Consider the following 72,089-nt stretch of genomic DNA (forward strand, 5'->3'; position numbering starts at 1 on the left):
GTTCTACGGGCCTGGGTTATTCGTTTTCTAATTTCCCTATTGTCTGTGCCTGTGGTGTTGAAATCAGTTCCTAGGTAGGTATGTTCAGTGCAGAATGCAATTTCGGTTGTGTCCATCTGAATGTTGGATAGTTCTGCGCCTATTGGGAGATATTTTGTTTTTTGTGTATTGAGTTCTAAACCCCACTTTTTGTATTCTTCCTGTAGTTTTCTGGCCATATATGTCAGGTCTTCTTTATCGTTGGCTATAAGGACTTGATCGTCTGCAAACTGTAGGGTATATAGGCAAGTTTCTCCCAGGTCAATGCCCATTCCTCTGCACTTTCTCTTCCACTGATACAGTGCTTTCGCCATGTAGATTTTAAACAATGTGGGGGATATGCAACACCCCTGCCGAAGTCCCTTGTTTACAGGAAATTTTTTTGAAAGTCTATTTCCAATTTTTATTCCCGACGTTGATCCTTCATAAAGCTGTTTAAGGGCGTTAATTACTGTGTGGTTAATGTTTGTTTCCTGCAAAACTTTCCATAGCTTTTTAGCGGGTACAGTATCATAGGGTCTTCTGAAGGTCTATAAACATAAGGTGGGTTTCTTGGTTGGTACTTGATCTTTTTTCTATTATTTGTTTCAAAACAAACACATTATGGGTGCACCTCCTTCCCGCTCTAAAGCCAGATTGTTCCTCTTCTTCTTGTTCCTCATATTCTTGTTCGATAATGTCTCGAAGTATCCTTCCATATAGGCGACTTAAGGTACTGGTTACTGATATACCTCTATAGTTTGAGCAGTCCAGTTTACTTCCCTTCTTATGTATAGATGATATGAAGGATACTTTCCACTCATGCGGGACTGGTGCACCGTTTAGATATCAGCGTTTAGATATTAGCATCATTAATATAACCGACGAAATATCTATTCAACGAGGATTTGTACGTACAGACCAACGACGCGCTTGAAGGCCAACCGACGACACGGTGATCCTTGCCAGTAGCATAGGTGAATTACAGCAGGCTATGGAAAAAGTTATTGCAGTCAATGAGGAATTCACCTTGCGTCGCAACTTCAAGAAGACAAAGTAGATGCTGATAAGCAAAAAGCAACAACCTGCTCGAAGTTGTGGATAAACAACAGGTACTAATTGACCATGTAGAACTTTATGTATACCTTGGAACTAACGTAAATGCAAAATGGAACCAGGCCATAGAAATCAAAGCAAGAATAAAACGAGCTAGAGCAGCATTCAAAAATATGAAGAAAAAAACTAGTTACATGCTGCATCTTCTTGATCTTAGTATAAGGTCTGGACGAAGCATTCGGAATGTCATCAAAATAGAGATAATCCACAGAATTGGAAAAGAAAAATCAATCCTGAGTACAATTAAAAAGATACTTTAATATCTAGGGCCCGTATAAGGTACAATAATTACCCCCAACTATACAGCAAGATCGTAAAGCCTTTGCCAAGGGGATCGCTAACGTCGGATGATTCTCATAAGGCACAAAATAAGGAAGATTAACAATACCATTCAAACGAAATATGTCTTGTACAAAAATTTAATAAAATTTTAATTTAATGAGTGCATATTCCGGTTATTGTGATACAAATTAAGCACATGCGAACATGGAACACTAAGAAAAGTCAATAATTATACAATAGGAAAGACTCAATGAAAAATTGGGAACTCGGTACTGAAAGCTGCCTAATTAACAAAATTAAACGATTAATCAATCAATTAATCAATCAATGAATCAATTAATCAATTAATGAATCAATCCATCAATCAATAAATCAATCAATCAATCAATTTTTTTATTTCCTAATAAAAAAATACAATACAATATTCTATTTAGCGATATTTATTCTCTTTGGCACATGTTATCAGGAGCGTTGGTAAACAAATCTTATTTTCTAATATATAAAAAATTTAACTAAGGCTAATTCTATCTAATAAGGTCAATAAAATTAATAAATAATAAATTAAATAGAGATTTATATAAATATTATACTATGTATCTTCTTCTTCTTCTTCGTCTAGCCATTCACGTCCACATCTGAACATAAGCCTCTTCAAGTCTTCCTTTCCATTGTTTTTTATTGTACGCTACTTGTAGCCAATTTTTCCCAGCAGTCCTTTTCAGATCATCTGTCCATCTCATAGGAGGTCTGCCTCTGGGTCTTTTGTGTTGGTATGGTCTCCAGGTTAAAATTGATCTGTGCCATTTGTTTAGATCGCTCCTAGCTACATGTCCAGCGTATTCCCATTTCAACTTTAATGATTTTTGCACCACATCGGTGACTTTGGTTTTCTGTCTTATCCATGTGTTTGTTTTCTTGTCCTTAAGTGATATACCTAGCATTGCTCTTTCCATCGCGTGTTGAGTGACTCTAAGTATATTCATATTTTTTTTTGTGATTGTCCATGTTTGTGCCGCATAAGTTAATATTGGAATAATGCATGCATCAAAAACTTTAGATCTAAGATGTAATTGAATTTGTTGATTTCTGAGTATATAGTTCAGTTTACCGAATGCTGCCCAAGCTAACCTTCTTCTTCTTTTTATTTCTTCAGTTTGAATTTCCCTACTTAGTATTATTTTTTGTCCTAAGTATCTTCTTCAACTTTTTCTATAACTTTATCGTTTATTATTGTCACGGTGTCTTCGGAGCGCATGACTTTTGTTTTGTTTAAATTCATTTTCAGTCCTATTTTAGAAGATTCGGTATGTAGTTCTAAAAGCATGGTTTGCATTTCTTGTAGGTCAGTAGCTATCAGGATTATGTCATCTGCAAATCGTAGATTACTGAGGTAGCGGCCATTGATGTTTATTCCCTTATATTTCCAATTTAGGTTTTTAAAAACGTCCTCCAAAACTAAGGTGAACAGTTTGGGTGATAAAGTATCTCCCTGTTTGACTCCCCTGTTTAATGGTACAGGGTTCGTGTGTTCATTTTCATTTAGGTAGTATGTAGCTGTAGCTTGGTTCATAGTTTCTTTTATTAAGTTAAGTATGTATGTATAGTATGTATATAATGTATAGAATACATTTAAAATGAGTAAATTTATCCCTTAGAGGGATTGAAAGCTGTTTGGCTTAAACTCATCCCTATACGGCCATGTCTTCCGACAATAACCTGCTAACTCAGCTCGTCCCTGTTTCATCCAACTACTTTTACTCTAATAAGTTCATTTCTACCCAACCACTTTTATTTCTGCCAGGTCGATCATTCAAATATAAATCTCCACGTCTTAATTTGTACAGCAGTCGAATATTCCCTAAAATTTTCCATTTCCAATAGATAATGTATGTTTACTCCTTCTTTCTTTTGATTCGACGCCCTATTCTCAGCTTGACACTGTATATCCCCCTCCTTTTTTCTATCATACTCTCAATTATACTAAGCGATCTATCTTTCCATTCCCATTTACACTTAACCCTAATACCAAATTTTTCTCCCATGCTCATCCAATCTTTCCACCAGCCGCACCTTGCTCTCATAATTTCTTTTAAAAAAAATTTTGACAACCAATCACTCGAATATCCTAGAATTTTTTCAATAAATACGTAAATTCATTGTATACAGGTTGACTATAGCAATACCTGTCTCCAAATCTAGCATCACTAAACTAATCCAAGCCGTATGAATCGTCACCTTTGCCAAGCTCTCACGCTTCTTTAGATGAGCTTTAATTGACAACTTAATCGACAATATCGAAAAATTCCGAGATTACCTGATCAAACCAACTCCTTTTCTGAATACATGTTTATTTGATTGCCATTAAAACCAAATCACCTGCATATAATAAAAGTCTTATAATCAAATCAGTTATCTCCAAACCGCCTCCCAATGCTTAATGTAGGTCATTCAAGAAAAGAGAAAACAGTAATGGACTTGAAAGACATCCCTGTGTCACTCATACATTACAGTCAAACCATTCAGATAGACGTTCCTTACACCAAACTACCGATTTTGTATTCGCGAACATACTTTTTAACAAATTGGGCACTTTAGATAATCCCAAATGACTTAACTTGTGAAAAAGAGCCTGCCGATCAACTGCATCAAAGTCCACAAAAAATGTATCCTTCCCGTGCACGTTCCATTTTTACTATACTCGTAAGATTAAAAATGTTGTTTATAGTTGAATAACTGGTTCTATATCCTGCCCGGAACTAAAATGTTATTATTTTCGATACGTAATACGTCGATAACTTTCAGCACTTTCCATGTTTTCCTTTTTATAAAGAGGAAAAATTATTGCATCATAAAAACCCTGAAAAAAGTCTGGTTTGAAGAAAAAATTATTAGCAAGCCCAAGTACAAGCTCTTTTCCGTTTTCTGAAAGAAACTCTCTGGTTTTAAAAGCAATTTTATCTCTGGTGCTTCAAACTCCTTGTGCTTTATTTGATTTTAAATATTCCAATGCTATTTGAAATTCTTTCATACGGTCATTCGGTTTCATTCGCCGGTCTAAATGTTCCTTGAGAATAAACAGTTATGCATACAACACAGGATCCGCCGTTATCTCCGTATTCAAATGTATTGCAAAATGTTGCAGTAAATTGTTTAACACCTTCCCAAATGACCGAACTTCCACGTATACAACCCAACAGCCTCCCATAATTCTTTCGAATTTTCTGTATTTTTTAAACTCAATGCAGCATTCTTGTAAAATTCTTTCTTTTTCAAGTCACAAAAATGCTTGTATTTCTCTTTAATGTCCCTATATTATGTCTGCTGGATAGATAGTCTTTCTAGATACTTTGAGATATGACATTACTTAATTTATCTTTCTTGTGTACTCACCATACAACCATTGTTTACACTAACCTAACCTAACCAAACCATACAACCTTTGTTGGCTTTGTTTACACTCTTCCTTTGCCCTAAAAATTAAAAAATTAGTTCAAAGGTAAAATGATATCATGCCAGAAAACAAACCGAAAAAACCAAACGGAGCTTGAGGAAAACATTGCAAAATATTGTACGAAATTACTATATAAATAAAGAGCGGAAATGCAATATTCAAATGATTAGAAAGATTAAAAAGATATTAATTTGTTAAATTTTTAAATACACCGATGACGTCAATTATAAAAAAAATTGTGTGAAATAGTTATTTATAAACAAAATTCAAAGTAACTTAAAAAAATTAACAAAGCAAAATCGAAATACCTATCCGAGAATATTGTCACAATATCTTTAGATTAGAATAAGCCAGACATCTTCTGTTCATAGTGAAAAGTGTTTAATTTATAAACCTTTATCATCATGTAACAGTATCTATACTTTCTCACTTATTTTATTTTCTAAATAATTATATGTAAAGTAACTCTGTCAAAGGTCATAAAATATTTGTAACAAGAATATCACTGAAGGATGTCTATTAATAAATCGTGTCAATTATTAATTTAAAACTGCATTATGAATGGCGGAAAACATACGTCGTTTGGCGCCATATAACGTATAAACATTCCTTGTGAAATAATCAAATAACGATACAGGGAAGCTGTAAAATTATACATATCGAATTCGTAGAAATTTGTTTGATGTGCGTCATTAGTTATGATCACTCAGGAGTCTATGAATATTTTTGATTCTCCATTGTTTCATTAGTTGAACCTTAAGACCTTTGCACTTGGCAATTTTCTCGTTGTACAGGTGGACAGGTTTTTTTAATGGAATGTTAGAATGTACCTGTTTACAAAAACGAAGGAGATATTATATAATGTACAAACTATGAGATCATAAACACTCTCCATAAAAATATGATAGACAGAACCCGATACACAGATACGTGTACAAATGCAAAGCAGCTGATGAAAAAATATGCGAATAAAGGAACAAACGTTCATATGATATTCATTGATCTTAATGAAAGAGTTAGATGAGACCTGTTATCATGGTAGCCAATAAGGAAGAAGTTGCCATTGAATATGAATAGTGTCAAAGATATGTATAATGAAGTAACAACTAGTGTTCATACCGGTGTGTGAGATATATCCCAAGTTGTAGAGAAAAGAATTTGCATTGATTATTGAATTTTTGAAACCAGCACAGCATTATGAAGGGCAATACATAGAAAAAGCTCCAAGTACGTGCAACTCCAAACTATTGGTTATGAATAGTCTACTCAAAATTAACGATTGAATGACCAAAGATTTCAAGTTTTCCCCATTTTTTATTTTTAGAATAACTTTTGTAAAAATTATTTTTGTAGGAGATGAGACTTTGTAGGATCTGATCGGTCAATTCCTTTTCGAGACATGTTTAACTGCTTGTAAAAATTTTTAAATAATTATAAATTTTGCAGGGCCAGAACTTAAAAAAAGATAGAGATCTAGTTCTAAACAAATTCTTGTATGGTCGATTATTTGTTTACGTAGGAATACAAATAATTGTTCAGAAAATTTTTCTACTCCTTATATATTTTTTTGAAATAGGGACGACTTTGCGTTATAAATTAAATAAGCCACAGCGCTCGCTATGCATTACACATATTTTTAACCAATTGATTCTTATAGCTGCAGTTAAGACAAAGATTAAAAAAAGTTCTCTACGACCAATAGAAGTTAAGTTAGCTTAATTTGTTTAAATTGTAGTAGAGGTTGAGGCGATTGGACTACCTATCCTTTATTTCCCCTCTCAATTCGTTCAGCTCGAGAACGGCAGGTTGGACCTAGACGTATTAGGGGTCGTTGGAAAGAGGGTAGCTGAAGAAGTAAATAATAATGGGTTGTGGTCAATAAATAATAAAGAATTCGTGAGTTGTCTAAAAAGTGAATTGGTGAAGTGAATTTGGGACAACTAGTTAAATTAAAAAAATAGAAAACACCCCCAATATTTAAAAACAAGAGTCTTAAATCAATGTATACTTCCTGTTCTCACCTACGGTTCTCAAACTTGGACGTTTACAAAGGAAGATATGGAAAAAATAGCAAAGACCCAAAGAGCCATGGAAAGTCAAATGCTGAACATCAGGCTATCAGACAAGAAAAGAAATACTTGGATCCGTAACAAAACAAAAGTGATCGATAGCAGATAGCAAAACTTAAGTGGAAGTTCGCTGGACATACCATAAGACAGAAAGACGACAGATGGAATAAGATGCTTATACACTGGAGACCATATAGTTACAAACGAAAAAGAGGAAGGCCACAAATGAGATGGTCAGATGACTTGAAGAAACACGCAGGCCCGAAGTGGATACAAACTGCCTACAATAGAGAGACGTGGAAGAAGGTAGAGGAGGCCTATGTCGAAAATTGGACAGCAAGGGCTGTATAGATAGATATAGATTGGTGAATTGTCAGAATGACCTTAAGCTTATATTGCCTAAACAACTTAACATGCAGAACCGTGGGATATGTCATATGACAGGATTTAGCGAATAGAATATAATATAATAGTCTCCCGTTTTATACCGCTGTCGCGGCTTTGGGAGTATAGAAGGGCAGTCTGCTATATCTAGAGCCTACGGTATACAAGGAAGGTAACATGGCCAGTGCTACGCTTCAACCGTCTATTATTACCCCTGGTTTTACCCAAGGTACTCATTTTTATTCAGGCTGAGTCGACCTGGGGCCTATAGACATTTTAAAATGTCTAGATGTTCTTGCCGGCGGTACGATTCGAACTCCGGACCACCGGCTTGCGAGGCAAGGATCCTACCGCTTGCGCTACGCAGGCGCATTTGCTCTACGCGAATAGAATACGACGATAAAAAAAGTCAGGTTATATATGGTTTTCATGCAATGAACCTAACCCTGGCATCTGAATTATATTTGGGTGTCACAGTGTTGCCATATTTTTTTGTATAATGTATAAATGAGTTTTTAAAATATAATAGTACTTTGACGAAATTATATGTTTTGTTATGAGAAGCCACAATTTTTGAAATTTTATTAAAAAGCATTCATAAAATATTTTTTTACTTTAAATATAGCTAAATATTGTAAATTATTTTGTAAATTGATTTACAATATTTAGTGTAGTTCAATTTAAGTTTAAATTAATTTAGTGTATTCTTTTGTTTTACCTCATTTTTTAATCTTCATTTATCTTTTTTATGTATCAGTTTATTCTATAGTTTCTAAACTAATAATTTTTATAAATGTAATTTTAATGCTTTTTATTATTTAAGTATTTTTACGTGCAAATGGAAGGTACATTTAGAATATTTAAAAAAGACATGTCAGCCTGGAATACATTTGTTACGATCCCTTGCAAACAAAAAATAAGGCACCATCTCTTCCACATTACTACATATCTACAAGGCCCTAGTACGTTTCAAACTTGACTATGGGTTAATAGTTTACAACTCCTTCAACAAAATGTACTTAAAAAGAATAAATGTCATTCAAAATACGGATCTTCGAATTTCCGTATGAGCACACCGCACAAGTCATATACAAACCCTATACTGGGGACTGAAAAAAATCACATAAAAATCGATAAAAATAAATAAAAAAAATAAGCAAAAATAGCACAAAAAACTAAAAATTATAATATTTAGACCTCTGAGAAAAATGTTATTAACATAATTAGTTTTTATAATGTAATGTGTGTGTAATCTCTACACACCGACCTAACGTACAAAGTTGGTATTAATCTTCATGCAATTTCACAATTATAAAATAGAAGAGAACAAGTAACCTAAACTAGTCTGCAGATCAGCCATACTCAATTAACACATAACTACTTGTGAAAGTATCTTAAAGGTAAAACATTTTTTGTTTTGATGGTAAAACACCAACACTAAAAAGTGGTCTTTGTAAAGACAGTGATTCAAAAAGTCTTTTTACCTTCCTGAGATACAGTAAGTTTATATCAAAAATCTAGTATTTTAGTATGTATATAACTGGGTCTTCTTCTAATGATATTCTTATATAAGTGCTTATTCACAATCCATACATGCTAATATTATTGCGTGGTAAGAGACCTGTAAAAAACGTAAAAAAGAAGACTTCTCAAAAATAGTGCACATATTAAAGAAACTAAATGTAAACAGTATTAAATAAGATGTTACGCTTTACTTTTAGTTTCTTTATTCTAAAAATTCAAATTATAAAATAATAAACAAGGGTGTAGAAATCTAAAATGAGTGTATAATAAACTGCCCCCCACATACAAAACTTTAGCATAAATAAGCGTTTGATACACACCTTCTTAACAACAGACCTTATACAGGAATTTAAGTACTATTTATATTATTTTATTTGAATTTTTAATTTACTATTTGATAAAAAATTTCTCCCCTTTTAATAAACATAAGTAATGTAGCACTTTTTGTACCGTGTACCTGATGAAAGATTTTTTAAATTGTTCGAATTACAAAATTTCGACCAGAAAGCTGTAGTGGTGGAAACCCTCACTAACTAAATAAAAAGATAAATGATTATGATTTATTTTTACACCCCAGTTTAAAATGTAACCACATGGGCAAACAATTCATTATTTTATAAAAGAATACTTTTCTTGAAAGTTTCTTAAACTGCAATTAAATTGAAGATGCTCAGCACATTAAAAATTAAAAATTTTTACGAATATTAGTACATTCAGGACTTTTTTACTGGCCCTTGAAAACTTCTAATTGGTTTTAAGTTCCCTAAATAAATCTTTACCGGTTTGTGTAAACTTAAGCTAGCGTTTGTTAAGGATTATTTGGTTAGGCTTTCCTAACCCAATTATACCCTTTCGGTTAAGAGGGTTCGACTATCTTACGAAATTCATGATTGCGATTCAATTAAAAAGTTTAAAACAGCAATCTCGCTGGATTGTAAACAGTAATTTAAATTTAAGTACATATTAGTATTTATCCCGTAGTAACTATTATTTCCTGTAATATGTCCTGTGTTACTAACTCGTGTAAATGTTATTTACAAATATAAAGATTAAATCGAATATTAGTTGTTAAGTGAAATCTTATTTAACATATCTCTATAGTTTATTTACTGCTTAACTAGCAGGCGCAGGCAGCTTATTTCCTAAGATGACACGAAAAAGCAACTATAAAACTTATTAAATTTTATTTTCAATAAACAGGAAGAACGTACCTGTGTTTTATGAAATACGTAAATTCCTTTGACTATCAAAATAGTATCATTATCAATATTCAGCAAATCGCCTCCTCTGCTGTACATAGGCATCCCTGAGTCTCTTCCAATGTTCTCTATACTGGACCGCTTGTAGCCAGTTTCCTACTCTTTTCACTTCCTCGGTTCATGTATTCGGAGGTTGTCATCGGATTCTTTTATAGTTTCTGGACATCTATTTCATGATTCGTCTTGTCCACCCTCCATCTTGTATTCTTGCTAAGTACTCTGTGCCGTTCCACTTTTGCGTCGGGATTCTTTCGATGACGCCTGACCTTGGACGCCTGATTTTGCCTGATTTGTTGGTTTGTTATGTGGTCTCGAAGGTTTAGGCCCAGCATTGCACATTCCATGGCCTGTTGCAGAACTCTGGGTTATTTGCGGATCTTTACTCCAGAGTTTAAGTCTCTGTTCCGTATGTTTGTAAGGACAAATCACATTGGTAATAAACCTTTTGCTTCAGAAATATGGAAATTGGACTTCTAAAAATATGGTTTAGTTTGCCAAATGCTGCTCATGTCAGGCCTAATTGTTTTTGTATTTCGTGTGTTTAAATCTATCTGTTTATTTTGATCTCAAGTCCCAGATATTTGCAAGTCTGTTTGTAGTACTGTGCTGTATTGTTAATACACTAAAACTTCTCTTAACGGACACTTCTTCACAACGGAAATCTCTGCTGAACGGACAGTTTTTAGATCATCGAACATTTCATATCCTCACCTCCGGCCAACTGACCCTCTTTAAAACGACTCCGGACAAAATTTGCCTTTAGTTTTTCTAAGAAACTATTGTAATTCTACCCGTCAATTACGGACAGTCATGTAAAGGTGATTACAAGATTCAAATTGGGGCTCTGGAAATCCAAATATGTACATAACTTATTGCAGCTATAAGACTAATTATATAAGTAGGTACTTATGGTCATAAAAATAGGTACTTTAGTTACATCGAGTTTGATTTGAAAAAACCCATTTTAGAATTTATTCATCCTTTGTACACATTTCTAATTTAGTTGCGATATTCTGATCTAAGAGTAACAATGTCTTCGGCTAAAAAGATAATAAGTTTGGAAGAAAAAGTACCGGTGATAGAAGCATCAAAAAAAAATAATTGTTGTCGAGTTTTGGCCGAAAGGTTTCAAATAGAAAAAAACTCAAGTTCTTGACATTTTAAAGGAAAAGGTTTAAAAAAATAGTATATTAAAAGTGAAAAAGTTCAATAAAGAAAAATGAGGATTAAAACTGAAGGTATTAAATTTAGAGCAATTTCTGGAGAAGCTGCAAATGACTGGTCTATATTATCGAGCCTTACCAAGTAAAATTTTTAGATTTCGTAACGAATAGTGCACAGGGGGTAAATCTTCTAAGGAAAGGCTGACCGCATTATGGTGTGCAAATTTAAATGGGGAAAAAGAAAACCTTTGGTGATTAGTAAACGTAAAAACGATGTTTTAAACATTTTCATGTTGTTAAACTCCAATTCTACCGGTACTACAACATGAAGTCCTGAATGACCAGAGATATCATGACAGATTGGCTGCACAAATTTGACAGAAAAATGTAACGTCAAAAAAGAAAAATTCTCTTATTCCTAGACAACGCAACATTCCACGCGGATATTCAGTTATCTATCATATCGATAATATTTTTGCCACCTAATACTACAGCAGGTTGTCAACCGTTAGACCAAGAAATAAAAATTTTAAATCCTTGTACAGAAACTTTTTGATGAAAAAAATGTTAAATGATTGCTAACGCTTTAATTTGGATTATGGCAGCATGGAAAGACGTTTCAACCAAAACAATTGAAAAGTGTTCCATTAGGTGCGGTTTTTTAAAAAACGATAGTAATGGAGAAGACATTGTGGATAATCTGGAGCTACAAGACCTGGAAGATGATTTGCCATTGCCAATCTATTGCGAAAGTCATGGAGTTGAATATTTTTTAAACTACCTAGAGATTGATGCAGCCCTATTGACGGAAAATCCTGAAGTAACCTTAGCTAGTTGTGTTAGTGATTTTAAAGAAAAAGAACAGGTGTCCAGTGTTTTCGACAATGAGAGTGACGATGAACTAGAACTTACTACAAACATGTAAGTAATTTAAATATTGCTTACCTAAAATTAAGAGACTTGGAATTAATTTTTTATGTATAAAGGTAATGCCAAAGTAAGTAAAAAAATATCTGATGTAATTCTAAATGTTGAGTCAGAAATTGTGAAAACTAATGTTCAAAACAAAAAACAAACCAAAATTTATGATTTTTTTAAGAAGTGATACCTAACTTTTTTACATACGTATTTTATTTGTTTTTTTTTTGTGTATAACCTTATGCAAATATGTACGGAAATGTATAATTAGAGATCAAACAAACCGAAACCTCTTTTTTATTTCAATTGATTTAGCGATAACTCAACACAACGGACAACTCTATACAACGGACAATTATTTTCTCCGTTGGTGTTCGTTATGGAGAAGTTTCACTGTAGTTAGTTCATTAAGGTATTTGTCATAAGTGTAGTTTTCTGAAAGTTTATCTTTACTCGTGCTCTTTAGTACAGACTTTTAAACCCTAAACAATTTGAGGAAATATTGTCTGTTTGATTTACTTCTCGACTTAAGCTGAATTTTCCTGTGTTTTCGTGTAGTCGGATATTTTATGTAGCTTTATTATAAATGTCTCAGATTATTGATATATACCTGTAATTCCTCTTTGTTTGAGAGCTTCCAGTACTGTTTCAAACTCTATAAAATCAAGTGCCGTCTCGTAATCTATAAATTCAGGGACCAATGGTATGTTGTAATCGATGCATTTTTCAATTAATATGTTTATGGTATGCAAATGGTCGTATGGCTCTTGTCCCGTCCAGTGTCCCGTAATTTCCATCTGTCCTGTCCCGCGTCCTGTCCCGTAACCCGAGGGACGTCACGCAAAATACACTTAAATTATATTTTCAACATATGTAAATATATTTTTATAATAATGGTATAAAGACAAATTTATTATTTGTATTTTATTCTGAGCATATTATTTTGTTTTTACAAATTGTCTTAACATCAAAATTATATTATTAGACCATTAATAATTACTTCAGTTTCTACTTTTCCTGTACGATGTATTGTGTAAAAATTTCTATTTGTTTCGAGTTTTTCCCGTTTAAATTGTTTCAAACGCTATGCTATACAGAATCATTCACGCAGCAATTCAATTAGAAGATTTCAATATTTTATTACTGTATATTTCTGAAAATTTAGACCAGAAGGGTGAGGTAAAAGATGCTCCACTATCTAACCTCACCCATTAGCGCCTAGTAGTGATTTTCATCACCCATAAAATGTGTAAAATGTGTATTATGTGTGGCCTATTTTAAGGTGGTATATAATTTTTAGTCCACATGTATTTCTAACCTATAGCTTCGCTTGTAAACTTCTTAGGTGCTCTCTAGTATTTATTTCAATTAGAGTTTTGCAACAATCAAACTTAGTCCTAAACAATGTAAGTATTTTGTAGTTAATTCATAATATTTTATGTTTCTGTTCAGTTCATTTTAAACTAAAAGGTTATTATATAACTGATCTAAGGAAATTAATTGTGCATTGAATTATAACATAGATATGGAAGCCTCCATTCACGTTGCAACTTAGTTGCCACTAAGGTCTAGAATGAATTATTTTTTTCGTTTAGGTCTGAAGATAATACGTTTAGCGTAGAAACGATAATGAAGGTTTGTAAAGAAATTTACTGATCAAGTTTTTTTAGAAGAATTTGGTCTGTAGTAATAATTCCTCCTATTGAATCTGCTAAAGCTGATACTGATGAAGATTTAGATTTATCATATGATGAGACCATATGAAGAAAATCCGAATCATCTACCAGGTAGAATCCTTAGATCGCAAGCGATTGTTGAGTTGTATGAGGAAATTGCTGAAAAATATTCAAACAGTACAGTAAATATCTGTTTTGATGAGAAAAATATTGACTTGCCACAGCCAGGGACCTACTTCAAAACCTATTGGAAACAAAAAGCGACAAGTAATTGCATCTGCAAACACTGTTTAGTCTCAAAATAAAGAAAACAGTTAGAATTTACCTGTCTTTACTATACCCTCTGGACCATTGACTATAGATTTTTTGAACAACTCTAGATAGATTCTCCGCTTCAAGCTTTCAAATGCTTTTTCTAATGGAACATATAATTACACAAACTAATCTTTATGCCGGGTAAAAAGAAATGCATAGCTTAAATGTAACTTATGATGAAATTTCTGTCGTCTTGGAAATAATCTTATTGTCTGGATATCACCAACTACGTAAGCAGTAAGCAGATGTATTGGCAAAATGAACCTGACTGCAAGGTAGCTATTTATAGTTGCAGAAGCAATGCGGAGATGTCGATTCAAAGGTATATCACGGTATCTTCATCTAAATGATAACTCGAAAATAAACACTGACAGGTTTTACAATGTTTGCCTTCTGTTTAATTATCTAAATAATTCATTAAAGCAAGTTCCATTTGAAAACTCAGTTGCTATAGATGAGAGCATAGTTCCGTATTATAGACGTCATTCTACAGAACAATATAATACTAGGTAAACCTATTCGTTTTGGGTTTAAATTGTGGGTTTTAGCAAACTCGAATGGATTTGTATCTCACACTGAACCATACTGCGGTGGACATACAAAGCTTACTGATACTGGATTCGGACAAGATGGAAATGTAGTAGTGGGACTTTCTGAATATGTCAATGTTCCTTCTTCTTCAGTGCCTTATCCGGTCCGGATGTTGGCGATCATCAAGGCTATCATGGTTTTGTTGACTGCTCTGCGAAACAGCTCCGCTGAGGTCATCCCAAACCATTGTCGGAGATTTTTCAACCACGAGATACGACGGCGTCCCGGTCCTCTTCTGCCAAATACTTTACCCTGCATAACAAGTTGAAGAATTCGATATTTTTCTTCGTTCCGCATCACGTGGCCGAGGTACTCAAGCTTGCGTTGTTTAATTAAATTAAGCACTTCTTTTTCTTTTGTCATGCGCTGTAGGACCTCAACGTTGGTGACATGGTCCACATAAGATATTTTTAGTATCCTTCTGTATATCCACATCTCGAAGGCTTCGATTCGTTTTTCAGTGGCTTGCGTCAGTGTCCAGGCTTCAACTCCATACAGTAACACTGGAAGAACGTAGCACCTCACTATTCGCATCTTGGTTCCCAAACTAAGATCACTGCAGCACAGCAAGGATCTCAACTTAATAAATGTAGACCGTGCCATTTCAATTCTGGATCTAATCTCTTGAGCGTAGTCCCATTGTACGTTGAGGGTAGTTCCGAGGTAAGTGAATCTGTCGACTCTCTGGATCTCTTCGCTACCCGCCATTAGTGCCCCGGGTCAATGTTCCTAGCGGAACTAAATTATATTTTGACAACGTATTCACTTCTGTGTAAAATATAATATATAATATATATATATATATATATATATATATATATATATATATATATATATATATATATATATATTATATTATATATATATATATATTATATATATATATATATATATATATATATATATATATATATATATATATATATATATGTTACGAGCAATGCCCGAAATTGGACAGCCTATGCCTAGCAATGCCTAGCATTGTACGGAAAATCTTGTCCACTTCTAGAATTGTACCCCTGTATTCTACAATCTCCGAAATAGACCTAATCGTCGGACTTTGTATAAAAGAATTGCTGTACAATGTTCGAATTTCAATAAATAGCCATGCGTCAAAGTTTGGGAGTATGACAGTGATATCGATTCATATCGATTTTTACGATTATTCCCCAATTGTTAGTAATGACAAACAAACATCAATGAGGTTATAAATCCATAACTAATTAGGGCTTCTGACTTCTGAATTGTAGGATTCAATTATTTTAAATTATCATACACATCTCTTAAAAATCTGAAATGTTTCACTAACATTATCACTCTATTGTAGAACAATTTCTTCTTATTATTTATATTTTAGTTTGACACAGCATTTTATCACATTGTTTGAAAAAGAACAACTCTATAAATAAATAGAGAATATAAAAATATCAAATAATTAACAAGAAGTGTTCGATTTTTGATTTGGTGTGTCGCTTGTCATAATAATCGATTCGAATCGATGAGCGTTTCGATAATCATTTTTAATTTTGATCATTTCTGACATTGTTCAGTTTGGTGGTACAATGCTAGAAGTGGACAATAATTTCCGTACAATGCTAGGATTGTCCAATTTCGGGCTTTGCTCGTAACATATATATATTCTTCGATCTTCCTATTTCCGTGCTCTAGATTCCTCACACTCATAGCTTTACGAATTCCCATTTCCAAGTTCTTTTTAAGCGTTCTCGTTTTTTTTTTAATGATGTGGTATCTATTTGAGTGCGTGTTTAGGTAATCTGTTTTAGTTAAATCTCTGTATGTGGCCGCACCAGATAAGTTTTTTCTTTTCGATATCATGATTGTGTCCTAAACTCCCATTTGTTCTCTGATATTCTCATTTCTAACTCTCTCCATTCTTGATATCGGACCTTCTAAATGCATCCATTTCAATCGCCTGTAGTATTCTTTTATATTTTTTGGTCGGATATTGAAACTTTAACTTCAAACAGAAACTTGCTGAACCTGAGAGATTACTTTTAATTAGAGTGTCAATTGCTTTTCGTGCCTGTATTACCTACCGTCTTTATATTTTCTTTGTCGTTTATATTTGTTTCGTCAATCGCCTCAATCGGGGTCGCAGGGTAATATGGGGACATTTACAATAACAGTAATAGAGTGGGGAGCACGTGGGGAGTTAACCCCCGAACGTCTCTTACGTGGGTGTTCGTAGTTCCCTACTAACTGGTTTGCAGTAAGTAATCGAGGTTTGAATTTATGTCTGTTTTGTGTTAAGTCGATCCAAGATTTTTTATGATTTGTTTACGATTTCAACCTGCAGTGTTGGTTGGTGTTTCGGTAAGGAGACCTTTGTGTTCACTGCCTTTACACTACATTCTCTCACATAATATTCTTTTAAAAATCTTAACATTTTAGCTTCGATACGCAATTTTTTTGTCATGAGCGGGTCAAATGGGAACGGTAAGTGTAGTTCAAAACGGGGACGTCCCCATTTTAACCCATGGAATATTTTAATGCGGATTAATTAATTTTACTAGGTACCTAGGTAAATCTGCTTAAGACACATTATTTAAATGTAAAGGTATTATTAAAAAAGTCTGAGTGTATAAAAAAATTCTAGTGTAAACATTTATGCATTGCATTATCTAAATAGTTGTGTTTTTGTTTAATATATCAATATGAGTCGTTACACAAAGAAACCGATAGATAGAGTTGCTACAGGAGATTATGACGGCCGCCATTCAAGAAGTGTTAGAAGGCAACATGGGTTACAGAAAAGCATCAAAGCTGTACGCGTTTCCACAAACTTCTTTGCAGTGCAAAGTAAAGGAAGCTCGAGAAAAAGGATTGAAAGAAGCTGCAAAAAAATTGGGTATATTTAAGACTGTGTTTTCCGAAGTGGAAGAAAGTGAGCTTGTGGGTTATTTTTTATATTAAGAAGAAATATTGTTTAGCCTTAACAGATTTAAGCTCAACAGATTTCAGAAAATTAGCTTTAGATTTAAACGTAAAAATCACATTTTACATGTGTCTAATGAAGATAATAAAATGGCTGGTAACCACTGGATTTACGGCTTTCTAAGGCGACACCCCAATTAGCATTACGTATTCCTGAAAAAAACTTCAATGGCAAAAGCAAACGGTTTTAATCGAGAAGCAGTCATGAAATTTTTTGGTTTGCTTAAATCTTTGTATACGCAACACAATTTATCAACCAACGATATCTACAATATAAATGAGACATGCATTATGACTGTACCTAACAAGTCTTTCAGAATCCTTACTCTGCGTAGTAAAAGCAAGTGGGTTGTTTGTCTTTAGCAAAACAAGGTGTACTGGTGACCTTAGAAACCTGTATCAATGCTGCATCACATTTTATGCCAGGAATGTTTGTATTTCCTCGTAAGGAAGCAAATCTACCCTAAATTGATGGTGAATATGGATGAATAAATGGATGGTATTATGACACTGGTTGGATTACCGAGGAAAACTTTATTGTATAGTTTAAAAAATTTATTGAGTTTTCTAATCCCGGACCTCAAAAACCAGTGTTCATTATTCTTGATGGTCACAGTTTTCATAGAAAACGTTTAGAACTCCTTAATCCTAATCTTATTGAGTTTTCCACCACATACCACACATTAATCACAACCGCTCGATGTCTCCTTTATGGCACCACTAGTACATGTTATGAACAAGAGGTTAAAAAATGGTTGCCTAATCATCCAGACAGGGGTGTGGTAAAGTAGTAAATACTGCGTTTTCAAGAGTAGCTAATTTTGAAACCTCAGTGAAGGGAACTAAACCACAATTCTGAGCAGCAGATATCATGTGCCACTACTACCACCATCACAAACAATAGAACAGAACACTCCACTTTTTCAAGTGGAACTGTGCTTTGTAAAGACACATCTCCGGAGCCATATAAAGAAGCTTTTCCTGAGCCGTCTAGTTTAACAGGTGGTTCTACTCCGCCTCAATCAGTTTTTCTATTTTCACTAAAAGTTTTGATGTCCTACCACAAAAAAATGAGCGTGTAAAAAGAGTATTGACAAGAGGAAAGGTATAACTGTCATATTGACATATTACTTTGAAATGAGCATAGAGAAAAACAAGAAGGTAAATAAAAAAAAAGACACTTTTAACAAAAATAAAAAATCTGCGACTTCCAGTCATAATCTATTAAAAAAAAGAAAGACTAGAGAACCAGTCCTGATACTGCCCAAGAAAATAAAACAAAACAATGGTCTGTCTACCCAAAATAAGCGTAAAAATAAAAAGAGTCAGGCTAAAGAGTCTGATACGTCCTCTAATGAATACGAGGAAAAAGAAGACGAAGAAGCCTGCATTTTTGCAACAAGATGTACAAAAACTCTTTCGATCAGGAAGGTTAGATTCGGTGTTGCAAATGTGGTGGCTGGCCACATAAGCTTGCTTAAACTGTGAAAATGATGATGACACTTTTATATGCGATTTTTGTTTATAGTTTGATTTTTATTTTTTAATACTGTTCATACTGTCATACTGTACCTATTGTTTATTAATGCTCAATACTTCATTACATATTTAATTAAAGCATAATCTAATATTTGCAACAGAACGAGGTATTTGCACATTTTAAAATATATGTATTTCTGTCCTTATGTATTTTTTTATCGCAATACGCAAATACGCAATATCTGTTTTCTGGTACCTCAAGACACACATTAACTACGTAATGGTGTAAAATATTTTATTTTCAAATTATCACTTTATGTCACAAAATGTGATGAAGTCCCTCTTTTGGGGAACTCCCCCTTCAACTTTCCCTTCCTATGCATAAATATTTGATGTTTTCAATATTTATAGTTGTTCTTCTTCTTCTAATGGCGTTACAATCCTTCGTCGTAGGTCTTGGCCTGCTTAACAACGTTCTTCTATTCTGCCCTGTCGGTTACTTTCCTTCGCCACTGCCTGATGTTCATGGTTTTAAGTTCTTCCTCTACTTCATCTATCCTCATTTTATGGAGCCTTTCTCTTGTTCTATTTGCTTGCGGTTTCTGTTTCTGGATAACTTTTACAGCTCGATTATCTGACATTCTTTTTTAAGTCGCCAAGCCAGTTTAGTCCTTGTGACTTTACGAATCTAACGATATCTACGCTCTACATTAATTCATCCAGCTCATAGTTCATTTTTATTCTCCACGAACATTCGCTAAAATGAGTTTGTTTAAATATCTTTCTTAATATTTTGCGGTTAAATATTCTTAATTCATGTTCATGAGTGGTTAAAAGGGTCCACATTGCATATGTGACCACTGGTCTAATTACTGTTTTATAGACTCTAAGGTTAGGCTCACGATTCATTAACTTACTTTTCATTAAGGCTTTATATGTATAAAAGCACTTATTTAATACGAAATATTTCGGCATCACAATTGATAAAACGCTGTAATTCAAAACACAACATCTAAAGTATACTGCCGTCAAAATAAACACTCGAAATGACATCATCCACAAATAATGTGGAACATTCTGAAGAGCAAATGTCACCACTAAATATGTATACGCTGATGACTAAGCTCTAGCCGCCCTCCATAACACAATTAAAGTCGCAACAAACGAGAATAAATTTGGTAGTTCTCCATGTTCTCGCCATGTAACGAAGATCGACACCAAACTCAATCAAAGGAATATCAGTGAATGTATAAAAAGTACTTCTACTCCGTGGCTCCCTCTTTTGAGTCACATTACACCTCCAGACATTCGTAGACAAGAGTATCTCCTAAGGGAATATAGAAATATAATTGCAAACCTCCAGCTACCGACAAATATAAATGTTCTAGATATCGCACTGAAGCAGCTTACATCTTGATCGTCTTTACTTCTTGTGGTACGCCATTTAAAAGAGGAAGGTTTGAGCGCCCACGCAAAATGGAAGGAATGTGACTCACCATTCAACTGGGAACTGAGAAAGATACAATCATGCGACCGATGAGAACCTCGCCAAACCATTAAGCACATTGTGATGGAATGTTCCCTGACGGTATACTCTGGTAATATGGTCGACTTCTTTCATGCTGCAGATGCTGCATTGGGTGGATTAATGATTTCCACAAAAAAACTATAATTATAAATAACACTCGTTCGTGTATCTGTGACAATATTTTAGATATCTCATATCTGTTTTGACCTATATTTGTTTTTATAATACGTTATAATCATTTATAATAATTATTTTGTGCATGTACGCTATACGCTAAATAAATTAGGATTAGAAAACTGGCAGTACTGGCAGGTTTTTTCAGATTAAATTCTGCCATAAATTATATGGCAGAGTATAGTAGTTGGTTCATTAGGCTGATAGTTCTGTGATTTCAAAAAAGGATCTTAAAACAAAATATAAACAAGAGAACCTAGAAAGCAACCAAAAATATACAACAGATTATTTATTTTTTAAGACCGATTCTATATTATTACCATCATTTAACAATTTTGTATTTATTTTTATATGTAAAGTGTAACAACAATTTTACAAAGAACAATATTTTTTTACATAAACTATTTAAAACCAAGCCTGTTTAAGTTAAATATAAATTCACCTCACTATTGAAATATTTGAATGTGAATTACGGCATCCTCCAGTTTTCTTAGAAACTAATTGGTGAGTACAAAACACATGTTCCATTATCTAAAACGTCAAATCTAATTTCGTGGAAATTTTGCGGTAATTAGAAAATGAATCAGTGTACAGAAGTGAATTTTTAAGGTCAAATGTCAGGCGTAGTAATTTCGAGGGAAATTTCTGTTGGAAAAAACCATTAAAAGGTAGTCATAATTTTTTCATTCTTTGGGTAGGTTGTTCTTAGTATTTGTTTGAGTCTCGTAATTCTAACAAATGAAAGAAAAACGGTAAAAAATTATAAAACAGTACCAATAACAAAATTCACTCACATATTAAAAAGACGTGTAGAATTGTTAAAATTGAAACAATTTTATCAAATTTAACAACTTATTTTTTTGTACTATATTTTAAAAAACAAAAAGGATAATAAGATACATCGCAATATAAATTACTTATTGTTAATATAATATGACTGTTGTCAAAATATACAGTGCACATCTAATGGCTCCCTTCCAACTATTTGACAAACCATAATACTTAAGTTGGTTCTTAATTTAAGTTGGTTGCTTAAGCGAAATACGTATAAACAGATACATAGACGATTTGTACGTGAAATGAAATCTTGACTGTCTTTTTCATTTTATTTTTATTCGGATCTACTCTGTATGAGTACAAGAAACCAATTCGCTAACGATTTCTGCTTAGTTGAGGAGACATGTCGTAGAATGCAAATTTTAGATTCCCCATGTCTCTATTAACATCTTTATCAACGTCTGGCTATGTCTTGCAATTTTTAGAAGGCTCCAGATTAAGGCAGTTATCTGAATTGTGTTTCGAAACTTTTTTACGGATTTAATATCAGATGTCGCTATTGCGTCCGTTTCGAAGCCATTTTATCGTTGCTTCCTAAAGACAGAAAAGATTAATTTTCACGTTGAGAACGCCTATGAATAACTGTTCTGATGAGCTTTATTAAAGCGAAATACGTATAAACAGATACATAGACGATTTGTACGTGAAATGAAATCTTGACTGTCTTTTTCATTTTATTTTTATTCGGATCTACTCTGTATGAGTACAAGAAACCAATTCGCTAACGATTTCTGCTTAGTCGAGGAGACATGTCGTGGAATGCAAATTTTAGATTCCCCATGTCTCTATTAACATCTTTATCAACGTCTGGCTATGTCTTGCAATTTTTAGAAGGCTCCAGATTAAGGCAGTTATCTGAATTGTGTTTCGAAACTTTTTTACGGATTTAATATCAGATGTCGCTATTGCGTCCGTTTCGAAGCCATTTTATCGTTGCTTCCTAAAGACAGAAAAGATTAATTTTCACGTTGAGAACGCCTATGAATAACTGTTCTGATGAGCTTTATTAAAGCGAAATACGTATAAACAGATACATAGACGATTTGTACGTGAAATGAAATCTTGACTGTCTTTTTCATTTTATTTTTATTCGGATCTACTCTGTATGAGTACAAGAAACCAATTCGCTAACGATTTCTGCTTAGTCGAGGAGACATGTCGTGGAATGCAAATTTTAGATTCCCCATGTCTCTATTAACATCTTTATCAACGTCTGGCTATGTCTTGCAATTTTTAGAAGGCTCCAGATTAAGGCAGTTATTTGAATTGTGTTTCGAAATTTTTTTACGGATTTAATATCAGATGTCGCTATTGCGTCCGTTTCGAAGCCATTTTATCGTTGCTTCCTAAAGACAGAAAAGATTAATTTTCACGTTGAGAACGCCTATGAATAACTGTTCTATGAATAAATATTCTTTTAATATTTTCTAATAGAATCACAACTTAAGCATGTATTAAACACCAAGAGATATCACCTTGAAATAGGGTACATCCTATACGTTTTTTACGTTTTAAGTGATTAAAAAATAAGACTCAGCGCAATTTTAACCCGCCACTCCCTCCCCACACCACCAAAAACGTCATTTTTTCGTTTTATTATTTTTTTTTTGGTGGGATGCAATTCATTTAAAAAATTCACACGTGTAGTTGGGGCTTTTACAAAACATGTATATTTTTTAAACACCCGTAGTTAACCTAACCTAAAAATGCAGTTTTTTTTTTCGAAAAAATCCTAAATTTTTTTTGGATATGCCTGCAAGTCTATTTTTTTATTTTGTCTATTTTTTCAAATCCTACATATCTGTTTTTTTTTCAGAATTTTCCGCCTTCAAAAATCTGAAAAACTATTTTTTTAGGGATTTTTGCTGATTTTCCCCATTGTGTAGAGTTTAAAATATATCATATCAAGCTTATTTTGTTTTTGTTTTTATTATTAAATTTGCAAATTTACAATCTGCTATTACAAGCTATTGGCATTCCATTGTACAATTCGTAGTGGCTTAAGTTCCATTACTTGATTTATTTATTACTCTGGAAAGCATGTTTAAGATCACGCTATTTTGATTTATTAGTTGTGAAAACATATGAAAACTTTGAATTCGTTAAGGAAACTCTTCATCATCTCTCCAATGTCACTGTATGTATTACTTACATGTGTTCCACTTGTTAGTTGAGAGTAAGTTGCATTATTTTGGTTGTATGAGTTCGTATTATTATGGACAATATTTACATTTGTTCCACCTGTTGCTTGTTTGTAAGTCACGTGATTTTGATTGCTTAAGTTCGGATTATGCTTACGGTTGATTGTTCGCTGAAGTGTGTGATGATACTCCTCTTGTTTTGTTTCTACTGCTAATTAACTCTTTATATACCATGCATTATTTGTAATTTGCGGTGTGTGCTCTATTGCAGAGAGCACATATTGGCAGGTATATCCCTAGGTTTTTTACAATCGGCTGACCTTTGATTGCCTCCACATTTGACACATTGATAAGGTCTATTACAGTATGTCTTAGAGTGTCCATACAATTGGCATCTGATACACTGGACAATATTATTCTTTTTATACAGTGGCTCAATAACTATTTTCGCGTTGTTTATAAATCGAATTTCATATATTTTTTTATTATTTCGATTAGGTTCTATATCGACGTAGAACATCATTAGAGGGTCCGTACTTACTCTGTGTTTTATATTTACAATATTCACAAGGAAACTAAGTTTCTGTAGTTAGCCGTATACCATATATTAAAAAAATTTTAATAAAATCCTTTATAAAAAGGTATATAAAAATCCAGTCGGGCTATGTTAAATAGACAAAACTGAGTTGCTTTAATAAAGTCCTCGTAGACATACCGTCTCAGGACTTGCAACTTAATGTAGAGTCATATGTCGCCATGTTACCAATCCAACGGTAACTTTACCATCTTAATTTTAAACAAGACATAATGTAAACTAAATTTCATTTAGTAATTTTTAAAGGGTTTTTACCCCCATATTTAGTGGCTACATGTCACTAAATGTGGCCAGGTTAATACATGTGTTCATGTATTAACCTGACACTGATGATGGAATACTTATTCCGAAAAGGTTTTGTCTATTTAACATAGCCCGACTGGGTTTTTATATACCTTTTTATAAAGGATTTTATTAAAAATTTACAATATTGTGTACTAAATGCCCATGTTTTTCTATTTCACTTTTTATTATATTAATAGGCACTGTTAGATGTAGATTACGAATTACAACTCTGTATGCTCTATCCTCTTTCATTTGGCACGTATGATGCACAATTTTTTTGCTGTTTAAATGTCTTACCAGTTTTCGGTATGTTTCAGAGTCCCGGGAATTTATTTTTATTTTCCACAAGGAAACTAAGTTCCTGTGGCTGGCTGTATACCATGTATCACAAAAAATTTAAGTAAAAATCCTTTATAAAAGTTATATATAAATTAAAAACCCAAACGGGCTATGTCATGAAGACAAAACGTTTTCGGAAACCATGTTCACATCATCAGTGTCTAGGTGTACATGTTTAGGTGTATTTTTATTTTGTTTTTGTCGGATTTTTATTTTGTCGGAAACCATGTTCCATCATCAGTGTCTAGGTGTACATCTCTAGGTGTATTTTTATTTTGTTGTTTTTTAATACTGTAGAATAGTATGTCTTTGTTTTTGTTACTTCCCATAGGTTTTTAACCATTTTATTGTATTCAGTAACACCATATATAAAAATTGGTGGGGGTTTAGAGGTTGCTGGAGTTTCGTTGGTATTTTCTGTACTATTATTGTTGTCGTTTTCGTTTTCATTTTGTAGAATCTGAAATTTATTGCTGGTTACTACCGTCTTCGTTTTTTGTTGGTGTCGGAGGATTAATTTTTTGCTACTACGTTGTATAGTTTGCCATTCGTGGATGTCCGATGACTCAATGTCGCTGATTTCCCCTGAAGATTCTTCACTTTGTAATGTATGTGTCATCTCAATGAAACCGGAAGCTTCATTTTGAGGTATAGATAATGTGGGATTTATTATAGGCTTGTATTGACAGTTAGAGGAAGATTGTGAAAGTACTTGGTTAGAAACATAATATATTGTTGTTGGTGGGTTGTTTAAAATTTTGTGCTGAATTTGGTTGTAAATTTTGTGGAAAAAGGACATTTGGGCACTCTGGTTGAACTTTCTGTTGCTGGTATTGAATATTTATAGGTTGACCATTAACAGTAGCAGAATAAAAAGGAGCACTCAGCGATAAATCTGGTGGAGCACTCATTTTAATTGTTAAAATGTATATTTTAATTTTTAAATAGTTTATAAATAGCATATCCACTTGATACACGATAATGACAGTAAAAACGAGGCAGTAGCCCGTTTTTAATCACCACTATAAACTTTCGCCTAATTCGTATCGATGTTTACAGGTCGAGAGTCAAATGAATACTACGTAGCTTATTTTGTAGGGTATATTTAATTTAAAGTAACATAGTCCTTTAGGACATCTAAAAATTGGTCGAAATACCCTCAAACACCCAAAAAACTATGGTTTTCATAGGTTTTAAAGGTTTTTGTGAGGTTAGTCATATTTTTTTTAAATCGATACAACCTGAATTTTTTCGACGTCAAATGTGATTAAAAAATAACACTCAAAGCAAATTTAATCTGTCACCCTCTCCTCTTCCACCAAAAATGTCATTTTTTCGTTTTTATTTATTTTTTTTTTAGAAAGCGTAGAACTTTTTTTGAAGATGGTTAAATGTCTTTTTTTTTTATTTTTTGCATTTAATCAAAACATATATTTCTTATTTTTTTTCAGATTTTTCTGTAAGGTACGCTATTTTAAAATATCTGAAAAAGTTGTTTTTAAGTGTTTTTGGGGATCATCCCCATTGTATAGACTTCAAAATATATCAAATCAAGGTTTTGTATAGACTTTATATAATGTGAAGTAACTGAGTCCTAAACGATATGAAAAAATATGACGAAACACCTTTAAACTTCCAAAGACCATGTTTTTTCAAAGTTCTTAAGGGTTGTTTGGGATTGGTACAACCTGAATCAATTTTTTCATTTTTTTTGCGTTTTATGTGAATAAAAATAAGACTTAGCACAATTTTACTCCGCTTCCCCCAGTCCCTCCCCCCAAAAAAGTCATTTTTTGGTTTTGATTTTTTTTGGGTGCTGCAATTAATTTAAAAATTTCAAAAAATTCACACTTATAGTTGAGGCTTCTACAAAACTTTCTATCTATTGTCTATTTATTTATGTCTATTTTTTATAGATCTCAAGTACATAGTTGAGTGTACATAGCCTAAAAATCCATGTTTTTGTAAAAAAGCGTATATTTTTTTTGGAAATGGCTGCAGGTCTAATTTTTTTATTTTATGTATTACATAAAAAAACGTATTTCCGATTTTTTCCGTATTTTCCGATAGATTTTTCCGTAAGTTGCGCCACCTTCACAAACCCCAAAACCTGTTTTTTAGTGGTTTTTAGGGATTTTCCCCATTTTATACAGATTATAATAGAAAAATCAAGATTTTTATAGATTATATATAACTTGAAGTAACTGAGTTCTTAAGGACATTTAAAAATTGGTGAAACATTTTTAAACCCTTAATAAACTACGCTTTTTTAAGATTTTTAATGGTTTTTATCTGTATTTTTTTACTTTTTTTGTGGGGTTAAGCAGTATTTTTGATATCGATACAACTTGAATCAATGTGAGTCTAATTCATATTTAAAAAATGCAAAAGACCAGGTTTTTAAGGTTTATTCGGAGGTTTTTACTGAATTTTCTTAACTGTTTTTACCTTTTTACATCATTTAATTTTCAAAAATTTTATGAAATAACATGATTTCCCATTTTCAGATGAGCTAGAGATTTCTTAAAGCATGTGAAAATCCCGTTTTTTACCAGATTTTTGATAATTTTATTTGAATTTATGCGCCAATAAATAGCACGTTCTAAAGTATATTCTTGAACACGAGATGAAGTATTTTCCAGCCGCAGAGAAATATATGCAACCTCATCTTATGCGAATATCCCGGTTTTCAATGTTTTTGGATAGTTTTCTCTTTAATTACCTTTAAACGTACTTTACGAAAGAAAAAAGTAGTAGAAGTTCTGATCCATTAACGCTGATTGGGAGAAGTTGCAGTTTAAGTCTTTGAAGTATTTATTGTAAGTAAAAACCACTTATTATTCATGGGAGGAATCATAGACAAGGAGATTTCTGGAAGACAAAGGAGATCGAAAGGAACTAGTTTAGCTACATAATTTTTAATGAACGAAATTAGGGACATTGCAGAATATTAGGGACATTTCATAACCGTGTGTTTTGAGAACAATATTGGAGAGCCAAGTTTGAAACGAAACAAGTAATAAAATTAATTAGTAAGGTTTTCTTTTACTAATTAAAAAAAAAATAGTATCTGTTAATTGGTTATTTAATCGTTACTTTAATTTTGGGCTGTAGTTTAATTTTTTCAAGATAGAAAAATTCATATTTCTGATTGATTTGTTTTTACGAGTAAGAATTTTTTAAAAGGATTTTACCATTATATGGGAATGAGCAAATTTATGCTCCTTCTCCAACATTTAGTGTTTTGTGAGTGCAGTGACATTGTTCTTGTCATATTTGTGAGAACGAATTCTGGATTGAAATAGTTGACTAGTTGAGCAGTTGACTGAAGACTAAGAAGAGTCTGTCATGATTCATTTAGATTTTAATGTACTATTCTTCGACCGCTATATCGATGATTGTATCTGTACTATTCCAACAAATAAAACGACCAAATTTTTATATAAATTCAACACTTACAATCCATAACTAAAGTTTACTATATAAATTGAACAAAAAAATAAAATAAATTTTCTGGATTCACCTTACATTGCATTAATAATACAGTTAAAACCATGTGGTTTACAAAAGAAGCATGGTCTTCAGTATATCTCATTTACAAAAGAAGCATGGTCTTTAGTATATCTCAACTACAATTCTCATCATCCATTCTCCCATAAGAAGTCTGTAATTATAAGTCTTCCTGATAAATCTATACAACTAACAGACCCAGAAGACAGACCAACTGCAATAAAAAAAGCAAAAAAAACTAGCAACTAGTTGTTATCAACAGGTCCTCGAAGACACTTTGTCTCAGGACCATGTAACCGATGTAGAGCCATACGTTGCCATGTTACCAATTCCAACGGTAACTTAAACATCTTAATTTATAATAACATATAATGTAACATATCTTTATATTAACAACATTTAAAGGGTTTTCACCAATATATTTTAGTGGCTCATAGCATGTATAATTTGTTACACAGATGATGAAATTTACATTCCTACAACGTTCTGTAATGTATTTGTGATATAGCCCGTTTGGGTATTTTATTATATATCTTTTACTAAGAATTTGAAATAAAAAATTTTGTGATACATGGTATACAGCCAGCTACAGGAACTTAGTTTCCTAGTGGATTCTACTTCCCTTTTGCCTTATTTTCCGATGTTCTACATTGAAGCTAATGTCATGACGATAAAGTGTAATTTTTTTACTATAAAGATAAAACAGTATCTAACTATTAATCAATAAATAATAATTACCAACGTTTACTGATTATTTAATTACTGTTTTAACTTTCTGAACATCACCTTTTTTAAAAAATTAAAAAATTCGTTAGGCGATAAGAAACAGAGTTCCAAAAGTAGGTTGATCATTTAGGGTTCCTTACGCTCAAAAATTTAGGCATCGCCGTTGTAGACACATTCCTTATTATCGTTGTTTTTAGTAAAATAACGGAAATTGTATCACTGAAATATTTTGATCTTTAATATTTAGAGTAGCACCTTTTTAGAGAGTTCGATACCCTCTCGAAACAGAGACGTTATAATTTCTAAACAATTATTCGCTAGCTAAAAAATTAATGAGTTGAATTGATACAATGCCAGATCAGTTTGAACTGAATGGTAATTACAATAACAACGTGCCTCTCGTGCGTTACATAAAAATCTATTCGCAATCAAAGATCGGCCTATATTAGTCTGGTAGGGAGCCAGTAATAATTAAGTATTATTTATCAAATATCTGCTAAATAATTTTTGGCGAGCTATAGTGGCGCCAGCGGTTATTTGAAAAATATTTTATATTTTTGGTTGATGTGTGTTCGTCAAAAATTATAGGCGGTTGCGGACCAACATTTCTAATAGACTGGAACTAAATTGATAAATCAAACTTATTAAAATATGCTCCACCAGAACCGTACTGAATCTAAATTAGTCGTTTAATACCAGCGAAACTTTACAAAAAATTCTTCTTAAAATAATTGGTCAATAACCACTTAGTAATTTTAATAATTGTTTTTTGGTTTTGTTTTTGATTATGACCATAACATTTATTATATTTCATATTGCATAAATGGCATACATTTTATACTATGTTATTAGCAGCGATAGTCGCCTGTAGTTAGCCGGATTTTTTCTGTCGTCTTTTTTTAAATATTATTTTAGTACTGCCCTTTTTCTACTCTTAAGGTACTTCCTCTTTCTAAATTTGTTTTTATTATGTTTATTTATTGTCGTCTAGCTGTAGTTACAATATCAACTACATACTAACATAAAAAGAGGAATAATATAATTTGTGTTATAAGCTAGATTTTAATATTAACGTCTGTTGTGCCCATATATATAGTGTCCGTCGGCAAAAAAGTTTAGGTTACATACTCTCTCCAAACTTTGACTATCGCTTTATTAGTCCAAGTCTGACACGATTTCCCTCTGCGACTTTTTTTGGTTCTGTGCCGTTTTTTCTCTAAGTTCCCCGGAACATGTTGATTTTACATTTCGAAAATTTTTTAAGGGACTGAAAATTATAAGAAAAACACAAAAATGAAATTATCTGGTGATAAATGTAGGTCATTCAACGCGTTTGGCGCCTCGGACATGTCAAAAAAATGACTGTGACGAAATTTTTAGATAACCGGCTAATTTTTTGGGGTATTTTCACTAACAGCAGCAAAAATAACTTTTCATATTGTCTGACAGAACTTTTCCCGATTTTCCTGTCTGACGGGTGCTTATGACTATCAAAAAATTTATTATTAACCGTCAGATACTGAAAAGGTATATGTAGATATTCAGTACCTACTTACTGCGTGGTACAAGTCTCTGATAGATTTATTGGGGCATAACTAGAGTCTGACGAGAAAAAGTAATTTTAAAGCGGTAACAGACCTACCTAGGTTTAAACAAGATGATGCAGAAGTAGCAATGGGAAAGTATGGATATTGTGAAATAAATGAACGAGGGCAAATATTGCTGAACTTCTTACACCAAGAAAATTTTTTTTTCGATAAAAAGCCTCAGCCTAAATGGATGTGGATCAGCCCAGATGGCAGTGTCAAATATGAAATAGATTATATCATATCAGACAGAAAAGAAAAAATCATCAAAAAGACGTCGAAGTAATCAATAAATTCCCAATAGAAAGTGACCACAGATTAATCCGAGCTAAGATACTATTAAATGTCAAATGGGTAAGAACACAGATAATCCTTAAAACAAAAAAAAAAAGAAATGGATCTCCCCAGAAAACAACGACCTGCATGAAGATACACTAACCAGACATATACAAGACTTGCAAGATGAAATAAAATATGTATATCTAACAAATTATGGCAAAACGAAGGCTCTAAAAGAAACGGAAAGGGAGTGCTCCCCGACCGTTCTGACCCATAACAAAAAACCAATCCAAAATACCAAAGAGGTAATAGGTAAAAGAAGGCAGCTGACGGAGAAATACGGCTCCAACTACACAATAATGACGAAATTAAATAAAAATATCCACCGGTCAATTTGAAAAGACGTAAGAGAAAACAATACAAGAGAAATAATCAAAATAATTCAAGAAAACAAAAATCTAAAAGATTTGAGGCGAAATACGAACAACATAGGCAACAAAAATATGTACAAAATAAAATCAAAGATGAAAACATTACTACGGATAGAACGAAAATCCTTGAGGTTATCGAACCCTTTTATCACGAAATGTATGACAGCACCGACCAAAGGCAAGATCAGCCTCTGCCCAAAATCACAAACCAGGGATCAGAATTAATGCCAGAAATAACCTATACGAAATCAAAACAGCACTTTCAGAAATAAAAAAATTACACATACCCTGGCGATGAGAAGTGAACGAAGCCATCGAACTAGGTGGAATTAAAATTATCCAGGCTTTGACCAAGCTTTTCACAGAATGCATTTACCAAGTAAAAACTTCTTCTTAATGAAACTTTTCACAAAAATTATCAAAAAAAGATTGGACGATAAATTAGACTTCTATCAGCTTAGAGAACAAGCTGGATTTAGATCGGGGTACAGCATTAACGACCACTTACTAGTGACAAAGAACCTAATAGAGAAGTCTGCAGAATACAACAAACCAATGGCACTGATATTTGTCAACTACGAGAAAGCATTCGGTACCATAAGCCATCAGAAAGTGTTAAAAACATTGACAGAACGTCGCATAGACCATCGCTACACTAACATAATCAAATATATCTACCAAAATGACACAGCTGGCGTAAGACTCTCTGAACACGAAACAAATAAATATGTATACAGCGAGGATTAATGCAAGGAGACACCGTCTCGATAAAGCTATTCACGACGCTTTTAGAACATACTTGTAAGAAGGCACATCTGATCGAGCATGGTATCAACATAAATGGAAAGAAGCTCAGCCATTTGAGATTTTCAGATGACATCGTCCTTATAGCCAATCGTATGGATGACGCAATAATGTTTGAAAAATTATATCGCTCTTCCTTGGAAGTCTGACTAAAGATTAATATGAACAAGACGCAAATAATGACTAATTTGGTGCTAAATCGAAATATTGCTATCGATGGAAAGGATATTGTACAGACTGGGTCGTATTTAGTAGTAATCATAGTACATCGTAGTAAGTATTTAGGACATAAAATTCACCGATGGACAAAACGTATTGTCGAGTGGAGACCAAGGCAAGAAGCAACACAGAAAAGAGGACTTCCACCAACTAGATGGACTGACAACCTGGATCGTATTAGCAATAACTGAATGTAAGTTGCATAAGACAGACAGATGAAGAGAGCTAAGGGAGATCTATGTCCAGCAGTGGACGCATACAGATTGATGATGATAATGAACAGACCTACACTCTCGTTTGCAATAATTATAATATTATAATTTGCAGTTATTGTTATTTTAACAATCAATATTCAACTTTCTGAAACTATTATAAATATAAATACTTCATAATGGAAAATAATTTAAACAAATATCAAGTATGGTATTAAAAAGGATAATGAAAGTATAAAAAAAATTTCAAAAATTTTTAAAATCAAGAAAAAAGTTGAAGTAGAAAAAAGACATGTTAAAAGACTGCCAGAGTACAGATGACCTAGAAGAGTACTGGAATGGATCCCTCCTGAAAGAAGAAAGAGAGGACGACCACGAAGAAGTTGGCGCAACGATATTTATGCAGCAATGGCGGCAAGAGACTTAGAAGAGGCAACTGCATATGACAGAAAAAGATGGAAATTGGGGGCGGAGAAGCTTATTCCTATTATAAATAAAAAAGGACTGTATATGAGGATTTGAATAAATAAATATCAAATATTACATTCAAAAAGCTTGAGTAGTTAATATAAAAAAAATTACAAAATTAATTAAATTTATAAATTGTCGTTCTTAGCACTATTCTCACCATCGCAAGTGTCAAAAGTATCTTCCTTATCACTGTCAGTTGCCTCAGAATCATTTTCAGCATCTGCAAATTAAATATAATTTACTTAAAGAGATGTTTTTTTCCAGAGTTACAATATAAACAAAAATTTCAACTAATTGAAAATCACAGTCTCAATAAAGAAAAGAACCTTAAATGACAAATATTGTAAAAAAGAGTTAAAAAAAGTTATGAAAAAAAAACTAGTACAATTTGAATATTATACAATTGCAGGAAAATATTCATAATATTCTTCTTCTTCTTCTTCTTCGTCTAGCCATTCACGTCCACATCTGAACATAAGCCTCTTCAAGTCTTCCTTTCCATTGTTTTTTATTGTACGCTACTTGTAGCCAATTTTTCCCGGCAGTCCTTTTCAGATCATCTGTCCATCTCATAGGAGGTCTGCCTCTGGGTCTTTTGTGTTGGTATGGTCTCCAGATTAAAATTGATCTGTGCCATTTGTTTAGATCGCTCCTAGCTACATGTCCAGCGTATTCCCATTTCAACTTTAATGATTTTTGCACCACATCGGTGACTTTGGTTTTCTGTCTTATCCATGTGTTTTCTTGTCCTTAAGTGATATATCTAGCATTGCTCTTTCCATCGCGTGTTGAGTGACTCTAAGTATATTCATATTCTTTTTTGTGATTGTCCATGTTTGTGCCGCATAAGTTAATATCGGAATAATGCATGCATCAAAAAATGTAAAAATGTATTCATAATATTACTATTATATAAATAATACTTCAGTATTTGAAAATATGTCTTCAGAAGAAGGACATGGAGCTCCGGTAAGACGTTTTGCCAAGTTGTCTTCTTCCAATAAGGAGGCATCATCTACATCATCAGTTTTTTTCATTTCCCACAGAAATAATAATTGGTTCTATTGGTTCCCCTATTCACATATCGAGTTTCCAAAATGTTTCTTCCTCTGCTATAACACCTCTTATAGCTTTTTGCCAATTGTTAGACCAAATTTTTGATATAGAGTCAGATAATAGTTGACGAACATCTTGAAGTTTAAATGTTTAAAGGAACGAGGCCCAGATTTTGAATTTTGCGGCACCATGCTTGTGTCAAATAAAACCTACAGCCTACTATTTTGGAATTTGAAAACACTGTTCTTATGGCATTGTGATATCACATTTCAAATTTACAATCATTACTGAATTCAGATTTAATCCCAAACTTAAGCATTTAATTTCCAAAGGTTTAAAAAGATTTTTGTAAGAGCATTCTTTCTTATTTGGTAGTAAATAAAAAGCATGTGGGATATAATATCCATTTTTCAATATACGCAGTGTGCAGTTTGTGGCTATTGTTAGACACAAAAATATGATAATTTCTTTAATATCGTCGGTAATGAAAACAAAGTTTTTATCTTTTATTATCTTTGTCATTGTTTTTATATGCACAATAGCGTCTATTCTACGTTTTGGTAAAACCGATATAGTTTTTCTTCTATTCCTATAAATAGTGTTACAAATATAGTAAATGTCTTTGACTGTTAAAGTACTTACCTGGGCTGGATTTTCTCTTGAAACAGAATGTATTGGTTGCTTTACGTTTAACACCAACACTCACTATCTGCCTATTTAGGTTTTTCAAATTTGTTTCATGGGTATGTTCTAACTCACTGCGCATAATCCAGTTTTTGGTACCCACACTATAAATTTTAGCTTTACAGGAGCACAATTCAATTGAGTGGTGTCATTAAAGTGTACGATTATCTTCTAGAGATTCCCACAGGCAAAAGACCACTCGGACGTCCCAAAATGCGATGGAGAGATAACATCCAAGTAGATCTCCGGAAAATGAACATTCCATTTGACCCTAGGTTGATGGAAGACCGAAAAAATTGGAAAAAAGTTGTACAGTCAGCCAAGACCCACCCAGGGTTGTAGCGCTACGTGATGATGATGATGATAATTATTTTCTAGTACCTGCTCGGGGACGAATTGAGGACCGGCCGCAATCGTACCCAGGGATTAGGGACCATCTGAGTTACTTCGAGGTAATCGTGCCCTCAGCTGGACGTACCTCAGCTGAAGGTAAAATCGGCGCAATCGTCCCATACCTGCACCCGCATCTAAAACTGCCTGCTTCCACAATTTTATTCCTCCATGGCGATTGTGAAAACACTATGAGTTATTAATGACACCTGTTTATTAAACAATTTCTTTAGTTCCTTCTTCCTAGATCCTGTTTTTCCGTTCTTTCTAGATTTTTCTCCAGAAATTTTCCTTTTAAAGTTCCTATTTATTTTATTGATTAAATTTATAAATAAAAAACAAATTTTATCCTCTCTTGTTGAGTTTCTTAGATTTTTCCTTTGTGGAAAAATTTATATTTTGTTGTATTCTAATATTATTTACTATTTTTAATGGGAACTATCTAGAATTTCAGTTAAAAATTCGTTTATTTTAACGTTTCGATTTCCAATTCGAAAATCTTCTCAAAATACAAAGTAAAAACTTGTTAATACAATTTTTGCTTTCGTCGTTTTGCGCGTGTAAGACAATTTATTTAAGTAGGATTTGCCTAGTTTTAAAACAGAAAATGTATTAGCCATAAATTATACAACTAACTGCAAAACAATTCACTTTTGGAAAAAAGATTGGACTAAATCCAGATTAAATTTTAACTTGCAGGCTTTTTTGGCATGGAGAAACTGCATGTTTGCGTTATAATGTATTATATTTAATATATACTTAGTATAAATATATAAATACGAGATAATGACATAATTTGCTGTGCAAGGAAATATCCACACTCCAAGAAATGAATTAACTTTGTCAATTATTCCAAGTTGTAGCTTATAATAATAATAATAAATAATATAATCTTATATACTAAAACGCTAAGCCCTTTTCTTGTCCACCACTTTACTCAAAAACCATATTAGATAATTAAAATATTTTTTCGGAATATTATTAGTATTACGTATGACATTGTCAAGATATACTTTTGGTACAAAAATTCACTTCCGGTTTTGAGATGACCGGAAGTTAAAATTGACTTTAAGTTTTAGACCCCACAATGTATAATACTGTCACATGAAGTATAAGGTATGATATGTTCTTTGCTGCTCCAAAAGTTGCTTCCATTATTTTTCCATGCTAAAATAGAAGCCAAATTTCGTTTACCAATAATACCTGGTTTGCCTGCTTTTAGTAATACTTGAACATATTTCGGAAATAGCTGCAGACCACCAGAAATTGCTCTCAAGTGTCTTGCCTCACTCGCTTCTTTCTGCTTGTCTTTGCAAGTTAGAAATATTTTTATTGCTTTTATTTATATTTTAGGCTGGTTGGTTTAACTGGAAACTAATGAGCATGATACTTTGTGTTGGTGTACGGCGGTGAAGTGCGGCCTGTAAAGAAGATTCAAGAAAAGAAGATTGGGGTAGCTGACATGAAAATGTTACGGTGGATTTTGGGTAAGACCAGAAGAAACGGGATCAGAAACGACTTGATTTGGAAAAAAGCTGGAGTAACTACAGTCTCAAAAAAGATTCAAGAACAAAGACTTCAATGGTTTGGTCATGTCTGATGTAGAGAGAAAATTATGTGGAACGAAGGATAGAGATGTTGATGGAAAGAGGGTACTACACACACTGCTCTAGGAGGTGGGCCTCGGGGGTCGTTTTTGGTGCCATTCGATAGATTTTTAAAAAATATTGAATATGTGTTTTTCAAAATGTTAGTTTTGCAAAATATTCGACCGTCCCGCTTCTTTTGACATACCCAATATATATATTAGTATTTCATACTAACACTAAAATTCAAATGTTGCTATAATGGAGACGAGAACTATTATCTTTCTCAAAGAATAATCTAACCATATGGTTACAAATTACGACGCAGGGTAAATATAATGAACTAAGCTGGTTTTCAGGCTTATAGGTCTCGATTCGCGGTTTTTTCAAATCTTACAACCTAAAAGCATACAACTCAGCAATTAGCGAACAGCCACCACACAGAGTGGTATTGTACATAAAAAGCGAGCCAAAGATATACTTTAAATGAGTTTGGTTATTTTTTTTATAATATAATGTTAGTACTAATAACAAACATCTAATAGTGATAATGATGATAATAATATATGATACTCGATAATTTTACATAATTTATAGGATATATATATATATATATATATATATATATATATATATATATATATATATATATATATATATATATATATATATATAAAAGAATCCAAAAAATATTTTTGTGTATTTATGTAGATTTATTCACTAGCTCCTTCGTCTTCAGATTCATCTTTAGATATTTCGCATTGTAAAAATTCTAAAGCTACTTTGGAAATTGCTTCTTTGTCCTCTTTTTATTCCGTCGGATACTGCTAAGGTACGGATCTGAAATCAGCAAGAGCCTATTTATCACGCCCTTGTTGCATTTCTTTCGGGAAAATTTTCTAGAAAAACTTTCCCTATACTGACGAAAGTGTTTATTTGGTGTTTCTGCTGCTTCATCTGATAATTGCCCAATCAGTATGGGAGATTATACTCGGGGCATGTATCAAAATTTTTTAAATGGTTGGGGGCATAGGTTGCCAGACATACGACATACAACTGCACGTAATATTTTGCAGTGTCCGTTATAGACTTAGCAAATTTCTTCATAACTATGAGGAATCCTGAAAATAATACTTCGTTGATATCGGTGAAAACGCTGCAAGATATAAATGTCTGTCATTGGTATTAACAAATCCAGCTTTTGGTATATTCACTAGCAATCTCTGAATCTTCACTTTTTTTATTTCCAAATTATTGAACTCCTACGAAGTTTTACTGCAAATATAGCGGCGTAAAGGAGATGCACTGGCTGTGACTGCATTGCAAACCTTTCCATTCACCATTGTTGGTACTAGGACATGTTTAATATTTATATTTTTATATTTAATATAAATATTTATATTATCAGTTAATTGTTCCTTGCAAATTCTTTGTCTGCTTCTTAATATATTTTACCACCTCATTGATAAAGTCCCTACTGTCTTTAACATATCGCCTCCTAATTGGTCTGCAAAATCTGGGTGAAAATATCTATGGATTCTGACAAATAACTTTTTTTATGCCATTATTCTTAATTACACAATAGAACTACCTAATAGATTAGCATCACTGTCTGCAGTGTTCTTAACTTTTTGTTTATGTTGACTTTGCTGCAAACCATCACATCCCCATTTGATTAGTAACACAAAATAATTTTGTTTCCCTTAATATGTTTTTAAAACTTCTTCTAAATATTTGCATAATCTCCTTGCCGTATGATCCACCAAATCTTACAATTTTACATCAACATTACGTTTTGGAATGTTCATGAAGGACAACATTCTTGTTTTGCTAATTGAACATATTCATAAAAGGGATAAACACCTTTGTTAGCCTGCTGAATTACCTCTTATTGGGACATAGATAACTTGTCTTCTACAAATATTGCCAAAGCTTCTTCTGGTGAATGTTCTTTTGTAATAGTTCTTTGACTACTGGCCGCAACAGCTTTACGAATTTTAGTCGCCCTGGTTGGAGACTTTATTGCCTCTTGAATAACTTTTGCTACATTTTTAACTGCCCATTGACTCATTTGCCATGTGTAAGTTAGTCCTTTAGCATCCACATTCTTCCTAGAAATAAAGATAAGAAATGGTTATTGTCTATTTCTTTTTTAAATTAAAATCATATTAGCCAATTGTATAGCCAAATGAACAGTTTATTTATCTATCTGCCCAAGTTCCAAGGTTTTCGGCGCTTTAATCGTTCACTCAATTCTACGAGTTCCTTTGATGATATACGTTTTGAGCTTGGAGTCACTGACTCAGTAGGTAAAAAATCTTCCTTACTTAACCACTCTTGATTTTTTTATAGGAATCAATTTTATATATAAAATTTGAATTCAATATATACCTATATAAATATCATCCCTTCAATTATAAATAAAAGAATTGATGGAAATTCAAGGAATAATAAAAATGCAAAAAAATAATTTCAAAGCAAAATTAAAAAACAATTGAAGAAAGTTCAAACTAACCAAGATAATGGTTACCTTGTACTACTCACAGTATTTTCGTTTTTATTTAATTTTGTGAAAACTTGTGAAAACTTTGAAACCTGTTTATAAAAGTAGATTGTCTAATCTTTATTATGAAAGAATTATTATGCCATATCGATGACTAGAGAGTAACTAAAAACATTTGTTGGTATTAAAAATTATCTATACAAAAAATTTAATTAATTTTGATTGAATTTCTAGAAGGCTAAGATTTTAAAAAATTATTCAATATCGAGTACTTACCTTTCTTTGGCATATTCATAACTGTCCATTTCACAAAAAATCACTTACTTAACTTAGTAAAATCTCACAACTAATTGCAGCCAAACCGTGTTACAGTTACAAAGTGACAGTTGTCAAATTTGTTTGGTAAGGTTATTTGCTTTATAACTACCTGCTTTAGGGGGAAGAATCGGCTTGAAAAACCAGTTTTTGAAATTTTATACTTGAGCAGGTTTAAGGTCGTGGCATATTATCGTGCACGTTGCGTTTCCAGCACATAGCGTTTAGTTTCCGAAAAATATAATTTAAATATGAACAACGCACACTGTCCGGAACATAGGTCGTAACCGGTTGGTAAGGATAATGTGCATTAGATGTCCGTCGTTCTCCTCTTTTTGTTTATTTAGGAACTTGTTTTATTTTGATACAGAGTATTTAAAAAAATAATTTTCGAGTCTATTTTGTCATTTATGCATGTGTTTTTATTGCTTTGTGACAATTAATCACGGAAGTGATAAACAATTAGGACTTTTGTACGGAAGTGATACCTCTTCTTTTTAAAAATACTTTTTGGTTTGATATGTATGGCTTCGTTAAATGTAGTATTTTGTTTTTTTAACTGAAGGTGAAATTAAATTTAAAACATATTTAAACTGAATCCTATTCATTCTAAAATAATTGTTAAACCTATTAATTATTATTAAATTCCTAATTGTTTATCACTTCCGTGATTAATTGTCACAAAGCAATAAAAACACATGCATAAATCACAAAATAGCCTCGAAAATTATTTCTTTTTAAATACTCTGTATCAAAATCAAACAAAGACCTAAATAAACAACAAGGGGAAAACAACGGGTATCTAATTAACATTATCCTTACAAACCGGTTACGACTCGTTACGCAGCCGTCGGCATCAGTAAAATATTGTTTTCGAATATACTGAACAAGTGTCTGAAAAGCAATGTTCCGGACAGTGTGCGTTGTTCATATTTAAAACCATTTAAATTATATTTTTCGGAAACGCTATGTGCTGGAAACACAACGTGCACGATAATATGCCACGACCTTTAGCCAGCTTTTTATGTAAAATACCACTCTGTGCAGCGTCCAGAAGAAAACTCCGTCGCTTGTTACATCATCATTGATAATGTCCACCGCAGTAGCATATGCAACGTCATAAATAACTAATTCCAAACTACGATCTACAAGTAAGGAAAACAATGTTTAATTACAGAACACTTGCTGTGAAAATTTATAATCTTTATATTTACATTAGCGCCTTTAATATTTTTCTTTAATATAAGTTTCGTTTTATTATATTTGCGAATTCTTTATAAACTAGTACTTTAATTTTTTTTCTAATATAAGCGACACAATTTAAACTCTACGTAATTACAAGTACATTACTGAATAAAGTAAGGAAAAAGGTGACATTAGATCATAATAAGTGTTTTGGCAAATATCCCTGGATGTTGGCACATAGAAAATATAATTTATGTCCAAATTTCGTTCCTGGTATCAAAATTAAATTAATTTCATCAAAATATCCTAATATTTTTATTGAACTTTTACTAAGTCGTAGAAAAATTGATATAATGTGCTTAAAAAATAAGATGCTAAAATATTTTGAATGGATAATAAATTTATGACCGAGTTATAAAAACAAACAATATATCTAAAGGTCGGTTTTCACGCTACGTCTTATTGTACGTTTTGTTGGATAGGACAAATCCTATACAATAAAACGTGGCATGTAAATAGCAAAACGTACGTCTTGTCGAATCGAAATGAAATCCAAGGTCAGATCGTAGAAATGATGGGAGAAGCATAGTTTTGCGAGAACTGATAGGATAAAACGTTACGTGAAAATACATGTTCAGACAAGTCGTCCGATCTTGTCGAAAAAAAGCCTAATAATGTCAGATTTGCGGCAATGCACCCACGATTTTCTTGGGGAATTTATTGAATTGTATAAAAGTTATTAAGTAGTTACTAGCGGATCACCTCGACATCGAGTTTTTTAAATGAAATTTTTATTTTGCGAGAAAAATATACAATATTATACAATGACCGGTAGTAAAAATATTTTTATCAATAACTTAAAAACTATAAATGATAATTTCGTGAACTTACATTTTTGAACTCTACGTTGAATTCTCTATTGATTTGACTAATAAAAACGAAACCGGAAGTCGACCTCAAAACCGGAATGCAATTTTTAGTTCATCAAATGTCGACATGGATATCATTTAGCAGTTAATTTTGCATGCTGATCACGAATCCGGTGTCAGATTTGATCTATCTTGACGTTTTATGCGCGTTTCGGGTCACTTCCGGTGTCGGATCGCAACCGGAAGTACATATTTAAATTCGTCTCGACGAGACCTTTCGATCCATGTATACATTGTGGGGTCTAAAACTTAAAGTAAATTTTAACTTCCGGTCATCTCAAAACCGAAAGTGAATTTTTGTACCAAAAGTATATCTTGACAATCTCATACGTAATACTAATAATATTCCGAAAAAATATTTTAATTATCTAATATGGTTTTTGAGTAAAGTGGTGGACAAGAAAAGGGCTTAGCGTTTTAGTATATAAGATGTTTTAAAACCAAGTAGATTGCATTACAGGTTTCAGGAATTATTTGGCTTAACGCTGGTTTGGATATTATGATTGTGAACTCCAAGTCCTTGACGCTGCGTCCTGTTGTAAGATATCTGAGAGTTGCTGTGAGTCTTTCATGAGGTGTAATGGCTTTTCTCATGAGGTGTCTTATTTCAATATGTATGGTGTTACCAACTCTAGCAATTGACAATAGGCTGAGGTGTCCATTCGCAAATATTTGCGCCAGTCATCTGGTTCGCCTCTTTTAGTAACGAGACGTGGGAATACTGGCTTCTTTTTAGAAGCCCACTCTCTTGACCATCTTGTCTTTTCTCTCTTCATCCCCTTTTTCCTCAGTCGTAGTATCTTTACAGTTGAAAAAATAAAAGAAAGCAGCCGTGTTTCCTCCATAATAAAAAAAAAAACACTAAACAAACTTTACACAACTCAAGACTCTGAATTAGAAATGAGGTAGAAAACGGAAGAAAAAACGTAGTGTGTATATACTGGACAAAACGTACATTTTGTCGTACGTTTTATATGACCCACAAAACGTACAATAAGAAGTAGTGTGAAAACGGGCCTTTACATAGTCGAAAAAATAAATTTATTTGATCGAATTACATACTTCTAATTACATTATTAATTACCAGAATTCCACTACACTCTTTCTTTTAACCATTATTTACAGCCCTTTCTATCTTTAATCCATTTTTATCTTTGTAGGTGTCTCTTTTCACGGCCTCGACTATCATTTCTGACTATTCTAGAGGTATTCCCCTCTTTTTTTTATTCTTTAATTTTTTTATCCAGCAACTTAAGTTCGCTTTTCTTACGTGTGTTAGGGACACGTTAGGTTCTTATTTTGTCTTTAGTTTTTTTTAATGTATTATACAGGTTTTAGAACAGCATGTTATTAAATTTCTCGTATTGTATTGTATTGTATATTTTTATGATGAAAAAATAAAACATTATAAAAAAATAGAAGAATACAAAATCATAATAAAAAAATAATACAAAATAAAAATAAAAGAAGCCAGAAAATAAAAATCAAGAATAAACACACACACACACACACACGCACACACACGCATAACATACACATACACATACACATATCATTGCGTTCTTCTGGGCTTCCGAGGTCTCAGTCTCCAGAGCCCGCAGACACTACTACACTGATCACTAATCAAAGCATTACTGGTGCTGGGAATAGAGGACGGGTCATTTATACCGTCGATGGTGACGTGGTTTGGGTGGAGGTTGGCGTGGCGGTTAGCGTGGAAATTAGCGCGGGGGTTGGCATGAACATTTCTGACTGAAGGATTTTGATTGCCGGATGGAGCGGATAGTATTTTCTTAATGAGAGGCCTCCAAATCGAAGGTAACCGTATACCGTCACCTCTTTTATTGAGACAATTTGGCCTTTTTTTTAATTTCTATGGCTTCTCGGATCATTCTTGGTTTATAGAATCGGATGGGGGCTATGGTACTGGAGTTTTCAAAATCAATTTTGTGACCTGTATGAAGATGGTGTTGACCTAGAGCTGAAATTGAGTCGAAATTGTGAACAAAAATGGAATGTTCATAAATCCTATTTTGGATTCTACGATTTGTTTGGCCTATATAGGATCGAAGGCAGTCTGCACAACTAATTTCATAAACTCCGTGTTGTTCATTTGGAATTTTGTCTGTGATTGATCGGACAAGAGATGAAAGTTTTTGTTGGGGGGTAAATATTGTCATTATTCCTGTTGCTTTTAGATTTTTGTCGATTTTTTCAGTGACACCTAGTTGATGTAAGGACGAAAAGCTTTCGTATGATAGGGGTCTGAGTCTTTGGGTTGAGATTTAGTGAGAGATTAAAGAGATTTAGTCTGTGGATGCTTCTATTGATGTAATTTTCGCGGTAACCGTTTTGGATGATAGCTTGTTTAAACTAGAGAGCTCAGCGGGTCTACTTGCATCATCACAAAGGCGTATTGATCTGAAGAGAAACGTATTAACGTCTGAATTAATTTGTGAAGGGGGATGATAAGAGTTGGCATGCAGGTAACGATTGGTATGGGTGTGTTTTCGATAAACACAGTGATAAACACTTTTATTAACAATCCCCCTTATAATAAGTAAGTAAGTAAGTAACATGGAATTAAAAAGATTTTAACTAGAAACAGGACTCAAAAAAGTTGCCTACAGTGAAGCCTGTAAAGAAGGTGTTGTAGATAATACACAACAAGACATTTGTACCTTATAATCAAAAATATAGAATTAAGAAGTAAGAGGAGGAGAACAATTAGTCAAAAATTGCTAAAACGATAAAATAGAAATAAAATTAAAACCCAAATATAGCAAGTAATAATGTTTTTGTATATTAGACACCGTTTACCTTTTGTCTTAGAGTAATCATGATAACAGAATTAAAATACTTTAGATAACATCATCAAACATGCGATAAAAACACTTACTACAGATTTAAAAATATTTTAAAATACTTAATATTTATATTGGCATATTAAAGAATTATATAATGCCACGAAATGGTTAATCTATATAGGATTTGTAAGTAGCCTTAGAAGTAATTGTGATATAAATAAATATTCTTTTAATTCAACCACTAATAAGGTAAAAGTATTAATTATTTTTCTTTATTAAATATTAGAGTTCCTTCTGTTGACTGTACCTTCTATCTTACTTTAGAAGTACATGAGTACGTCCGACTGATGATCCTGTAATTCCTTGAGATTGCTTCTCCAGGTAGTGTATAGCTTAGATTTAGCTGGGCTTCAGATGACTTTAGGAAAGGTATATCCACAATACCAGCAACTAAGTGTATTACGAGTAAGGCAAGTATGACATCAAGTATAATAAAAATCGGTTTTTTTTGTTCCAATCTCTTCGTGAAGATTCCTATATTTTCATATATATTCCTTTTCCACAAGGAAACATAATCAGTGCTATCCTAAAAGTATAACCACTTTAATTAAAGCAAATATGAAATTTCTTCTTTTTCTTCTTCCTCTTTATAAGCCATTCTGCTTGTTTATTGTACGTCGTATACAGATGGACAAATAAATTATACTTTCTGCATCTTTTACATGCTTTTCTATACAACTACTGCATATCCAGCAATATTCTGAATTTCTGTTCTGTTGTTGTTGGTTTTATTGACAACCACTACTTTTGTCTTGCTTTGATTAATTCGTAGCCCATGGTTCTCACTAAATCTAGTTTGTTAAGTATCAATGTAAGCTTCTTCTCTCTTTGGGGCACCAACAATGTGTCATGGAACAATATGTCAACTTACTAAAATGCTCCCTTTTCATTTATCTAAAAAAGTCTCATTATTTGTTCACGATATAGGTTAAATGACCTTGGTGATAATATACAACCTTGTTTCGTGCCTTTGTTGGCCTTTGTGTTCCAATCTCACGATGGCTTCACTATTATCATATAACTTTTTAGTAGTTTATCTAAGTAAATCGGAATGTTCATATTAATAATAATTGTCCATAATAAAATATTACTATACGTTAACGGAAGCTTTCTAGTCCAGTAAACAGAGATACATGGAGTCGGTGTATTCCCTTTTCAATAAGTTGTCGTAGATTCAAAAGTTTCTCTCCTGTTTCCCTTCCCTTTACAAATCCAGCTTGTTCATGAGCTATTTATCTAGCAGTCAATTGATCTAATGTATTCTATATTATGCGTTATCGTGTGACTTTTAAATATATGTTGCCTAACAATTCAGATGGAATAATATCTACACCAGTATATTTATAGTTGTGCTATTTTCTTTATATTTTATATTTTCTTCCAACATATCTAATATCTATTTTTTTTATTTTTAGAATTATAATATTGTTGAATAAATAAAATTGATAAAAACTTGGTTTTAAATGCAACCTTACTTAAATCACCACAATTCATGTTAAATTGCATTAACCAGACAGTACGCCAATGAATTTATGAAGAGCAAATGACAGATTGTGTAATCCATTGTTAAAGAGCGATATGTTTAGAATCACCCCAAAAAATCGTAATTTAAGAAGGCTATGAAATTACTTATTTATTCGCCTTGTTAGTATCTTATTCACCATTCGAAATGACATGGCATTTTATGAATATTTTATATTCAATGTAAAATATTCAACTTTAAAGCCAGTCACAATATGAATACAGAGTAATATACCTTTATTTATGATTATATTTGATAAACATATTATTTATAATCTATAATTCCGGTGATAACTCTATGTGTTAAACTAAAGCTATACATTATATCAATAAAAGCTTACAATTATAAAATATTAATATTAAAACCTCTAGTAAACATTAAGACCCAAATAAGAAATAAAGGATTGATCATATACCATCGCAGATAATAGCTGTATTAATTATTAGGACTAAAATTATATGTGTTTATAGGCTATTAATTAGTTTACACGTTGAACTACAACGTTAAAGGGATTTTATTGTTTCATATAATCAATGGACCCCCGAACATGAAAAAACCGCGGAGACCTACCATTTAAAGGGTTGAGTTTTTGGGAAAGGGGTGAATTTGTCCCTATGCACTAGGGTGAATTTGGGTGAATTATATGCAGTTTTAGTACATTAACATCTACAGAAAAGTTGTTCATTAAAATTCCTATGGAAATGTTACCTTTTAAAGTTAAAAATATTTTTTTTTACAAAAATATATTCAAAAAACGAAACAAAAAATAAACAGCAAAAAACGCGATTTTTTTTTTGTCCCATAACTGTTTTCCAAAGGGGTATAAGTATAAGTACCATAACCAAAAATATCTTAATGTGTTTTTTGTGGAGTCCATCGTACAGTCTTTTTTGTGTTTATTCCAAACAAATATTTTAACATATTGTAGGCGATGTAAGTTAAATCTTATTAGAATTTCACGTAATACAAAAACAAATTACTAAAACTAAACTGTATTGAAGATATAAAAAAGGCACATGTAAAATATTTCGTAAGTATAAATTAAAAACTAGCGTCCTTATTGTAAAGATGTTGTGATGAGACTGCCTTCTGTCCGCAACTACCTGTAGCCCCTCTCTCGGGGTGTAAGCTAGAGGTCGGGTAAAAATTTAACTAAAAGTATATTGTACAGGGTTGCTCGAAAATTTTAACACATATAGAAATAGCTTAAAGGAAAATTTATGGGTTTTTCTACCAAAATGAGATCTCTCCTTAGTAGTGGTACATTTTAAAAACTTGACCATTGCTCTAAAATGGGTTTATAAGCCGAAAGAGCTCAGCTAGGTAATAAATGTTTATACAGTTCAAAAATACTTTTCTTTTCCATTCTTTGATTCATCAATACGTGTGTAGAAAAACATATCAATCTTTTCATTAATTAAATGTTAATTGTTGCATAAAAAATTGCTTCCACCGGAGGAACAAATAGCAACATGTAGCAACATTTTTGTTGCCTGTGTTTCTTCTTGTTTGTAAATTTAGGAACTTATTAGCAACAAATGTAAACTTTTTATTTCCACTGACAGAACTTTTTGTTTCCGGTCGTTTCTGATAACTGAGAGAGAGCAACTTAGTGTTTCCACCGCGGTTGGTAAACATGGATCAAGATGATGAAATAGCTGCAGCAGCGGCGGCCTATATAGTGTTGTCGGCAAAAAAGAAAAAAAGAAAGCACAAATGTTGGGCGAAACCAAGTCTCTGTGATAGAAGTGAATATGGTGGCATGCATCTACTCAATGTATTAAAAAAAGACGATGTATACATAGGAAATAATAAAAATAATGGTAGTGTCAAAAATTTTTTACGAATGTCCAGCACCGATTTTGAATGGTTATTATGTCAAATTGTCCCCAAAATACAGAAAGAAGATACAAATTATAGACAAGCCATTTCACCAATGGAACGACTACTGCTCACACTGCGATTCCTTGCAACAGGCGATTCTTACCATTTCTTGATGTACTTGTTCAAAATTTCGGTATCATCAATTAGTAGAATTATACCAGAAGTATGTAAAGTAATCGCTGAAGTTCTGAAGGATAAACTTAAGGTAAGTAGATACCTCGGTAGATATACAGCTTTTCAATCAAATGACATAATGTAATTAGTAGTAGACATTTTATTAAATTTTAATAAAAACCAATTTTTTGAAGTGTGAGAAAAAAATTAACAAGATATTCTATTTAAATTCTAAATAAAAAATTTAAAAAATCTAATTAAAAAATTAAAGAGATATTCTTTTTAACAAATAATATTTTATCAGTAATTTACATCAAGTCCTGCATCTGACATGGCCAGACGTATCGCATCAGATATAGATGATTCTTGAAGATTTCTACAAGGCTGCTTTTCTTTTGAGAGTGTCGAATTGTTTGTCTCTGTTTGGGGAAGATAGTTAGTTTCATAACAAGAGCTATTTGGGGATGGCATAGGTGTGTGTGTTGTTGAGGCTGGTGATGTTACAGAATCATTGGTACTGGATGAGTAATAGTTCTGGTTATCTGAATAATATCTTGCTGTGTTGTTATTGGCCGAAGGTGTATGCCAACTTTGATAACATGGAAATGGCTGATCGTATTTACCCATAGATGCGTCATACAAAATATTAGAGATCAAATGCTCTACCGTGTTTTTAGCGTTTTCATTTTGAAGATTTTCGATTTTACAAGCAACTAGTTCGCCGAAAATTTGGAACCGATTACGTGGCTTTTTATTTTGTAGCTGCTTCAGCAATACATATGCCTCTTCCTGTCGTTCGTCAGTTTTCACATCAGCTTGTCTTTTCTTCATTGTTTTTGGACTTTTAAAGAGCCTAGGTCCCTGTTTACTTTTTGTAGTGCTGCTTGTGGAAGGCGTTGGAGATCTGGTTCTGTTTTCATTAGGCTTTGTAGGTGTTTCAGTAATAGCAGCAACAGTTTTGTTCAGAGTGTCGACGTCATTGTTCGCCTCTCCAACAATAAAAGAAGAATCAGTTACTGCATCTGCCTCGTCTGCTATATTGGAATCTTGCGATTCAACTTCCCCGCTGTCCGTTGCACTGCTGTCTGACCCATCATCTTCACCCTGAAAATTAGAAATATATTTTTACTTCTTACTCTTTTAATATGAAATACAAATTATATTTAAAGCGAGAGAAGTTTTGATTAAACAAATTTACCGGTTTTTAATTTTTCAGATGCCTCAGAGTAGAGAGGAGTGGCTTATTACGGGACATCAATTCGCTAATCTTTGGAATTTTCCTAAATGTGCCGGGGTTATGGATGGCAAACACATTATGATACAAGCACCAAAACATAGTGGCAGTGAATTTTATAATTATAAGTCCTTCTTCAGTGTGGTGTTATTTCTTGTGGCCAACGCAAATTATGAGGTGATGTATCTTAATGTGGGCAGCCAAGGTCGTATATCCGACGGTGGAGTGTTTGACAGTACTCATTTCAAAAAAATGTTATATCAAAACACGCTCAATTTGCCTGAATTAGAACCATTGCCAGGAAGAACAAAAGCTGTTCCGTTTGTTTTTGTAGGAGATGACGCTTTTCCCCTATCACCAAACTTATTGAAACCTTACCCTGGCACTCAAGAGAAAGGTTCCTCAAAACGAATTTTTAATTACCGCTTGTCACGCGCTAGGCGTATTTCTGAGAACGTTTTTGGAATCATGTCTGCTAGGTTCAGGGTATTAAGAAAACCCATGCTACTTGAACCCGACAGAGTGGAATTAGTTGTTGCTGCATGTGTATATCTCCATAATTTTCTGAGAAGCAGTTTACATTCCCGAAAGTCATACTCACCTCCTGGCACCTTTGATTCAGAAGACAAAGATACGGGCGAAAGGATCCCAGGTTCTTGGAGAAACAAAATAAAGAACAATATGATTGCATCACTGCAAAAACAAGCACGTAATTCAACGTTGGAAGCTAAACAAGTTCGAGATGAATTTGCTCAATATTTTATGTCACCCGAAGGAATGGTTCCATGGCAAAATAATTTTTAACTTTGTATAAAAATTACAAATAAAACAAAAAAAATACGTACCTCACTTGTAGTTATTCCTTTTTCAGTACATTTTCTAACTTTGTTCCTGCCCGCAAGAAACAACAAGACTTCATAAGCAAACCATTTTGAAATAAATACGGCGCCGGCTCCCGACTTTTTTAACGTACGATATTTTTTTCTTTCTCTATAGAATTGTGCAATAACATTTTTCATTTTTCTTTTCACTTCTTCTATATTTGAGCCTGTTTTTTCTGCCAATGTTGTCCAAGCATCGTGTTTCGCATTTCTACATTTATACTGGGCGTGCTTTGTATTCCATAAACACTCACAAAGCTTATAGTTTTCGATTAATTCGAGTACTAACTCATTTGTCCACATGAACGGCATTTTTCTATTTTTTCACACGTCCGACCGACTATAAATTATTCCACGTTCGCCGTCGAGCTGCACTAGACAAAAACAAGTCACTACAAGTTGCTGTATCTGTTTCCACTCAGACAACAATATGTTTATGTTGCCTGTTGTTGCCGTATTTCTTTTGAAGTTTACCGCTTAAACTGGAAACCACCAACAATCGCAAATATGCAACATTTGTTGTCGAAACAAGAAGAAATACTTAGGAACTTTGAGGAACTTTGCGAAACATTTTTAAGCAACAAGCAACAGAAACACAAAAGTTCCTTCATGTTCCTCTGGTGGAAACTATACTTTAAGTTATGGTTGTGAGAAGAAATCCACAGGTATGTAAACAAATAAATTATTATGAGAAATATTGTCAGTTGAATTAAAATAATACAGCTATATCAGCAAATTAGTTTAAATCTTCTTCTTCTTACGATGCCTATCCGTTCTGGATGCTGGCGATCAACATGGCTATCTTAACTTTGCTTGCTGCTATTCTGAATAGTCCGGTTGTCGATGTATTAAAACTTTCTCATTTTTTGAAGCCAAGATATTCTTCATCTCCCTGGTCCTCTCTTTCCAAATACCTTGCCCTGAAGAATGAGTTGCAACAAGCCGTATCTCTGTTCATTCCTCATAACATGGCCAGGATATTCCAGTTTGCGCTCTTTGATGGTGTTAATAATCTCGCATCCTTGCCTATTCTACGTACGACCTCAACATTAGTCACACGATCCACCCATGAAATTCTTAAAATACGTCTGTAACACCACATCTCGAATGCCTCGAGTTTTCTTAAAGAAGCTTCGGAAAGTGTCCAGGCCTCTACTCCGTATAATAACGTAGAAAATACATAGCATCTAATGAGAGAGATTTTGGTAGCAAGTGGTAAATCGTGACTTCTGAAAAGAGACTTCATCATTATGAACGCCGATCTCGCTTTTCCTATGCGTTGTTTTATTTCACTGGAGTGATCCCATTGGCTGTTAATGTTGGTACCAAGGTATGTGTAGCTGTCCACTCTGTCATTTGTATGTTGGTTAACCAAAAGCTGTGCAAAAGCTTTAATATTTTGCGCTTACTGACTACCATGTACTTTGTATTCTTCGTATTAAGATCAAGTCCGTGTTCTCTACTTATATCTGATATACGCGACATTATTCTTTGCAAAGTTTAAATATATAAACTAAATTATACCCAGGTGCAAAAAATTCGATCCATGACTTATTTCCGATTTATTTAGTTTTAAAATTTATTACTTCTTATGCGGCATAAATAAATAACGGCATAGAAACCCTTGTATAAGTACAATTAATAATTTCTACATATTATTTTTTATTTTTTTGTGGCGTTTCTTATAAATAATAGAAATCCATATTTTTGTCAAAAATTTACGTTTGATAAGCGGCAAGAAATTAATTTGTTTTGATTTTAATAACTAGGCCAATTTGTCAATAAAAGGTTTTGAGTTTAGAATTTTTAATTGTACTAACTAACTTTAACACCAATGGACGCTGCAAGAGCCGTGGCTTTAGTGCAAGATGGTCGTAGCAATCACTATGCCTCCCAGATTCTAGGCGTAAGTCATTATGCCGTTCAAAGCCTTGTAGCGGTTCAATTAAAAAGGCAACTACATTAGGTGAAAATCAGGCCATAGGAGAGCAACATACGAATGGAATGATCAATAATTTTGGTGTCTTTGTGTTTAAAAAATAGACATCTTACTTCAATTGAGCTAGCAAATCCCCTAAACGAAGTCCGAAAGGTGGATGTAAGCAGTTGGAAAGTTCGTCGACGAGTTCACGAAACGAATTTGTTATCCAGAAGACCCGCCCTATCTCCACAGCTCTCCATAGAACACCACAGAACTCGACTTGCTTTTGCAAATGCACACGAAAATTGTAATTACTCAGATTGGAGTAATGTTTTGGGTTTAAATGAGTCTAGGTGTTTCTTGAGGTCACCATACGGTCAAAAAAGGATCTGAAAAAGACAAGAAGAACGATTTGAAAATGCAATATTGTCGACGGAATAACCTATCGAGGAGGCTCAGTTATGGTTTGGGCTGATATAAGTTATTACTTAGTACTTGTGGATGGATGTTCTATGACAAGAAAAGGGTATATAACAACCATTTTAGATGGGGATTTGGTACTTTTGGTCTCATGTATAGGACCTAATTTTATTTTTAGGGACGATAACGCAGGTTATCGTCAGCCCGACCTCAATCTAATCGAACATCTGGGAAGATAATTTCAAGTTCGGCCACCCCGGCCAAACCATTTGCCTGAGCTTAGTGCGGCTTTTCAGAAAATATGCGACGAATTGGGCCAACATCATATTCAAAATTTCATTACCACAATGTCAAGACTTATGCAGACTAATATAAGGGCTTAAGGAGGAAATACTAGGTAGTCTTAACAAATGACACAAATATTATTTTGTTATACTGTTTTTTTTTAAAGCAGCTACCTTTTATTTTTTCAATTTTAGAGTAACGCCTTATATGTTAATAAATAAATAATTTTTGGCATAATTTGTATTATTTATATTAAATATTCCTCCTAAAATATATGCCCAATCTATAAGTAACAGCTCCAAAAATGTGTTTTCTTCTCTATAAAATAGACGTGAATCGATTTTTCGGTAACTGAGTGTATATGCTTATTTAATTGTGGAAACAAAAATACACATACAAACATAATCGTTCCCTACGGTTAGGTGTCGACGGAGGTGTGGCTAACTTTTGATGAATTTTCTCCACTCTTTTCTGCTCTTCTCCATTTGTGTTGCTTATTGCCAAGATTTGCCCTTATTTTGTAATATCTCTGCTACGTCATTGTTCCACTCTTTTATTAAAACACACATGAAAAAGAGAAAAGTAAAGGAAGCAGCACTCACCCTACTCAACGAAGCAAACCCATCAGTAGAATATAGCAGACTTTGGTTGACAATAATACAAGAAGGGTAAAACGTGGCCTGTAAAGAAGCTTCAGGAAAAGAAGATGTAAATAGCTGAAATGAAAATATTATTAGGTGGATATTGGATTTGTTAGGTGGATATTGGGTAAGACTAGAAGCGACAGAACCAGAAACGACTTGATTAGGGAAAGAGCCGGGGTGACTACAGTCTCAAAAAAAATTTAAGAACAAAGGCTGCAATGGTCTGTTGGTCATGGCAGGCGTAGAAATGAAAACTATGTGGGATGAAGGATAAAGCTGTTAGAAGTCGATGGAAGGAGAGGTAGAGGAAAAATGAGAAGAGGATGGAAGGACTGGGTGGCAGAGGACTTGAGAAAGAAACGTTTAGGTGAAGAAGACTCTATGGGCAGAAATGAGTGGCGACGAAGAGTAAGGAAAGGCGACTTCTGGAAAGGGAAAAGCTGAGGAAAAAGAAGAAGAAGCGAAGAAACGAAAAGTCGATAAACATCACCTAAAATCTTATACACAATATATATGCAACACACAATACACAAATCTACATTTGCACAATTTACGTTACAAGACTAGAACTAGAACTAGATCTAGAAGAGAAAGTTCTCAAGAAAAAACAAGCATATCACATATGGCTTCAATCCAAAGATCCTCAAGACAGAGAAATATACGCTAAATGGAATAGAGAAGTTAAAAAAGACGTGGATAAGGCGAAAAATATAAACTGGGAGGCTAAGTGTGATGAACTGGACAGATTTATGGGTGGAACAAAAGTGGCACAAGCTTGGAAAACATTAAAGCAGTTTAGGAAAAATAAGGAAAATGAAGACAACATTTCTCTCATAAAGTTAAATGAATGGGAAGAATATTATACGAAACTGCTGAAAGAGGATAGAGTAGAGTACAGATGGGAAAAGATAAGGGAATTAATAGACAACAGAGACGAAAGACAGGAAATCCCCATAACATTATCTGAATTGACGGAAACCTTAAAAGAGGTTAAAAACGGAAAAGCCGCAGGGCCTGGAGACATTCCCATAGAGCTGGTTAAATATGGGCCGACTGCACTTTTAGAATTAATAGTAGACCTTTTCAATAAATGTATGTGTGGAGACCAGGAAATTCCTAAAGATTGGAATAAATCTTATATAAGCTCCATATAGAAGAGAGGGAATAAAAGAGACTGTTCCAATTATAGAGGTATTAGTGTGACGAGCTCTGTGGGCCGGTTGTACGGCAGAATATTAAAGAAGAGGGTTGAAAGACAGATACAAGATATTGAAGAACAAAGCGGCTTTCGTACCGGGAGATCCTGCCTTGACAATATATTTATCCTACGACAAATAATTAAAAAGCGTGTCGAAAGAAGTAGAGAGATCCATTTGGTATTTATAGACCTTGAGAAAGCATATGATAGTGTCCCGTTAAAGAAAATGTTTGAGGTCCTCGAAAGGTCCGGATTGGATTCGACGTATATCCGAGCGATATATAAATTGTACGAAAATGCAGTTAGTTGTGTAAAAATTGGAACCAGAACCTCAAATGAAATTAAAGTCACTAAAGGCACAAAGCAAGGATGCTGTTTGTCACCGACACTCTTCAAAATATACGTCCAAGAAGCATTGAGGAATTGGAGAAATAAATGTAGATTTATGGGCATCGAAGTCGGACAAGAAACTCTGTATACATTGTTGTTTGCAGATGATCAGGTGGTGGTTGCAACCGATGAGGAAGATATAAATTATATGAGTCGCAAATTATTTGAGGAATATGCCAAATGGGGGCTTACTGTAAACATAAGCAAAACAGAATATTTAAAAATTGGAGGAAATACCACAGATCTGAGGCTTGAAAACGCAGTCATAAAAGGCTGCAACCAGTATAAATATCTAGGAAGCATCATATCAGCAGATGGCAGAGTTAAGATAGATGTACAAAACCGAATAACTCAAGGGAAAAAATGCATCCGAATACTGAATTCATTACTGTGGTCTAATAAAATAAAGATGCATACCAAACTTCGCGTATACAGAGCAATTGTAGAACCAATTACCACATATGGTGCCGAATGTTGGACGATGACAAAGAATGAACGAGATAAAAAAGGAATGAGGAAATACGAAACCGTACAGGAATTAGAGATACTCTTTCAGATAGAATACAAGGAAGGCAATTACAATGGTATGGTCACGTGATGAGAATGGAGGAGGAGCGGTGGCCAAAGAAAGCCTTAATGTATGTTCCGCCATAAAGAAGGAAAAGGGGAAGACCACCAAATTCCTGGAAAAGAGAAATTACAAAAACAATGCAATCTAGAGGCTTAGAAGAGGGAGATTGGAGAGATAGGAAAAGATGGAGGTTGAAATTCGAGAAGCGGCAATCGACGTAGGACCCCCGTTATATGATTATGATGATGACGTTACAAAATTACAATTACGATACAGTTTGCATAAACAAATAACACACAAAGCAGTCAGAATTTGACTATTTTTGGGGCAAAAACACTAGCTAAGATCATTTCAGCCATTTACATGCTGCTGCCTGCAAGACGAGGATAAGTATCTCAATTTTAAAATGACATAACCTAATAACAAATAACTTTCGTTATACATTTTCACAGAATTTTTTTATAATACCTAATCTTTTTTGGAGGATGATTTCCGGAGTGGAATTTGGTGGAAAGTCGAAACGTCAAGCACTAGCTAGTTATAAATTTTATCCTTCATTACAAATAATAATCATGGCTTAATCATATATAAACATAATAGTTAAATTAGACATGCCACAAGAAAATAGTTTCAGAACCTTGCTAAACAAGTTTTTATCAGGTGTTTTTTTTAACGTTTATTATATTTTTTAGCCTTATTGATACTTGTTTCCAATGCTAATTATCTATATGTTAAACTCTGCCTGACATGTTTAGAAACTAGATGCTGGTTTATATCTAAAATTTAAACAAAGGTGCAGTGTATAAGTGTTACCTCTTCTGGACTAAAAACTGTAGGTTTGATTTTCCTATTTCATCTATAACAAATCAAAGGTGAATAACTATTTTGTCGATTTGGCGTGAGGATGATTACCAGTCCTTCCGGTAATGATCCATTATAAGCACCAGGGCCGTATTTAGGTTACTTAGCCCAAGCATGGAAATGGATTTAGCAGCAGGATCTTCCACCATGAAAGTTCCATCTACTTGTAAACCAACCATCAAAATTATATTCTACAGCTCTTAATCAACCTACAAATAAATGTCCAAACAAAAAACAAGCAATTCTACTTCACTTCACTCCCAAACTCTAATATTGAAATAGGTAAAACAAATAAAATAAGACTTACTCACAATCAATTTAATTACTACCAAAACGACCGGTTTCGCTTTCTTCACTTTGCAAAGCATCTTCAGGTCAAACGGTACAAAGTAAATTAAATGCTGAAATTATAAAAAGCCCATATCGTCCCTCGTGTGGTAAAGTAACGAATCTGCAAAATTGAAATTTTACAGGAGAGCTAAAAAACATTTCAAGTTAATGTGAAAAATAGGGATATTAACCTAAATAAACGACATTTTTGTATTAGATTCTATAAATGTCTTTATATAATTAACTTAATCTAAAATTCAATATCCTTTATCAAAGCAAAAAAACGCAGATTCGTTAGTTATCTTTTGCAAAATTATCCCTTAGTCCAATATACTTAGGCTAATGTAAAGTATTGAATATACTTTAGTATTTATATTAAGCACCATTTCCTACAATTAATTTAAAGCTACTAATAATAATTTTTATTGACAGCTACTAGGAAACATAATACAAAATAAAAAATATGAAAATAAAACCATGACCAAACACAAAACTTAAAAATTACAACAAAAAGCAATATAATTATATTGTGTTGTCATATTCAGATTCTTCTGAAATATCTGGTTCAGGCAGAGTATCCCTTATAAGAGTTTGGGTAGGAAGGCTTTTATAAAATCAATGGTATGCACGTGGAATCTGTAGATCTTCGCATATCTTTTTCAGGTCTCTGTATTTGGCAATGGAAATGGGGAGGTGATTAGTATAAGGCGTAGCTGGTTTGAAGTTTGATGGACGACCTCGTTGTAATTTAAGTACATATTTGACAAAGGGTGTCGTTTCTTCATAGTTCGTTTTAATGATTACAGCATTTAGATCTGTTTTTTTTTGTACATAAACCAAACTGCTTTTCTAAATGGTAGACTTGTATTACTGTTGTCTTCACCACGAAAATTACATTTATCTGGACAAAAATCCATAAATTCTTGGTGCACTAAAGGGTTAACTTCAAATGGGTGAGGTTTATTGCGAGCTGTTCTTATAACTTGAGCCCAACCTTCTGTTGTGTACACTGGAACGTTCTTAACCTTTTGCTTAATTTTAGCGTGTATTGAATCACATTCCATTTGACTATGTCCCGGTTCAAAAAATCTATGGTAAATTTGTTTTATATTTAAATGCTCTTTAAGGATATGTATACACATGACTATAAACCTAAAATTTTTCTGTTAGCCCCCACAACGGTCAGACATTATTCGCACATACTCTACCTCGTCGTCCTTCCGTTTCGTCCCAAACATAATAAGTTGCACTTGCATCTTTAAGATTATAAATTGTGATGTTATAAACTGCAAGTTTCCTAACATAAAAGAAGGGGCCACTAGGACCTTTCGGAGTAGACAGAATAGCTTGAAGATCTGACTGAAAAGCTAAAATATTGTTTTGCTCTTTGGCAATTTTTTATCATTGTCTCTTAGTTTTCGAGTAGCTTCTTTCCGATTGCAATGTTCTTTATAAGATTCTTCATCATTCTCGCCATATTTAGCACGTTCTTCATTGGCAATGCAAACTTTACAACGATCTTTCTTAGGTTTATGAAATTTAAGTTTATATTTCTTGAAAATCTTTCGATATTTTTCAATAGAAACTGCTGTACGTTGAGCTTCCAAACACTTTTCCTTATACAAACTGTACATAATTGTAACATTCAATGTTGATTCTAAGAATCTATACATACTTTTTTTATGACAGTAATGGGACTTGCCACTTGGAAAGGAATGTATGTATGTGATCCCTAATGAAAGTATCGTCTTCTCTTTTATTAACTAAACTACTAAAGTGACTAATTCCCCGAGAGTTGGTTTATTTTACTCATGGGTGTGGTTTTGTTTACATTTTTTATAGTCCGTCCAGTAATATAAAAATATTAATTCTCTTTATAGTAAACTCGCGAATGTGCAATATTCGTAATTTTGGACGTGTAGAACTTAACAAATCCCAACGGTAAACTTACGAATCTAATTATTCGTAAGTTCACTGTTGCTAAAGCTGAAAGACAAGCACATACGTTACTTTGAACCAGTTAATTGTGAGTTTAATATTGAAGATACATATTCAATACTTTAACAGACTGTAAATCTAGTTGTAATATGTAATCCTAACCGGTTAATGCAATTTCGTGAATTTGGCAGATTCGCTACTTTACCATACATGGGACGATATTAGGGTGGTGTCTTATTAAGATAAAGATAAAAGATTACAGTAATTATGCCAATATTACAATTAATATGAATAAAATTGATTAAGCAGACAAAGTAAAAACCCACAAATCGGTAAGAGATAATCTATTGAATTGTAATAAATTAGTAAAAAACAAAATACTGCTTACATGCCGGTACAAGAATAATTAGTTAATGATTCGGGAAACATAGTTCAAACTATCCTGTATTGCTGATGATGGGTGATCTTCGGGGTTTATTGTAACTATTTGATAATTATCGGGGAAGTTTCTTGAGGGAAGAGATGTTAACAAATGAAATAGGAATAAGGTATTATGTGTTCGTTTGTTAAATGAAAGTGATGTTTTATATTATTTAAATTATGAAAAGTTATTTATATTTATTTTTATTTTTATATTTATTCAAGAGATATATTTTAGAAATGTTTAGAAACATTGGAAAATGTTTCTAAACATTTTCCAATGTTTCTAAAGAAAACATTGGAAACATCTTCAAAACATTTTGTAAAGAAAAAAGTGGACTCTCTAGGCCGTAAAATCGAACAAATTATATTAGAATCTAATATAAATATTCTCAATGACGGACGCATAATCAGATTTAATACTTCTACGGGTGATGGTTATCCACTAGATTTATCTCTTTGTGATCCTTATGTATTAACTACGGCATAAGGGTGAACGTCAAAAAAACCAAATATATGACTTTCAGTAAGAATCCAATACATGACACTAGTATCGCAATAAACGGTACCCAACTCGAAAAAGTAAGCGAATACAAATACTTGGGAACCCTCCTCATCAATGAAACAGGTGACCAAAATCACGAGATAAAAAGACGTATTGAAATTGCCAGGTCTAGCTTTATAAAAATGAAAAAATTATTTGGTAATCGTGATATTAGTATTTAGCTACGAACTAGAATGTTAAAATGCTATGTATTCCGTACTTTGCTTTACGGTGTTGAGGCATGGACTATTAACCAGAGGAATGTTAAAAATCTTGAAAGCTTTGAGATGTGGTGCTACCGCCGTATACTAAAAATAAGTTGGGTGCATAAAATTACAAATGAAGAGGTAATACGCAGAATAAATAACGATCCAGAAGTTATACTGAATATAAAAAAGAGAAAACTTGAATACTTAGGCCACCTGATGAGGGGACAAAAGTACACATTCCTACAAAATGTAATGCAAGGAAAAATCCAAGGACGCAGAAATTCAGGCCGTAGAAGAATGTCCTGGATGAGAAAACAGGCCCTCATCTATTTCCATTGAAAAATGGTCATTGAAAAATGCCAATTGGCCTCTTTACTCTTCCTTAATTTCAGAATCTATATTAAACTAGATATCTCCTTTTGGCGAAGAGGCGGAAATTGACTTTAAAGTATCGAGTTTTATACAATGCATAACTTCTGCTGCATATAAATCTATTGGCTTTGTAGTTCTTCCAAAAAATCATTATCTAGTCCCCTGGTGGAATGCCGCATGTGAAAAAGTTGCAAAAGATTCCAAAAAAACCTTCTACAAGCTTAAAAGATACCCAACATTAAACAATAAATTGGAATATAATAGACTACGGGCTTACTGCAAATGTGTAATAAAGCAGAGTAAAAAGAAGCCTGGAAAAAATATATATCTTCCATAAACTCATCTACTCCTAATAAAGATGTTTAAAAAATGGTCAACAGAATGTATGGAAATTAATCTTTCAATGCTATTTACTACCAAGAACAAGATACTAAAACATACTCATCAAAAGAATAGCTGCCGTTCTAGCATATACCAAAAACAGTCGAGTGACGAAAACTTACCAATAATTTTTTTAAGTCATAAAAAGAACTTTGATGGGTCTAACATTGATTATGACAATTACACCAGTTTACCTTTAAATGTGGAATTTATAATGGACGAGCTCTATGAGTCTCTTAACCAATCAAACATCCCAACCATATTTCTTAAAGCTTTACCTGTTAAAGACAAGCAGTATCTACTAAACCTCTACAATTTTATTTGAACAAAAAATGTCTTTCCTGTTGATTGGTATAAATCTATTATAATTCCCGTACTTAAAAATGGTAAAAGTAGAGTCCAGAATCTTAAAGACCCACCTCTTTAACATGTTCCATATGTAATCTACTCGAAAAAAATGGTCAGTAATAGATTACTGTGGTACCTAGAGGAAAATAAACTTCTTAGCTCAATTCAAAGCGGCTTTAGAAAATCTAGGTCTTCTACTGATAACATAGTAGACATAAAGTCTGTAGTACATGAATCTGGCTGTGGTCAGGACTGTTTAGCTGTTTTCTTTGACTTCACGCCTATGACACAATTTGGAGACAAGATATTTTAAATACCTTGTCAAGCTGGTCAATCCAAGGAAACATCATGCATTTTATCCGAAACTTTCTTCTGAAGCGACATTTCCAAGTTCGAATAGACAGCACTTATTTTGATATTAAAACCCAATCAAACTGTATTCCTCAAAGGTCCACTCTTAGTGTTACTTTATTTCTTATTGCAATCAATAATATTGCCAACTCACTTTCACCTTTAGTCAAAGCCTATCTATTTGTGGATGACCTGGTCATCTACTCAAGAGAGAAAATTTATCATCAATATCACATCATATTCAAAGAGCCATTAGCAAACTAGAAAACTGGTCTAATACTACTGATCTGCTGGTCCAATAAAACAAAAGCTATGCTTTTAGCAAACGCTTTAGAGCTAGTTTAATCCCTCCAAACCTAGTGTTAAAGAAAAATTCTATTGAATATGTAAAATCTTTTTATTTTCTCGGCATGAAATTAGATAATCTTTTAACTTGGAAAAAACATGTACATTTTCTTCGACAATCTACACAAAATGGACTAAATCTGTTAAGAAGTATAGCTCACAAGCAATGACATTAACATTAATGACTTTATACAGATCCCTAATTCGCTCAAAACTTGATTATTAGGCAGTTGCGTACAACTAGGCAAAAACTTCAATACTAAAAATTGTCGATCCAGTACATAATCTGCATAATTCATCCGAAATTAGGATAGCATTGGGGGCCCATTACACAAGCCCTATTAAGAGCATGTACTGTGAATCTGGGGAGCCTCCACTTCAGCTTAGAAGGGAATATTTAAGTCTTTTATATGCTACAAGGGTGGCGGCAAGTCCAACCATTCCTGTTTTCAGAAACACTTTTGCTGAAAACTTTTCCCGACGTTTCAGTCAAGAAGAAGATTAGATGAACCATTCTAGAATAGTATCAGTACAATACTAAATAACCTAGACATCACTGTACCTCCTATATACACACTTACAAATTCTGATAATCTTCCATCATGGAGGATTAATCCTCCATCTCTTCCAAAGTGCGATATTAGTCTTACATTATTTAAAAAATCTGATACTTCATCATACCCCTTTAAAACCAAAGCCTTAAGGAAGTTAAATAGTCATCACAAGTCCATCCACATTTATACTAATGCGTCAAAATTGGAAAATGGAGTGGGTTCTGCATTTGTAACAACCAGTGAAGAAAGGTCATTTCAACTCCTTAAGCAATTCACTATATTCTCTGCTGAACTATTTGCCATTATTCAGGCAATAAAATTCGTCAATGAAAATAACATTGTTAATAGCCCAATAATTAGTGATTCATTGAATTCATTATCCTCATTAAACAAACTTTTTACTAAACACCCTATTTTAAGTTTAATTAAGTCGGAACTCATGGTATGCCAACTTTATCATCGAACTGTTCAGTTTTTTTGGACCCGTTCACATTGTGAAATAAAAGGAAATGAAAGAGCCGACAACGTTGCAAAACAAGCAATTAAGAAACCAATGTTATTGTCAATGTCTACTTGTTTCCACCTTGATGTCAAACAATATTTAAAAAAAAAATAATGAACAAATGGCAAGAAACATGGGATGTTTTAAATTCTAACCTTAGATTTATAAAACAAACTGTCCTACTATGGAGGCTACCTAAGAAGAGAAGAAGAAAGAATAAGAAGAAGAAGAAGAAGAGAAGAAGAAGAAGAACCCAAACCTTTGTGTTACGTGTGATAGTGATCTAACAGTACATCAATTATTAGTGGAGTGTCGGTTGTACGCATTTGAAAGACAACATGAACAATTACCTACAGCAACAAAAGACATTCTAAGTGAACATAGTGACCACAATCGTACCATACTTTTTTTGGTTTCCTCAGGATTAATCAACAAAATCTAATCGTATTCTTTGTTTTTTTATATATTTGTGCTTTCTGTAAAATCGACCATTGCTAATAACCCTTGTGGTTGAAACAGTTTCAAACAAAAAAAAACTAATTGCTATTATCAGTTTTAAGTCTTATTTAAGTTCTCGGCACTGGGCGACTTACTATATTATTTTGCGTAAATTATACATATTACTTGTAATGGGACAGCTTGCAATAAATATTGGCTGTTAAAAAAAATAATTTTTCTTTACAATTGTGTTTTAAAGAAATTAGATAGTTGTTAGCAAGTTGAGTCATAGTGTGAATTCCTTTTGTGAGAGTGACTAACCATCCGAAAGAAGAAGAGCTTATTCTAAGGCCTGTTCGAATTAAGAGTATTTTCGATTGCTCTGTATTTGTTATTAATACCTTAAAACTCTTCTTTAGTATATCGAACTCTGTATGATGATATTTTTGCCTTAAACAGATTAATAAAGAGAGCTAATACGCTTAAGGAGTGATTTAATTAACATGTCTGTCAGTTGAGAACACAACCAAAATATTGAAAATTGTTTGTCATCAATTTGCTAAATAAATGAACATAAAATCACTTAAAAATACATTAATTTACAATGACATACTTTTTAGACATTAAGAATATTTTGTGTTATTACAATATATTGTATTAAGTATCATTTTGCTGTACTGGAAAGAATTAAGTCCCTGAGTCCGACGCCATTCGTTCTAAAGAATCTAGAAAAACTACTCGATAAGTATATTAGGGATAGTGTATTGGTTGAAAGTCCGATACATGAGAAACAGTATGCGTTTTTAGGAGGAGTCTCTACAGAAGTGCTGTGCAGACTCCTCCTCTACAAGAGTAATGTTGGGTGCTGTTCTCGATATAGAAGTGGCATTCGACAACACCTTCTACCAAACAATCAACAGGAAATATTCGTCTAAAAGAAATAGATGGATAGACTGCATACTGAGGAGACATGTGATATGCGCATCGTTGCAGGAGATACAATGTCAGCATAGGTAGCCAAAAGCTGTCCGCAGGGGAGGGTTCTTTCTTATCTCTGATTGAATCTGGTCATGGATGGTCAGCAACGACAAATATTATATTCTGGGCTATCTGGAACACCTGGTTATATTAGCCAACTTTAAATTTAATACCACGGAGATAGAACTCAACGGACTCTGACTATAGTTACAGAATGGACTTCAAATGTAGCACTTATTATAAGCCTCTAGAAATCCAAAATCATGAAATTTAACAGAAGTAGAAATTATAGGGATTGGCTCTTCCAAGTCTACATGGTACACATCTAAATCTGGTGAGTAAAGTAGAGTATCTTGAGGAAGTATACTCAAGGCTTACTTGGAATCAGCATTTAGAACGAATAACTAAAAGAGCAGTAACTAACTACGTTAATGGTAGAATAAATATAAGTGTATATATATATATATATATATATATATATATATATATATATATATATATATATATAAATATATATATATATATATATATATATATATATATATATCAAAATTAAATTAGTTTTGGCTATATTAATGTTAAAATGTTAAGCTTTTCCAATGGAAACAAACCTCCACTTTAAACAACAACTATACTACCCCTTTCAAAATTTAATTACCTTTGTCAGAAGTTATAAAAGAAATGATACGGCTTATTTTACTCAGTTCTTAGTTTTCCTTCAAAATGACTGCTGACGTAAATTTAAGTTTGTTTAATTGTGGTGACAGCGATATGAACTGCTAAGGCTGATAATACAGTGAAAGATAAGAGGAGTTCATTCGGTATTCCGTCCTCCTTCTGACGATTTTCTATTTTTTAATTTTCTTAATGTTACCTTTACCCCTTTCGCCTTAATATTTATTTCTTCGTTTGTCGTCACGTCTGGTAATGGTGGTTCATTATTGTCACCCTTAGCAAATAGGGATCGAAAGTAGTCTGCTTATCTTTGCTTCTGAATATTGTTCGTTTTTATTAATTCTTTTATCTCTTTCTTTTGTAATATAATTTTTCTTCATATTTCTTTTTGTGTTCCATATAAGTCCTGTTTTATCTGTTTTGAAAAGCTCTACCAGTGTTCCCCTTTTATTTATCTGACTAAAGTATTCATTTCATTTATGATTCGTTTATAGCGGTTTTATGCCTGTTGTATTTGTTGTGTTCTATATTGTAAAAAGGCTTTCTTCGTTTCTTCACATGTTGTCTTTACTTCTTTCTAAACCATGGACTTTTCTTTTTTGATATGATAGTGTTCGTTACTTTCCTCTCTTCAAGTGATTCTGAGCGGCGTTAGTTAAGATATTTTTGAGTTTTTTCCAGCGTTCGTCGTTTTCTAGTATTTCATTTCCAGCAATCTTCTGTGATATTTTTTTTCCTAAATAAGTATTCCGTATTTAGTCCTTCGACTCTGAGTTACCTGATCTGTAAGATTTTTGTTTGTAATAATTAAGGGTTAATTACTGCTACACATTACTGCTACACATAGGAAGTATTAAAGAAAATACGTAAAAGCCACGGTGTTGTGGATCCTTCCTGTTTAGATAGAACTTAAGACTCAACCCTAGCTGCGACGGAGGAGCCCAAGAACAAAGAATCTATATCGTCAAAGATTGCCCACTTAGGACTTTTGAAGGCAACTCCACTGACTAAAAAGTGTCTGCAGAATTTAAACGTGGAACTTTTAAAAGTTCCATTTTCTAAGCTGGAATTTTTAACAACAAGGACATTTACGATGGAAGAACACATAACCAAATAGATCTTATCCTCATTGATGCAAGACACTCTAGTAGCATTATAAATTCGCGAAGTATGAGAGGAGCTGACAGCGATAGTGATCAATTTCTGATAAAAAATAAGCTGAGAAGACGAATATCAGTACAGAAGCTGGAGCAACAAGAACAAAGAGAAAGATGGGACACAGAAGCTCTTCAAACACCAAATAAAGAACTGGATTATCAAGTAGCCATAAGCAATAGATTCCAATTTCTGGGAGATGGAGAGCAAAATGCAGACTTACGACAAGCATGGCATCAGTTATAGAATAAACAGCGAAGGAAACCGTTGAAAAAAAGAGGACTCACCCAAAATTAAAATTTGTTTGAACAATGAGAGGAAATGCCGAAAATAAAAACTCACAGATGAGAACAAAGCAGATTTTCACAGAACAAGAGCACAGACAAGGCGACTACTAATAACTAAAAAAAAAAGAGCTATATAGAACAGCAAATACAAGTAATGGACATAAGTGGCGAGAAAAATCACGTAAGAAAATTCTTTAGGGAAGTGAAGACACTCAAACAATGTAAAACTGTTGGGGTAACACAAGCTATGAGAAATGAAGCCGGTGAAGTAATAATGGTAGAATCGGAAATTGTTGAACGATGACAGGAATACTTTCGGAGTTTACTAAATATGGAAAGTGAGATAAAGAAAGCAGATATTACATTTCATTTTGTAGATGTAGAAATACCAGCACCAACACTTCAAGAAGTAAAGAATGCGATAGCATCTCTTAAAAATCACAAAGCGCCAGGAATTGATAAAAAATCAGGAAACTTTTTACATCAAAAACTGTATGGCATTATTCTGAGAGCATGGCAACAACAGAAAATGCCTAGCAAATGAAATTTAAGCATTGTAATACACATACATAAAAAGGGAGATAAATAACAATTTCGAAACTGTAAAGGCATATCGCTTATTAACACAGCGTATAAAGTTCTATCAATTATCTTACTAAAAAGTCTCACTTCGTATTCGGAAGGTATACTACGCGACTAAATGCAGCTTTCAATGGAAAAAATAGGTTAACTATTTAAAATCCGACAAATATTGGGAAAAAACTGGGAATTCAACCGAGATGTACACCAAATTTTCGTAGATTTCTAGTAAGTATGTGATTCGGCAAAAAGAAGTAGACTATGGCTAGCAATACTAGAAATGGAAATAACAAAAAAATTAATTTAGCCTACTTAAATGTGCGTGACAGACTTATATGCAAAGATAGGAAACAGAACATCAATGCCATTTAGTATAACATCAGCACTTAGACAAGGAGACCCCTTATCACCGTTGCTACTCAATTTTGCGTTAGAATATGCAATAAATAAAATATCGTCTGAGTTGACAGGAGGATTTGCGAATTGATCATCAAAACTATTGTTGGCCTTTGCTGATGATCTAGATGCAGTCGCTAAGGTTCTTGAACTCCTAAGTGGAGCATAGAGCTTCAGTGAAAACGCGCCATCGGGTTCTATTTTACGCTAAGGCCTTCACCTCATTCCAAGACTTTCCTTGGCCTCTTATCTCGTCCATGATGGATCTTCTCCAAGTTTGTACTGGGCGACCTCTTTTTCTTTTCCCTTGGGGATTCCACTCTAGTGCAGTCTTTGCGATACTGGAACTATTCGGAGTGTGTGACCGATCCAACCCCCACTTTTTGGACTTAATTTTATTTTGTACCCTCTTTTGTTCGGTCAGGTGTAGCAGATCTTCGTTTCTGATGGTGTTAGGCCAGAATATACGAACAATTCCTAGTAGACATTTGTTAACAAAGACCTGCAGTTTGTCTGTGAGGGTGTTTGTCACTTTCCAGGTTTCACATCCGTAGAGTAGAACAGACATGACATTCGATCGGAATATTCGGATCTTTGTCCTTGTAGTATACTCGCCAGATCTCCAAACAGGGTTGAGCGTGCTGAAAGCTTGTTGGGGTTTTCGAATCCTCATACGAATATCGTCTTCTGTACCTCCGTTTTCTGTTATGACACTTCCAAGATACGTAAAGTTTTCCATATTTTCAATCTGCATATTGTCGATAGTAAATAGCGTGTTGTTCCTTGCATTTATTCTCATGAACTTGGTTTTACTAATATTGATTTTCAAACTTATTTTATTGGCTTCAGTGGAAAGTGTTTTCAATTGGTAAGCCTGATCTTGGAACCTTTGACCTATTAGGCAGATATCGTCCGCGTATTCTAGATCGCTTAGGCGTGTGGTTAACGTCCATTGTATCCCTCTTGTGTCGGAGTCTAGTTTGGAGACAACATAGTCTATAGCTATGTTGAAAAGAAACGGAGAAAGCACGCATCCCTGTCTAACTCCAGTAAGTACGTCGAATTCGTCACTGTTGATCCCATTGTGTGTCACGCTGCATTTTGCATCAGTATATAGTGACTTTATAATAGAAATTATTTTTTGCGGGATGTTTCTTAGCTCTAAAATTTTCCATACAGCAGCGTGAGACAAGCTATCAAAGGCACGTTCAAAATCAACAAAAACCATGTATAGGGGTGTGTTCCATTCAACCGATTGTTCCATTATTACCCTCATAGTATTAATGTGGTCTATGCAGGAGGATTCTGGTCTAAAGCCTGCTTGATTAGCTCGAAACTCAACCTTTTAAGATATAAGTTGCTAAAAAAAAATTAAATTAAGACTGTGCAAGTCAATTATTCGTCCAGTTGTTACATATAGAAGTGAAACATGGACTCTGCATCAGCGGGAAATAAATAAGTGCTGGTATTTGAAAAGAAGGTTCTGAGAATGATATTTAGACCTCAAAGGGATGAATTGACAGGAGAGTAGAGAAGGCGCCGCAATGGTAAATTGGAGACTCTCTATGGTACTAAAAACATTGTCATATATATAAAAGCTAACCGGATAAGACGGTCATGTGATAAGATTAGAGAAAGACAGAGTGCTAAAGAGAGTGTTTTTGAGAGAACAGACGGTAGATCAGTAGGACGTCCCAGAAAAAGATAGAAGGATGATGTTGAAGCTGGTTTATCTAGGATTGGAGTACAACAATGGGAACTAGCAGAACAATCTCTTAGAAGACGGAGGGCTATAATAAACGTGGCGAAGACTCACCTTGAGTTGCAATAAAAATGCATATGATGTGTCACCCCATACGCCAAATAAATACAATCATAAATTGTTTTAATAATCTAAATTGTTAATATTAAAACTCTAAGTATACATTAGGACATCATAATCACAAATAACGATGTGATAATTTACTATCAGAGCGATATTGTTGTGTCAATTAAAGGGCAATTCATTCTAATCTGAATCTAATACTGCAAGATTTTTACGAAACTAAAATTTTAAAATTCCATACCTGTTCTCTAGGGCGTATTAGACTTGTATCGCCTAACTTTTTTTCTTGTTTTTTAACGATTTTGAGCATAATTATAATCTTTTATTACAAAGCAACTTTTAGACATTGACAATTTACGATACATATATGTTACTGGGGACATACTAAAAAGTTTAAATCATGGCCGTGGATGATGTAAACAAAAAATTAATGTTAGTTTACCTACTACTGTGTGAGTACCAATGTTCTAGTTGATTGATGTGTTTTTAAAACTCATTGAAATCAAATCAGCTAAAATTAAATAAGATAATTATTGTAATAAAACCTATTTCATAATAATAAATAGTTTTCGTAATAATCATCGTAATAAATATCACAAGTTACTAAATGTTATGAAGCATTTTTAAACCATAAAACTAAAGGTATTGAAATGTCATATGTCTGTAATATAATTAAAATCTATTTATCTGTCATCGACATCAGTATTGAAACACCCTGTGTACATGTTATTCTAACCTGATTAAAGATAACAACAAATACATATGCAAAAGGCCAATGAGTTACTTATTGTTGTCAGTTTTACAACGCCTTAACTGTTTGTAATCAGATTAATAAAGATATGTTAAGTTAAAAAATTAAAAACAATAAAATCTATGTTTACAATAAATAAGTGTACTTTCAAAGTGTCACAGTTTAAGGTTGTCGTGGATTTTTTATGTCTACAAATAGTTTAAATCCGTTTATATGCTATTTATTTATGTTATCCCGGACATACATAGTCGGTGATAAAACCTTATTGGTAATTTAGCCCCTAATTGCGGGCAGATGAATATAATCATCTACAAATCTTTTAACAAATAAATAGGTCAAAATTATAAGGTATCTTGGTAATCAGTTTAAAAGTTGAAAGTAAACAATTAACACCTTGACTGCGTCACGTATCCCCAGGGGCATGTGTGTAATTTTTAACTGTGCTGTAGCAAAATTGGTCAAACCGTCGCATCTTGCGGTAGCGATAAAAATGGTATTTATATTTGTAGGTCGTTTTAAGTGTAACAAATAGCTATCGATAGCAAATTTTTAATTCTCGCTACTGATGTCGGTAATATGAGACATGCCTCCGGAGACACGTGCCGCACATAATCAAAAATTTATTGTTACTATGCGTCACAGACCGCGGGAGGCATGTTTCATTGCCATTCGTTTCAACTTGTTGGTGCTGGTCGCTGTATATATTCAGTTTCAGTTTATTGTAGTTCATTGAAGTGTGAGCAGTACTTGTTAAAATGTCGGAAAGAGCAAGATATATGGTTGATATAGTGAAACATAAGGTGACAGAATTTGCAAATAAGCAAACAATCAGTGAATATAAAAACTTTGGAGGGAGTTCTGAAACAAATACTATTTTAAATGAAATACATGTTAATACAGGGTTGATTGAAAGGCATGAAAATTTTAATAATGAAAACGAACAATAGTTTATACGAACAGAAATAGAATACGAAATGGATTACAAACAGGCTGATGAACTCGATATGGAGAATGAGCAGACAGCAACTCAATTTTAATTTGATGCCGACAGTATCGAAGATCCCTTTGACAGTGCCGATTCATTGCTAGATAAGTTATTTTCCTAAATCTTCATCATCCTCCGATTTAAATTCTTCTATTGATAGTGATGACGAAATTATTACTACACCATATGAGCAAATTCCATCAGATAATAATGAACAAAGTTCTAAGAATAGTGAAAGTGATGAATGGTGTGGCTTAGGAGATCTAGATGGTGATGACTTTGTAGTAAGAAAGGATACATTAGTTGGTATTGAACCACATGCGGTACAGAAACCAATAGACGTTTTTAGTAATTTCGTAACTGATGAAATATTGGATATTATTGTTAATGAAACCATCATTTATGCTGTTAACAATTAAGTATGCGACACTCAAAAAAATCCAGGTTAAATTTATGGACAGCCACAAACAAAACTGAAATAAGAGCCTTCCTAGGGATAATAATCGCAATGGGTCTCACTCAGGTCTTCTTCTTGTGGTGCCTATATGTTACAGATGTTGGCTACTAGCATGGCAATTCTAACTTTATTGACCGCAGCTCGAAATAGTCCTGAAGTGGTCAAGGAAAACCATTTTCGTAAGTTCTGGAGCCAAGATATTCTTCTTCCTGGTCCCCTTTTTCCGTAGACCTTTCCCTGTAATATACGTTGCACTCAACCTCACTCAGGTACCACATTTAAATTTATATTGGTCTAAAGATGATATATTTTATAATAAATTTATCGCAAAAGTTTTAACTCGAGACCGCTTTTTGCTTTTATTGAAACTTCTTCATTTTGAAAATAATGAGACATCTGATAACAGTAATAGATTATGCAAAATAAAAAATTTAGTTACGAAGTTGATTCAAAATTTTTCTAATAATAACATAACTGGCAACATTCTCGTTA

The 72,089-nt window shown here is 33.2% G+C and overlaps 1 protein-coding gene across 1 annotated transcript; it reads left to right on the forward strand.

The window, feature by feature from the left end:
* The first annotated feature begins 48,362 nt into the window (after positions 1–48,362).
* LOC140433347 (uncharacterized) lies at positions 48,363–50,955 on the forward strand. The gene is made up of 2 exons (XM_072521373.1): positions 48,363–48,463; positions 49,589–50,955. Exons 1-2 carry the CDS (start codon positions 48,371–48,373, stop codon positions 50,408–50,410), a joined length of 915 nt encoding a protein of 304 aa, XP_072377474.1. The 5' UTR covers positions 48,363–48,370; the 3' UTR covers positions 50,411–50,955.
* Positions 50,956–72,089: the final 21,134 nt, after the last annotated feature.

This window comes from Diabrotica undecimpunctata, chromosome 2, assembly GCF_040954645.1.
Source record: "Diabrotica undecimpunctata isolate CICGRU chromosome 2, icDiaUnde3, whole genome shotgun sequence".
Classification (NCBI taxonomy): domain Eukaryota; kingdom Metazoa; phylum Arthropoda; class Insecta; order Coleoptera; family Chrysomelidae; genus Diabrotica; species Diabrotica undecimpunctata.

Bases quoted from the DNA above. Each gene is read 5' to 3' on its own strand.
- LOC140433347 (XM_072521373.1), top strand. From the start codon at position 48,371: ATGTACTTGTTCAAAATTTCGGTATCATCAATTAGTAGAATTATACCA. The intron at 48,464-49,588 runs GTAAGTAGATAC...TTAATTTTTCAG, and splicing joins TTCTGAAGGATAAACTTAAG to ATGCCTCAGAGTAGAGAGGA.